The following is a 72089-nucleotide window of genomic DNA, read 5'->3' as shown; positions in this document are numbered from 1 at the left end:
AGCGCTGGCTCTTTGGAACAATACGCGCTACGCGCAACGCTGAACGCGCACACCAGCATGCATTTGCACACAAATACCGCATCATGATCCTAACTGTTGAATAGTATTTCCCATTCCCCATGGGCGGATAGTACTTTTTGAGCCGCGGCATGAATGGGAGCAATAACGAAGGCCACGTGATGTGAGTTCCACCAATCAAATGACAAGGATCTGTATGTCGGTTATATAAACAATTTTGGAGGATTGTGTAGGATTGAGGGCACGTAGACATTCGGTATCGGTTGATTTTGGAGGATTGAGGCTGATGGTGTTTGAAGAAGAGGAGGATTTTGGAGGATGGACAATGATGGACATTTTGAAAGATTCAGGGCTGTGGGTAGGAGAATTTTGAAGGATTGAGGCAGCCCTTCATTGGAACATTTTAAGTTCCAATTCCAATTTTTTTTTGCAGATTTGTGGATTTGAAATAGAGCCTAAAATGAGTAGTATTCATCACTGTAATGTTTTCTTGTTTGGTCAAAGATTTGTATGAAAGAATTGACATCAATACAATACAATACAATACAATATTTTATTTCATCACAATTAAAAGACTTTAAAAGTGAAATTCTTCTTCCCAATGTGCACATAAAAACAATATACATTTATTTAGACACTTAAAAATTTACATAAGTCGAAAATTTCAGTTTATGAAAAGTTTATAAGTATAAAACCACCAGCAAAAACCCCTACTTTGAAAAAAGAGAAGCTGAAAACAAAAAGCTATATTGTTATAAAAAGTATTCAAATCAGCATGCTGACATGCTAGGTTATTTCTTTAGAAAGGTCTAATCTGAATAGTAAAAACATTGCAAACAGACAGTATTTATCTGATCAAATTAGAATTATAGAGATGAATGGCACTAGGTACAAAAGAAAATCTGAACCGGTTTGTGTGAGTGGGGAGCGTTCGTAATCTTCCTGATGGGAGTGACTGTATAGATGAATGCAGAGGATGAGTTGGGTCTTGAGTTATAGTCTTCAGTTTCGTGAGATAGTTTGTTTCAACAATTTCTTTCACCTGTTTCACTTCCAGACCAATTGTTTTTCTTGCAGTTTTTGTGATCCGCTCAATTTTTTTCCGGTTATTTACAGTTAAGTTATTGTACCATACAATAACTTAACTGTAAATCGGCAGTTTTAGGACAAAAGTAAAATTTGGGTTTACCTTTTTATTTTACTCACCCTGTACCTATTCATGTACGGTACGGTTACATGAACCATTGATAGACACTGGATTATGCCAAATACTTTTCATGGATACATTTTGTATTCCCCCCCCCCCCCCCCATCTCACGCGGACGTGTATGTGATGTATGTTTTAAATACCCATATTCATGTATTTAGACTACAGACTGTTAAAATATTCCCACAGAGAGAGAAATAACGAGCAAATATCCACACTGTATTATCCAGGGGTCTAGTTGAATAGGTACCGGTATAATCACCCTCAATATATGCGCTGTTGTGGTCAAAGGGATATACATGTATGATAAACACGCAGCCTTTGCGGAGTAGTATCGCTGTTCAACATGCCCAGGGTGACAACGTGTGTACATGAGCCAGTGTCGCAATCAACCGGACCCAAGGGATCAATAAACCTGATCAATTTTTTGATTGAGTAATATGTCATTGTTGGAACGATCCTATTATTTTAATCACCCGCAGTGCACGCTCGGATGTGTTAAAATTACATTTTCTCTGTTCTTCATGGTTATATATTTGCATACATGTATTTGATCTTGTTTCCTTGAATTTTTTTTTTTTAGATCTGGGGTGATTCAAATTCATGTGAATATTTGATGCACATACATATGTACATGTACATACCGGGTATGTGACTGTATTGGGCGAAATGAACCTTAACAACTTTAGTTTTTTGTATGCAGTAGAAAGAGCAAACCTGCATTAGTCACTTTGATACATGTTTATTGCTCCCTGGGACACCATAGGTGTGAAGATAGTGGGCACAAATGATGACTGTGTTGTGTTGATATATCTGTTGTGCAGATTTTTTTTAAATTAAAGTTGCATAATCCAGGCTTTACAACAAATTCAACTTGGAAAGAATTCTGCATCCTGACGCCACTTTTTTCATCATATATTATCTAAATGAAGGTCAGTCATTGCAGAAATGTTGGAAAAAAAACATGAATCTGGGACAGAGAAATATGTCCAGTTTTTGTTAGAAAATATTTCGAAAATGCACTCGACTCTCCATAGACTTTGCACACAACCAAAGAAATATAGGGCGTCATCAGGATATTACATTCTTTTCCTTCAGTTTTTTTCTCACAATAAATTTTTAACTGGGAATATTCTAATTCCCATACACTCTTTTTTTTGGTTATATTTTGCTGTATGAAGCTTCATTTTTTTTGAAAAAAAGATCTGTAATATTTCCCCCATAAATTAGCAAACATTTATCTGCAACACTACCTTGCACATAGCACATGATTCATACACATCCAAATAAATTAACATCATTTGTTACAAATCGTTTTAAATTTAGATTGACCGTTCTCAGTGAAAGAGCTACAGAGTGACAAATGTATGCTGATTTAATTCATAGACCAGGATAGCATTGCAAATCGACCGTCGTATTCCTTGTTTTGACAATTGCATTTCGATCAGTATTATTATTCCAAATTTATCATTACCCCAGCCGCATATATTTGTTTGTCTAGCAAAGGCAGTAAGCCAAGCGTGCATGGCCCGAGGCGAAAAAAACCCGAAGAGTGAGTTAGTGTATAGAGCTGTGTAGACTACATGAAATAGTTATGAGTTCCTCGATGAGGGATATCGAAGGAAGGACCTTAGCTCGAGACAGGAAGTGGAAATTTAATTTCACTGATGGATAAATATCTGAGCAGAGCCAAAGTTATGAGCTGGAATTGCAAACAATCATAAAAAAAACACCTCAGGCAAGCTGGATGTTGTTCTTCAAAATGAAACGATTGGAGTTGGAACTCTGAAAAATATGAATAATAGAAAAAAAACAGAGATATAGACATGTAGCATAAAGTTGTGAATGCGACTGGTTATATATTTGGAGTAAATAGAGATTAGAGTGCAGATAAATGCTAGAGGTCATCCTAAGGGCTTTTTTAATATGTTTTTTATTTCTTCTGTGAATCTAATTTAATTAAGATGGTATGGCTTGCTGTGCAGGCTGGACAGTTGCCATCCTTAAAATAAAATAGAAAAATAAAAAAAAATCCCTTCTGATGGAGCACCCCCGCTTGCCACAGAATGCACCATTGTTGTCATGCTGCTTTGGATCGCTCCATTGATCCTCCCGGGGATGATGCAACCGAAGTGTGTTTTTTTGCAGAGTGTGAGGTGCAAATGAAAAAAACAAAAAATTCAAAGGAAAGAGAAGGGGATGATTAGCTTACAGACGCCCACGCCGCGGCAGTTTCATGACTAGAAGCTATTAAGAATTATTAACCTGATTCAGAAGAGGAAAAAAGGAGAAGATAAAAGGATTCCATTGCCGAGCTTGACAGCGATAAACACACAGCGGTCATCGTGGGACCTATCCAGCACCACACTCTCCACTGCTTAACAAGCCGTGCCAGCCGACGTGCACACAACCGGCCCCGGTAATAAAATATTCTGATATATGCCAATAATAGCCCAGGCTTCGTGAATTAGGCTTACGGGCCAGTGTGCAATTACGGGCGTAAAGGAATATATATGATTGATTACGCTCAGGTACCGGTTGTCATCATTGGTTCGATTCGGGTTGTTCCGGTTGGACTCGTGAAGAAACCTCACGTCGGATTCCTGCCGGGATGACATCACGGCGAAAATTGGGGGTGACGGTTCATGGCATCCCTAATGTGACAGCGAGCAAAACGACACGATCATAGAGATGACACTTCGCGGCTTGTCAGTTTTATTTTCTTTCCGGTGAATTCCGTTCTCCTGACCGCAACAAAAAAACAAAAAAAACTCCCCCTCACTCATCGAACGCTTCGTCGAAATTTGGCGATAAAAAAACCACGAGCTTCTTACTTGCTGATCTTTATTGTCACAATCAATCTCTCTCTGCGTCCACGCCTGGACGGTCGTGCCTGCGATTAGTCTGAGAGACGTTACCCTGAGGAGCCTACCTGTGTTCCTGCGTATTGCTGTGCGAAGAGGAAACTGTACTGGATTGGACTCCTTTCTTCTTATTTTTACCGTGCAATTGTCAGCTAGAAGGGCTTTGCAATCACCACTCTCAGGATATAGACACTTGTTTATGGAAAGGTAAGTGATGAAATCTTTCTAATTTTGTTATCCGCGAGTAATGAATATTGGAAAGATGCTTTCCTAATAACCCAATTCCTCCAAAATCCTCTTCGCTAAATGGAGGATTTTGCAAGATTGAGGCCGCATGGCAAAAATGTGTGGCTGATTTTAGAGGATGCACTAGTAACAAGGTCTTGGGCTGGACCTTGTGTTGTTTATGCTCAGCCGTGCATACATTTAGGTCTAGATTACACTTGAAAACCTGTACACTGGATGTCACTGGCTATGCCTCAACATCATTGACAGTGATTGCTGGAGGATTTTTCAGGATTGAGGCAGTGGTCACCCCTCCAAGGACCACATTCTAGAAACGACAGATGATTGTGCAGGATTGAGGCTGTACTGGTATGCAATTTTTACATGGAGGCAGTTTGAGGATTTTGCAGGATTGAGGTTGCATCCTAGCAAAAATGCCTAGGGAGATGTATACATGTACCGGTACACATGTACATGTAAGGTTGATTCTGTAAAACTTGTATTACCTAGAAAAGGAAAGGTTTTTTGACTTGTTCTCAAAACGCATGCTTATAAATGGAAAAGTATGTAAAAAATCTAACTGTTGAAATGAATATTCATGTAATGATGGTTTTCTCAATTGTTTACCCTCGATGGCTACAGGAGGCAAAACCTTGTTGTGGACTGATTAAATAACAATCAATAAATGCAGATTATGAAATGAAATCCATTTGTTAAAAACATTTCATGTAAATATGATTGAACAAAAATCACCCTTTTTTTAAATAGCAGCGAACAATTCCACACAAAAAAATAGGGGAAGGCAAATTTTAATAAGATTATTTACAAATGTATTTTTATATGGAATAAATACATCTGTGAAATACATTTCGTTCCAAACCCTTTGCAATTTTCCGGCAGAGCTTAATCTATTTACTTCCAAATGGAATTTCCCCTTGCTCACTGAGTCTCTAAATTCCTTGAAAAACATCCCGCCCGTAATTTAGCCTCGGCATTTTGAAGCACTGCCTGTCGAAATGCGAAGAGCGGAAAATGAACAGTGATATGTGATACGTGTATCTCGACAACAAGAAATCATTGATAACATTTTCAAATGAACGTATCTGTCATGATTCCTTAAATGGAATATATGTACATCATTTGCTTTTGCTTTAATTTTCAGAAATGGAGTGATTTGGGGGGTTATTATTTTATAACAAATATGGTTACACTGACTTGTTTGAAGTTTTGTGTTCGTAGATGCTGGAAAAACCAAGAAAAACAATCATGTTCTTGTAGTCTGGTTCCCTGACCCCACTCAAGATGAAACAGAGCAATTTAAAGACGGAATTGTTAGGTCAGAGAATCAGTCTAGCTGGCTTGTACCAGTTCATAGGAGTGTAATCGATTGCAAACAAAATGCGGACGAACTAAATATGGTAAATTGGGTACAGTTACTGCCTCAGTATTTGAAGAAAAAACAAACAATTTTTCCAATGCTGGACGGCCGACCAGCGTTGGAAATTGATACAAAAATAACACTGTTCTTGAAAATGACAGCACACCAGGTGTACAGGATGCTTTAGAGTTAGACTGTCATTCACTAACAGTCCAGTAAGGTATTTCATAATAATTTGGTAGTTTCGATGTTTGCAAATGTTGTATATTCCCTTCAAAAATATTTGAAAGTATCTGTCATGATTGAAAAAAAAATACATGATTTCTAGTGTCGATAAACACCAGTAAATTAATGTGGTTAATATTACAACTCTTTTGATCCTCAAATACATGTACACGTATGCCAAAATCCGAATTTTCAAGCGTGAAGGGAATTACATACAATCATTGAATTCTACTTTGATTGGTGAACCGATACGGCATATTTTTTTGTTTGGCCTCTACATTAAGTGTCGCACTTGCAGTCCTCCACACTCCTTTGAAAGGTCAGGCCGGTACCCGTACACGAATATCCATTACCATCTGTACCGTTTGCCTCAGCGCTTTTTTCTTTCTTCCCTTTTTCTCCCCCCCCCCCCCCCCCCCGGAACCGGCATGCGCAGTTCCCCGCTAATCGATCAGGCCCCGAATAAAATGCCAAATTGATTATTCTCCTGGGGAGTGCCTCTAAGCGGTAAATTGGATGCGTGTATTTGTACCGGTTTATAAATACATGACATCGGAATTGCGTCTTAAAGAGATGCTGCGGTCACTTCATTAGCGGTAATTACTTTGTGTTCTGGAATGCGTCTACCCACGTAGGCCTGCCGTTCAATTATGAGAGATACAGGGAAACATATGTGACCCGCTCTGCAAAAATGAGTCTGATGTCGCATAATTTGAATTCAAGCTTTTGCCATTTTGAAATGGAAAAGTAAAAATTTGCTCAAAATTTGGATTTTTTGTTTTTGTTTTATTTTGGTTGTTTGATAGTTTTAGTTCCAATATCTTACACAGAAATGTAAATATTGTAAGAAAAGAAAAAAATACATGAATCTTTGGTGCTTTTCTTGGTTAGTTACAGTGTATTTGTCATTTTTCAAAGCCTTTTTTCTGCATTGAGACACTTCTAGCTTTGCAAAAACTTGACAGAATGAAACAAGCACAACAATGCAAACAAATGTCCTAGAGAGGTCCGTGATATACCAAATGAAAGCTTATTTCATTCCCATTTTATTAATGTAGTTAACTCAAAATGTCAGTTTTGCCACAACAGACTCATTTTTGCGGAGCGGGTCACATATGTTAATACATACAAGGTCAGCGATTATCAACTTTGCTGGATAATAGATTGAATTAATAGAACTCCCTATTTTTAATGAAACTCAGCTTTGGAAAGAAAAAGCTACTTTGGCTGCCCACCACTGACAGAGTTGTTTGGAAGGAAGTGTAATTATTGTCTGTGATCTGTGACAGAGCCAATTTAACCATGACATCTAATGAATGATTCAGAGAAATGGGTCAAAAACTCCTAGTCTGTAATCTCCTTGACCATTCCTAGATGATGGATGCATAAGATTTGAAGAAAAAAAAAATTGTGTCCATTTTATTTGCTTGTGATCTAAGTACTGCCAAGCTTACTACTTTATTCTGATATAGTCAGCTAATGCATAGTAAATGTGGAAATGGTAAAAAAAAAATTTAAAAATTGCACTGGTCTCATAGTTGAAATATAATTTGGGGATTTCTGACATGTAAAATGGATACAACATGAAAAGTCATGGCTGTTTCAGTTTGAAATAATAAGCATACACATTGAAAATTTGATAACAGGAAAAAAAATCAACTTTTGTTGAAAAGCATGGGTTATGCAACTTTAATAAATGCAAGTTAAAAAACTATCAGCTTTCTTCTTAGTAGTACTGGTACATGTATACACATACATGGATGTGTACATTTCTATATTCACATTATTGGATATGACAAAATTAACATCCTGAAGTGAAAAACAGCTGAGGCATGCATCAGAAATTCACAAATCCAAAAGAGCGACTTTTATATTTATTTCCCAAAGAGCCTTGCATTTGTCTCTGTCACACTAAAATAAATAAAAAAAGACAAATACAATCAATTTTTTTGTTGGCTTGTCATAACCGACTCTCCCACCATGTTTGAACAACGCAAACCAGCTGAAATTTTTTTTCTCCGTCCACGCATCCAAAGTCCAAAGTTGACGGCAAATAAACGGCCGGCACCTGCGAGAAACTAGCGAGAGTGACAACCTAGAGTAAACGTTTACTGCCGCGAAATTTGTCCTGCCATGCCCACAGCATCTGTGTAAACACGGACCAATTAATATCCTAACGGTCGTTTGTGTTCTATCTCAAGGATCGGTTCCGTTTTGGGTGTTTTTGTTTAAGTGTCGTTGATTAACGCTTACAGAGAGTACGCGGTCAGAATGGTTAGTCATTGATCGCCTGACACCAAACTTGAACATTTGTGGTCAAGGTTTGTAGCATGGACGGAATTATACATGTGGCCCTCCAGCGCAAAACAAATCGGAAGTCGCACGGCCATAGTTTGAAACACAGCTTGAATAGGCCATCAGCCTCGGTCCAAAAGTTTGGCCACCGGTATCAAATGAGGAGAATAATCGCCATAGCGATTTCTGGCAAGGTATACACCTCCGGAGTTGGAAAATATGCGATAGCATTGCAGCGGTGGCAGCTTTTTTGGGTGTTATCACCCTTTTTTTCAAAATGTCCATCAAATGCTTGTTACCACTCTAGGGGCGGTATACCTTGCGCATGCGCACTATAATCATGTATGCCCCGATTTGATACTGACCAAATCCCAGGCTGATGGCCTAATAATACCTGCATGTAGAATAGTGACACATTTGGAACTGGAACTTCATATAACTCCGTCAGATTTTGTCTGATTCCCATATTCGTTACATCATTGGAAAGCTTACTCGGTGTCCTTTCCAATGAGCCCAAATCTACTTTTCAAAAATTGGTCCATACGAAGGGTCACAGATGTCATTGTACATCTACAATGACATATTTTTTTAAGGGAACTCATGGAAAAATGTTTTTAAACAATTATGCTTTAAACCGGCCAAGCACTTTGGCTTGGGCTATTGACCTATCGCCGTTTGCGAGTTAGCCATGCCCCTTAGACAAACCTATGGAATTTTGTATGTTAAGTTTTGTTTGTCTCAGATTTTGCGCGTTCCGCGTCTATTTGTGTATCATGCAATTGGACAATATTTACATGTAACAGGCTGTGTTGACGCGATTCTGCAGCGACAGGTTAATTATCCATTATTTTTTATTTTTATGTTAATTATCCAGTTATTTATTCCCATTCATGCCTTTTGATCAAATAGTCAAAACAAGTTAAAAAATTCACAATTTTCCAACGATTTTGTTGAACAATTTTACCTCATGTGTTGTCAAACACCCCTCTTGGCATGTCTATGGTATGTGCCTTGCGTGCATAGTGCTAAAACTCTCCTGTTTATGGAGATTGGCTTGTGCGTGGTGCGTACTGTGCGATTTGGCGCAGAACGCAGTGGTGCAGGAATCGAGTTTTTAAAACCAGTCGGTGTTTTATCAACCGTTTAAAACCACCCACATGACGGGCTCTCGACAAACAGGAATGGGTAAACTGTCCTATAGGTATTCATGAATTAAAAATAATAATTACTACAATTATTCACTAATATTCTTATCAGGAAGTATTAAGATAAAGTATTGGAATGTCAGTCATTTTAGTGAAACACTATTCCCAGCCCCCCCCCCCCCCCTTTAGACGCAAAATTTTGCTGTCGCAATTGGGTTATATTTGTTGCTCATGGTCTAATAAGTAAATATACCGAAATTTGTTGAAAAAAGGACAAGGGAAAATTGGATGAGGGCACATTTAAGTTTGAAAAATTTTGTGCACAAGTCTATGGGAAAGTCTACCTAATCACCCATTCTCGGTAAATATTAAACTTATTATTTTTATTTATTTTTTACCCACAAAGGAAAGTTGTATGGTTGACAGCTCAATAAATAGAAAAAAAATCACAGATTTAGGCCTTCATTTGTATTGAAAGATATTAAAAAGGCAAAAATATCCAAGGATAAGTATAAACTCACAAACATGACAACAGAGAGGCAAACAAACAAACTAGAAAAGCACTCGGGGAGCGCACAAAAAAAACCCCAACTTTGGACAATTACTGACTAGCATTAAAAACACAAATAGATGAGGGTACAAAAGAATTTAAACACCTGCTGGATGGTGTGAATTTTCAGACTTCTCAGTCTTCTACCAGACCTCATTGGTTCATAAAACCGACGTACCGGTAGTGGATGGGATGTATTTCCTATAACTGATTTAGCTTTGGTGAGAGTTCGGTTTTGTGATATTGGACTAATGTCGATGGTTTTACTCCAATAATGTCACTAGCTTGTTTGGCTATTCTCTGTATTTCTTTCAGGTCTTCATTAATAATGCAAAATTTGATGAGCGCATCCATTTTTATTCAGACAATTGTGGTAAACAGTTGAAAAAATATCCACAATTCGACTGTAAATTCACCCTCTCCGACACTGTAAAGTCTATCCAAGGCGAGGTTTATTTTAACTTGTCCTGTCCAAACCTGATTTGCAGCTGAAATTTCAGCACAGATTACATTCGTATCAGCCTGTTTACTCAGATGTTGTTGGGTAATCGTGCCCGCCCGCACAATCCTCTCATCATCTTCAAAACAGTTCGCCCCCTTCTAATGTGCACGGCTGCCCGCTATGTGATGGATGCACACCATGTGTGACACATGTCAATGTGGTTTCCTAATTTTTTTTTTGACGCCGGTTCAAGCAGAGGCCATCTCAATCCAAAAGTCTCTAGGGAGTCGCGAAAAAGAAGAAGAAAAAAAGAAGGGAAAAAAAACTAGAGATTAAAAGGAATCAAGATTTCAGAGGACAGATTGTGTGCACGAAAGTAAATCCATTCCCGTGGAGCTGCTTGGTTTTGTATTCTTCCAAATCTTTCTCAGTAAAGGATGATTCATACCCGCACTTCAGGTGAATGTTGTTATTACGTGTAGGTAACAGAGGACATCACAATGAAACTTTAGAACGGAACCGGCGTTTTCGGTTTTAATCTGAACAGGCTTGGTGGTGCGTGGAAACCACAGCTCTCCTGTGCTGCCATTTTCAACCGGGATAATCCCGCTTGGGGGAAAAAAATATTAAAAATTAATAGTTTCGGTTTACTCCTGTAAAGAAAGATGAGCAGCACTTCCTGTTGTGTCAACTGATTCTGCAAACTCCTCTGCATTTCTAAGAATGAGAAAGAATGAAAAATTTGGCTCCTGTGGTTGCTCGCTGTTGCGTGAAGGAATTTGTACCTTTGGGGGCTGTCAAAGACAAACAGTATCACCATTCACCAACAAATTAAAAATCGTCATCATCTTCTTCGTCATCATCGCAGTGATAAATGAAACGACGCCTTCTTCACATGAAGCACTTTTTTAATCAAGTTGTCTGTCGAGCTTGTCAGATCATCTTGTCAAACATTTATGGATTCACTTGGACGACAATTTCCGTGAAGAACTACATACCGTAAATTGCAGAGGATAACCCTTAACATGAACATTCTTTTAATGTGTGTGCTTTTAAAGGTACCCAGGTATCATTTGCCCTTTGCTGATTTTTTTTTTCGTTTGTTTGTTTGTTTGAAGTAACAAAATTGCTCAAAATCTTAAATAGGATGCATAGCAACTAACTTGTTTGAAGTTTTAATGTAACTCAGTCGCTACCAGTCATTTTGAGGAAAAAAATATGCACAAGTATTTAGGTCTTGTAACAAGGTTTCATTGCTAATGCAGGTAAAAAAATATTCCCCGCGGGCACACTTAAAAAAAAAACCCACCTCCAATGATTGTTTTCTTCGATCGAATCTATTTCTGGTGGAAAATTTCAATGGGTATTAAGTACCATCTAATTATCTTCATTGTGAGCAAGATTTCTCATGAAAGCGGTAGGTACCGGTACATACATGTACATTGAACATACAAGTATTTCCAGATGCTTACCTATATTCCTACGGGCTTTAAAGGCATGCATATAAAATCATTTGTTTTCCACGCACTTTGTTCGTTTCCGATAATAACACCTCTCAAAACCCAAAGACGAATATTCAAAGCCTACATGTAACTTGTTAAACTTTCAGCTCACAGGGTGTTTAGTACCAGTACAATCTTTAATCCAGGCAAGCTTTTTGATGGGATAAATGCTAATGTGGGATAAATGCTAATAATCATATAATATGCTTTTAATGATGATTTCATTTTCTAAACGAAAGACGGTCAGTTTGTGCACAGCACCCATCACCCGTTGCCGTCAGTAAAAGCAATTCATCAGTTCTTTTTGACCATCAACCTTTTTGCTCTGTTTTGTCCGAGGAATTATTATTATTATTATTTTTTAAAAAGTGAACTTTATCTCTTATGATCTATCAGCATTTTCATCTTATTTCCCCAACTGAGTGCCCTATATCAAAACAGCACAAAGCCTATGGAGAGAAAGAGGAAATATTCCCGGAGAGAAAAACAAAAATAATAAAAAAGGTCGAAATCCCTGGAAACCAGGTCCCGATGACGTCAATCGCACCAAATCGTGCCAGTCCATCAAAACACGGGACCACGGGGGAGATTAACTGATCGGATTGGAGATTTAGCCGTTTTTTGGTTGTTCCAGGGTTGAGAAAAAGTCCACTGCTGTTCCGTTCATTCCACGGATGCCGAAAGGGGCCCCCTGAACCTTAATCCTGCCCTGATAAAACAAAGTCATTAGATCTTTTTCCCCTCAAGCATTGGAGCCGGAGTTCCATTTGTTGGCGTTCTTCTGATGACAGCTTTCGTTAATCTCGGAAAGGGGGAGGGGCTCAACTTGTCTGAGTGCTCTTACCACCTGTTCGGATCAGTTCTGTTTGTGTTTTGTCAGAGACGGGTCAAACAGTTTGGACAGATAGACTTCCTTAAAGGGACATTCGAACATTGGTAATTTACCCAGGAACAGACGTACCGATTTAATGAGAAAAATCTGCTCAAAGTGGAGATACACTCTAGGAATGGTACCAGATACCCTCTGAAATTATTCGTTTTGAAGAAAGCAATCAAAGAAAGTGGTTTTAAATAAGTGTGCCCGAGGCCACACTTTTTTTGAAACAGAATCCAGTTTGAGACCAAAAAAGTGCTGACAGTTTTCACCGTTTTCTCAAAATGTATAGTACATGTACATCAAAGAAAGTGGTTTTAAAAAGTGTGCCCGCGGCCAGACTTGTTTTTTTTTAACAGAATCTAGTTTGAGACCCCCAAAAAGTGCTAACTGTTTTTTAAAGTTTTCTCAAAATGTTTAGTACATCAAATAAAGTGGTTTTAAAAAAAAGTGTGCCCTCAGCCACCTGATTTTCAATTTCAAAAAAGAATCCACTTTGAGACAAACAAAATTGTGCTGACATTTTCCATTGTTTTTCTCAAAATGCATTTACATGTACATGTATCCACATGTACTTCAACAGGTTAGTTGCTATTCACCCTGACATTTTCGCAGGTTAAAAATGTCCTACTTCTGCATATTCAATTAAAACCGCTGGCTTTGTCCGATTTCAAATAAATGTCAGAGTTTGAAAAAAGCCACTGACTAACAGACTAAAAGAGCGTTGGACTTGCGTCCGTCGGTCAAACTTGCATATATTTCAGACACACCATCATCTCAAGTGCAATAAATATTATTCTTCAAACATTGCATATAGGCCTATACCTAGCTATTCCATAGTTATTGGACATTATTCAAATATTGAACTTTCTTTCCTAGGGAAAATTCAACTGGTAAGATTTGTTATAAAGTCCTTCCACGGCATTGAATATAAATGCTGAGGCGTGAAAGGAATAGTTTATTGTCTTAGGTATACTGATAAAGCTTAGGCGATAAAAAAAAGAAAAAGTATTCTGATTTGTATTTACCCCCCTCTCGATATTTTTTAAAGACTGCCCAGCCCTTTTCCATTCAAAAGTCCGTTTTTTAGCAGCGCTATTACCCCCTAATAATTTGTAAAGAGTGCCCTTTTCCATTCAAATGTCCGTTTTTTTTACCAGTGCTTACCCCCCCCCTTATAATTTGTAAAGAGTGCCCTTTTTTTAACAAGTGCCCTTTTTTCGGAACAAGTGCCCTTTTAAAAAAGAAGTGGTGTTAATTTCATGCATGTATTGCCCTGAAAAGCACCATATATTGTCCGTTGGTGTGCATAATCGTCGGTTTGGAACAGCGCCCAAATCGACAGATGGTATCAGCACCTCCCCCCCCCCCCACCCCCCCAATTGATTTTACGGAGGCCTAGTGTCCGGAGCAAAAAATGTGTCTACATTTCACCATGGATTTGCAAGTGCCTTTTTCAAGACATTTTTGCCCCCCCCCCCCCAATAAATATGACCGTGCTACGCCACTGATCTAAGGTAAATGCCTGCTTTGCTTTGTGTCATTCCAATTTGACACACACCCATCTTTGCACAATCTGCAGGAAATTAATAATGAATTTGAAAGCAATCTTTTGAATAATTATCATGAAAGGCAAACTAGACAAAGAGCAGCACACAATGTAGTCAATCATTTGATAATATTTATTCATAAAAAAAAAGATATCAACGCATGTTCAATTTGTCCAATTTAATCATGAAGACCTTGGCAAATTTTCCTATTATTTTCATCTTGGTCAATTTTACGCCCAATGCCATGCATCGATCTCTGTGAATAAAGCGAGCGACGCTTGATCAAACATCCCCCGCCCACACATACCTGCAGTGCCCGCCCACTCAGCCTGCGAAGAGCCTCTTTCGAACACTATCCACCAGAAAAATACAAAATAAATAAATAAAACATTAACAAAAAAAATTGGCGCCAAGAAACTGTACATTGATGGCTTTACCATTTATCGGTAACTGAAGTTGTTTCGACTGTAAAAAACTAGATGAAAATATATTCACTTACAAATATTTTTCTATCTACCAGGGAAAAAAAACTCATTAAAAAAAAGATAGCCACCCACAAATTGTAAATTGAGGACTTTACCATTTTAAACCAACAACATACAGACTTTTATTTCTAACTGAGTAACTGTAAGTAAAAAAAACTGATATTATTCGCTAACAATTTTGAAAATACCGTCGGGAGGTTTATTACTCCAGTTTTTAGCAATTGCATCGAGCATGATTTCATTTTTTTAAAAATATATTTTCACATCTTGAGCATGATTTTTTTTAGGGTCGGAGCAACAAAAATTTAAAAAAAAAAACCTCACCCAAAAAAAATCACCACAAACAAGCTATAAATTAAGGACAGTACCATTTCATAACATACAACAGAGACTGCATTTTAAACTAAAAACAAAAAAAGCAAGATTGATATTATTCGGTTACATTTTGAAAATACCATGGGGAGGTTTTATTACTCCAGTTTTTTTAGCAATTGTATCGAGCATGATTTATTTACTTTTTTTTTTAAATTTTCATGTCTGGCGCATGATGCTTCAGGGTTGAGGCAAAAAAAAATTCATCAAAAAACTATTAAAAAAAGCAAGACAATGATATTATTCGCCTACATTTGCAAATACCGTCGGGAGGTTTTATTACTCCAGTTTTAACAATTGTATCGAGCATGATTGCTTTGTTTTCATCCCCCGGGCTTTTATTATCCCCCAGGCTTTTAAGCCTGAAAAGCAGATATTGCAAAAGCATACCGTCTATGTGTCTGTATGTGTGTTCCATTTTGGTTTACTGTTAAGTGTTGTCATATAAAAAAGTCAGGCTTCAATCTCAACCAAACTTGGTGACAATAATCTATGGGTAGGGAGACTTCAGACGACTTGAGACATTTGAGGTCAAAGGTCATCTAGGGGTCAAGCTAGGTCATTATTGATTTTGGTTAGGTAAACTGAAAAGTGCTGTCATATGAAAAGTCAGGCTTCAATCTCAACCAAACTTGGTGATGACAATAATCTTTGGGTAGTGGACTTCAGATGACTTGAGACATTTGAGGTCACAGGTCATCAAGGGGTCAAATGAGGTCATTGTTGATTTTGATATAGGTAAACTGAAAAGTGCTGTCATATGAAAAGTCAGGCTTCAATCTCAACCAAACTCGGTGATGACAATAATTTTTGGGTAGGGGACTTCAGATGACTTGAGACATTTGAGGTCACAGGTCATCAAGGGGTCAAATGAGGTCATTGTTGATTTTGATATAGGTAAACTGAAAAGTGCTGTCATATGAAAAGTCAGGCTTCAATCTCAACCAAACTCGGTGATGACAATAATTTTTGGGTAGGGGACTTCAGATGACTTGAGACATTTGAGTTCAAAGGTCATTTAGGGGTCAAATAAGGTCATCGTTGATTTTGGCTAGGTACACTGTAAAGTGTGCTGCTTACTAACTTACTGTATAAATACTGCCACCATGTCAGGGGGATCTCGCAAGTTTAACTTGCAGTGTTTTATATTTTGATGTCAGGAGCATGATTTGTTAGGCTCGGAGCTGATGAGAAAGGCAAGCCTTTGGGGAGACAGACGTTTTAGGAAGGTTTGAAATGCCGTCCAGGGTCTTCTAGAATTACAGACAAAACATCAGGGTGTATGATTTGGATGATTGCAAAATGTGCGGGGTGGATTGTACATGTTATTATTGGGACACTTCGTTAAAGGTACCGGTAGGGTACCGGTACCGATAGATCATTTACCATTTGTACTGCATTTGTTTCGTTTGAAGCAGTAAAAGTGCTCAAAATGTAAAGACAGAAAAGGTATTTACATGTTTGAATGGGATTGGGCTTGGTTCATTATCAGCATCCAGACTCCAAACCGGTCTTAAACATAGTGTTTAAAACCGGCCAAGCTCAATTATTCTCTTTTTAAGGTAATCACACAATTTGCAAGAAAATAAAAAATGATTGTCATGATGCCAAAATATTGTGAAATAGCCAACTCAATGATAGTATCAAGCATCATATGAAATCGTTGCACCTGGTATCGAACACAATTTCATTTTTTAAAAATATATTTTCATGCCAGGAACATAATGTTTTAGGGTCATATGTTGTCATTTTGAAGGATGGAGGAATTTTATATCAGTATTAACGATGGTTTGGACTGAACCATAGTGAAAAGCGGTCTTTTCAAATACTACATCATGAACTGAAGCAAGTGAGCAATTAACTTCGTTTGTATATGCCCGGTAGACCAATGGGGTCTATGCACGACTGATCCGGCTAGCTGCACTTTGATGGTTGAAAAAAACCCACAGTTTTTCCTTCATGTTTTGCCAACACCAAGTGACACATAATATCATGGAACAGGTCATTGAAATGACGTCTGCTATTTACTAGCCCTTAAAGGTGGAGCATATCATTTGCAGCTATCCAAAAAAATAACTGACAAAATTATTGTTGCAAAGCATACGACACTAAACTCCCTGTGGAATTATTCCGTCTGGCATGCTGTCATTTTAAAGAAAACAATAAAAGAAGGTAATTTCCAACGATGTGTTTAAAGACACATATTTGGAAAATTCTGTTAGTACTTCGTTTCAATCTGGCGAAGCCGTGCATGGGTGCGCGTGCAAGGGTTGACACGACGCACATGTGCGCGCGGTTGCTATAATCCATCGGTTCAGTGCGTGACATCGTGTAGCTGCAATAGGCTGAATGAGAACGTGTCCCCGACAATGATTTCGGGCGCAATTCAAAACATGCCTCGGCAACTTTTGAATGGAAATCGAGATCCTAGAATGTTGTTTTGTCAGAATATAGAGCATTCACTGAGCTAAAAGTTCATCAGGTTAGTTGTTAAGCACCCTTCTTTAGATTCTGAGCACTTTTGTTGCTTCAAATAAAATAAAAATGCACAAATGACAAATGATATACTCTACCTTTAAATCAGTGCTCATTTACTTCAAAAGGCAGAAGTTGCTTAGAGTAGTGGTGCACCTGTAGAAATATTCTGCCAAAGATTTCACTTCTTTTTTTTTTTTTTTGCTGACCATAAAGCAGCATCATGATCATTTTCTTTGATTGGGACGCAATAAAAGAAATAGTAGATGCCCTTAAACAGTTAACTGAAAGTTGCACAACAAAAAATGTCTTATAAATTAAGATGCACTCACACATTGAACATTTGGGTTCAGTTGTCACCTCATTTCACAGTGGTTAAGTGTTGGATGACAACACCTGAGAGAGCAGACAACACATGAATCAGTTCCGAAATTCAATACCGCTCCATCGTCACTGAGGATGCTTAACGCAAGATCTTTGGTCTTTGACACAAAACGTGTTTTGATCCCGCAATCACCCTGCCTCCCTCAATCCATATATCTGTTTTGGTAAATGTCATTTGCTGGACTGCATTGTGCACTACTATGTGGAAAAGCCTTAGTTTTTGGTCTGATAATTTTTTTCTCCCTTTTTTTTTCTTCTTGCTCTTTACCAAATCCCATTTGCTGGACTGCATTGTGCACTACTATGTGGAAAAGCCTTAGTTTTTGTTCTGATTATTTTTATTTTTCTCTTCTTTTTTTCTTGCTCTATACCAAACCCATTTGCTGGACTGCATTGTGCACTTCTATGGAAAAGCCTTAGTTTTTGTTCCCATTATTTTTTCTTTCTTCTTTTTCTTCTTGCTCTATACCAAATCCCATTTGCTGGACTGCATTGTGGTTCTTTTGTGGGTACAAGGGTTATTTGCGTGTGTGTCCAAGAGTGGTCGTGTGAAGCAAACGGCCCGTACTCAACAAATAAAAAATTGTTGGAAGTCATTTTTAATGACAATTGTGACAGGAAAGTGTCGCCCTTTGAACCCTAAATTTAAAAAAAATGACCTACAAGTGTGATGTACTTAGAAATTGGGAAAAAGCTGAAAACCTCAACGTTCTGTTCATGAATAGGCAAAGCTCTTGTTTTTCCTCCTTTTTGTTTTGTTCTGTTTTGTTTTGGTTTTCACAGTTTAAGTGCCATCCCAATCAGATAGGTTTACTAGAGTCGGCCAAACAATTCCCTTGAGACTGTTAAGCACAGTTCTGCATAACTTAACCCAGTTGCCCCGCGCGACTTTTTGATTTACACTAGAAATATCAAGTCAACAGCAGGCTGAATTAAAACAACAGGTCTGGTCATTTTGTCTAAGATGTCTTAAAATATGCCGACGCAGGGATGGGATTTGTCTAGTGGATATGGAAAGTGGAAACTAAGATGTCAGCCAGTGTATTAACCGACATCTTTGTGAATCCATGAACGACAATTAAATTACCATTAACCCGTAGAACTCCATGGTCCAGTGGTTACGGTGTTTGACTCATGTACGAAGGTGCGTGGGCTCGAACCCTGCCAGGAACATGATGTTTTTTTACCCTTGGGTAAGACACTTAACTACAATTGCCTCTCTCCACCCAGGGGTATAAATGGGTACCTGTCAGGGTTGAGGACAGATTGAGCGCTGATATCGGCTGCCGTGTGGTCCCATGCATGGCCTGATGAACGGGGTAATAATTGTAAAGCGCTTTGAGCTTGTTGATATGATGGAAAGCACTATATAAGCACAATTATTAGTATTATTATTATTATCATTAACCCAATAACAACTTTACTACAATGTGTTACACTGTGTTTATTCAGTGATGAATCCATCAAACAAACCATGGAGTGCACCGATGTTTCAGGGTGCTACAGGGATTTATAGGCAGGGCAGTGCGGGGCGTTACAGTGACTATGGGTTAATGGAATCTCAACAGTGAGTTCCATTTTTGTGTCGCCTTAACGAAGTTTTGGGAGACAGTTACCAGTCCTAAATTCTGTCTGACTCCGTAATTACCACAGCAACTTGTGGGGTACGACAAACGGACATTTAGGGAACAGTGCTACCCCACTACTCACCCTTAGAAAAGCGGTACCCCAGAAGTGAAATTCTAAAGAAAAGGAATAAAAGGACAACAATGCAAGTACCCCAGAACTCCCATCTGCTGCAATATCCGTAGCCCCCCTTAGCCACATTGCCCTGTACATGTATGTATGTTAAAGGGGTTCCGCTCATAAGTCCTACGCTGCATAGGTCTGACGCCTCATAAGTCCGACAAAATTGCATCCCCTAACCAAATAAAGGCCAAAGGCCGACGCCTCATACATGTAGGTCCGACGCCTCATAGCTCCGACGCCTGGTAAGTCCGACAAATTAAACGCCTCTTTTTTCCAACGTCGGACTTACAGTGTATGAGGCATCGGACTTATGAGGCGTCGGACCTATGAGGCGTCGGACCTATGAGGCGGAATAAATAAATGTTGTGCCTCATAAGTCCGACGCCTCATAAGTCCGAAATGTCGGACTTATGAGGTGTCAGACCTATGAGGCATCGGACTTATGACACGGTCCCTGTTAAAGTTTAGATTAGGTTTTTGAAGAGAAAAAAAATGTATAACTTCTACATGTTTTCATGGATTTGGATGAAACTTGGATGCAGTGACCCTTGGATGGGAAGACACAATCCTTCATCAGATTACTGAGGTCAAAGGTCATGTATGGGGTCATTAGAGGTCATTGTTCAAATATGCTTCAAATGTTTCTTTGTCTACAGAATTTGTTGGATTTTAATGTAACTTGGATGGAGTGATCCTTGGGTGGGGGTTCATCACAATGCTTCCGAAATTGGAGGTCAAAGGTCATGTAGGGGTCATTTGAGGTCGTTTGAAAAAGCACAAAATTTGACTATTTTGAGAACACAAAACATAAAGGGATCGAATGCGGTAAACAACATTGGTAAAGAACAGAGTTATTTAGAATCAAAAGTGGACTTTTTTTTACAAGTAGCTAGGACATGTACCTTTAATAAAATAAAACGCCAGAATTGTTTTTTTCTCTTCGTTAAAAGAATAATAAGAGAACATAATCATCACTTTGAATCATTTATGGTTCGGTTGGAGAGATTTGAAGTATTATATTACTCGTCCTCCCCTAGCTACGCTCAATTGCATTTTGCTCGTATCGAATGGCTAATGGTGCTCAGGGTCAGTCTTTATTGCGGTTTTTTTTTTTTTAGAGAGAGAGAAAGAGAGAGAGAGAATGGCGTAATTTCCCCTCTCGGATTACTTTTCCTCGACAAGAAACGCTGTGATGCTTAAAAGGCTCTGCGGTTATTGCGGGAAGCCGGACCAATGTGTTAAGATTGTAAGGAACTTAATTTCTGAGGAATTTCCGTCATTTAGTTTGTCAGGGTTATTCATTATTCTTACGTCTCATGCATATTTGTGAGCCAAATGCGCTGCTTTCATTGGTCAGTGTTCCAACGCTTTGGTGCAATATACTGGGTTCCCATCCACTCTTAGTTTCTGAGGGAAAACCTTGAAAATGAGTTTACATTTTCCTCAGTTGGGGAAAAGTCTGGGAAATTTGGAGAAAAAAAACCCCCAAATCAGGGAAAATTCAGAATGTGACCGCGACCCAGAAGGGAAACGATATGCGTCTTAATTGTGCTGTGTGTCCTAGTTGTGGCCATTGACTGACTGGCTGTGGTAGCTTGTGAAGTGTTTATGCAGTGTGAATATTATCAGTTTCTTAGTTGCTTTGCTGCAACCACCTCTTGACTTTCCAGCAACCTCGTTAAAGGGAAAATACAACATTTGCAAACATCGAAAAATAACACTACCAAGTTTTTATGAAATAACTTACTAGGATGTTGGTAAATGACAGTCTAAAGCATCCTGTAAAATTATGGCACCTGTTGTGAAGTCATTTTCAAGAAAATTGTATTTTTGTATACATTTCCAACGGTGGTCGGCCGACCACCATAGGAAAAACCCAACTATTTTTCAACTACTGCTCCAAATTTACCATTCGTTTTAGTCCAAATTGTGTTTGCTATCTATACTACAATCACGAAAATGATTCGGGGGCGCTGCCATTTTCCCGACCGGTCTCCGACCGGTCTCCCGTCCCCATCGCGCCTGTTGGCTGCGGGGGATGCGGAACGGGGCCCGGCTATTTTCGCCCCATATTTCCCAGAATTCCTTTCCCCATTGAGCCGGCCGCCATCTTGCGTACGGGCCGGTGTCACGTGAAAATTCGACTCCTATGAAAATCGGACCCCTATTTCCCTATTATTGGTTGATCCCTCGCACGTACGTGACAGGTCACTCTCCCAAAATGATCCTAAAAATAGCACAGTATCGTACTCACGCGTGCGCAGGACTACCAATGAGTCCACATTTCATGGAGTCGGATATTCACGCTACACCTGTCGTGCCACGTATACGTATACGTTCGTATAGAGGTGCCACGTATACGTATACGTTCGTATAGAGGAGCATGCGCTGCAGCGCATGCAACGGTATTCCATGCAACATGCAAAGCTGAAGGCATGCTTGCCCCACATTTTCTCAGCACTACTAGCTTCGTTTGATGGTCGTTTGATGCATTGATTATGCTACAATTTTCTCTTTCAATGGTAAGTCCGGTTTGTGCTATGACACATTATAGATTATAGTTAGTAGTAATTCTTTCGAACACCTCTGGCAAAGGATTATAAGTATTCTTTCGAACACCACTGCTGGCAATGACAATTGTTGTTTGTGAAAAGTGTGACCCAATCGCGTGGGCCTCGGACATGGCGATCGTGTAGTACTTAGTAGAAGGGCCCGGTTCCTATAGGGAACAAAATCCACTTTAAAAAAGCCCGACCAAAATAGTTGGAGACATTCTCAATAAACAGGTATGTCATAGATAGAGGGCCGGGTTTTGATTTTTTTTTTAGAGAAATTTGGGGGGGGGGGGGGAAATTACGATGACAGCACAGCGAAAACACGCAACCCGAAAATAAAGATGGCGATTTCTGCGCGATGTGCTGTGAGCACGCACGGCGCGCAGAATCGTAAGGCACAAACCGCGCAGGAACAATTTATTTGTAGCTATTGTTAGCCGATGTATTTTTTTACAAGTTTTCTTTGTTACTCCTTTACACAGGACTCCCGATGACACCCACATCACATGACCAGCTCCAACCATGCTCCAAGCATGCTCCAGTGCATGCTTCAACCAGTTCCCAAAGCAAGAATCTCGACTCAAGACGAAGACGTGACGTGCTTTTTCTCTTTACCCATTCAAAACACATTTTTCTTCTAGCCATAATTTTATTATTTAGAAGTCATGAAAATGAAATAGTGCAAAAATAATCACTCTTTTCTGCTGTTTTATGTCCATCCTTTTTTAAAGTTATATCCTTGGCTTAGTTGTATCCAAGAATAATTATGGAATGATTACCCGTCTCGCTTGAAAGTCTTTCATGGAATGTTTTTGCCTATGCTAAACAAGCCTGGACCGACGTCCCTTACGAAAATCGCTCCGAAAATTTGCTACAATTATATCCCCTGAGTTTTGTCAAAGTACTACCCTGTATTGAATGCAAATACATTATTACAAAAAAATTTGTGTGTGCATTGTACCTGATTTCATTTTTACAGTTTTGTAATAAATACATTTAACATGTGGTGCTTGACATAATTATGAAGTGCTCTAATATGTCCTTTCTTATAGTTTTACTCTCTTCTGCAAATAAACGTGTTACAATACTTTGCTCTACAACCCCATCACCATAATAAAAACACGAACTGTTATAATGACATTAACTACTACTTAATACATAAAAAACACCCCCTTCACCATAACGAATATAAATTGTTGCCCACTTCCCCGGAAATATAAGTGACCATTCACAGGTGTAACATAAGTAAGCATGGGCGTCGCAAGGGGGGGGGGGGGGCAAGGGGGGCACTTGCCTTGCCCCCCCCCCCCCCCCCCCCCCCCCGAAAGCAAAAAAAAAAGAAAAAAGAAGGGGAAAAAATGAGTTCAATTTTAAATTTAATGAGTTGGGGGGCTAAATGTCCCTGCCCTTCTCTAAAACTGATAAATAAAGAATGTGTTGAGAAAAACAGGCATTTTTTTGGCAAAAATATGTTTTGCCCCCTCTAGAAAACAAATCCTGGCGACGCCCATGTAAATAGACCACACAATATCCAACCCCCATCCCCACTGGCTTCCTCCTCCTCTCCTCTGTAGTGAGAACTATGAATACGACGTTGTAAAGGTCAAGATCAAACCGCGTTTCATCTAAACTACCTAATTGTACAGTTGGTGTATACGTCCTTTATGGTTTGGCACCTTGAAAAATCAATGTTCAATTTGACTGGACAATATTCCAGCACAACATTAGTTATGAGCTTTATATACATGTAATGAGACATTGCATGAGACAATCGGTCGGCAATAAATACTTAATTTCATTCAACTGTTGACAGCAAGACCTTCCTAATCGGTGCGCAATTTAAAACAACATTTAAACGGTATGAATCCCAGCACAAACATAAACCTCCACAATATCAGCGATTTCAATATCACCATCTCCCCTCTATAACAAAAACCATTTCTCCCCGTCCCTGGAAATATTTCTCCCCATCCCCGGAAATATTTGTGACATGGTTGACGGGTTGTACGGAAATTGGGCGTTCCGACTAGCACCTTTCACCCTAACTAGCCCCTCCCCTATATTGACAATATGTCCTGGACCCTCGCACAATTTCCACAGGAAATGTTATGTGCGCGCACGTTGCTAAACGCAAATACAACTTAGGTGAGACTGATGGCGAGCCCAAATAGGCTCGCGTGCAGCAGAGCGTCTGATTCTTTATTTGACTTAACAGTTGTTTGGAGTTATTGGGGTTATTATCGAGATTTCACTGTATACAGTAATTATTACGAAACAGTCAACTCCACCCATCTAGCGGGTGCCGCGCAAAGCGCGGCATCCCGCTAGTTGGTTACATGTTCATGAACGGGTGCAGGCCAGCTAGACTGGTTCCCTTACCTTACAATCTTCCGGCATCTTTAAATTGATCCATTTCATCTTTAGTGGAGTCAAGGAACCAGACTACGTAAACTTTTTTGTTTTTCTTGTTTTTTTCCAGCATTTTCGAACACAAAACTTCAAAACATGTCAGTGAAACAATATTTGATCTATTATACTAACCCCTCAAATTGTTCATTTCTGAAAATTACAGCGAAAGCCAATGATGTACATTCCCTTTAAAGTGAACAAAAATATTTCCCATGGAATTTTGGAAATTTCTCAGGGAAAGATATGGTAGACTTCGTGGAATTTTGTTTTCATAAACACCGAAATACTGCCACTGTGGTGAACTGCAATGTTTGCAAAATTCGAAGGCATCCAATCTTGCTTGATTGATGGATATTTTATTGCTTCATCAATACAGTGCGTAAAATTTGATTGCTCGCAAAAATCTTTTGGGAGCAATCAAATTCTTATAACATGATTATAAGAAATTTTGAGAATTAAAAAAGAACATCTCAGTGAAGAGGTTTTCAATTCATTGAAATGTGAAAATGAATCAAACTGCTTCAAACTGCTTATACTGACTGGATTGACCTGAAATCTATATGCAAACGTGGATTAACGATTGTTCTGGTACTAAATTTAAACACTTTGTGAAATTATCCTGTCTGGCTTCCCGTCATTGACAAGTTATTAAGAAATTTATGTAAGTGATTTCCAACGATCAGTCCATTGACTGATTTTTGGAAATGTAGAGTGCTATAGTTTCGTGATCAAAAGGTTGTGCATAGTTTTTCACTGTTTTCTCGAAAAGTGTAATATCCACTGAGCTGAGACTTTAACAGGTTAGGTTTTGAACATTCTTCTTTGGATTTTGAGTGGTGTTATTACCGGAAACGAACAAAATGCAGGAAAAGCAGACAATCCTACATGTATGTATGCCTTTAAATACAATGTAGGGTATTGTGGGCTAGAGTTAGGCTTTTAAGACGTTTCATGAGATCAAGAAGCCACAGAAATGTTATTTTGCTTTCTTCTTATTTTGTTGGGCACCAATTTCGTCTTCTTTTGAACAAAACAATATTTTGACCATGCAAGAAAAACATATTTCATAACTCTTACAAGGGGCATAAAAAAAGGTTTGCGTCATGTGAAATAACGAAAGCTCGCAGTGTCTCCTTACAATTGAATCTGTTTGGCACGCATACAACGTGTCCTTGCATTTTTTTTTTTTTTTTTTTTTTTTTTTTGTATTTTAAATGTCAAAGAGATACGAACTCGCTCGCCTCTGCCGAAGAAGTTTAAGATTTCCCGTTTCAAGAGTCTCTTGCATTTGAAATGCCAAGGCAGACAATTCCATTGGATTCTCCAGCTCGGAGCGATCTTCCCTGCCAGGCAAAGATTTTTGTCTGACCATATAACTTCCATGGTCTAGCAAGCCCTTGAGGGAAAACCACGACTAAAGCTAAGCATTCAACTTATAAAGCTTTTTTTTCTCTCTTTTATTGTCTTGTTTTTGCTCTAATATCCTTCCGCACTTCTACACATTCTTGGCGCGGACTCGGAATTTCCTCCGGTAAAATAAGAACATAATTGAAGTGGTTATTGCTGTTAACATGACATGATTGGATTATTTTGATGTACCGGCATGCTTCTGAAGGAGTCGGGAAACCGTTTGTGTGAAGAAAACAAAAATGTTGTATTTTGATAGCGAGAAACATGAAATATTTTATGGATTGCGCATCGACTCTTCAAAATCTAGTCTGCTGATCTCCTCCTCAGGGGACCGCGATTCACTCTGTCATGAAACTCATTTTCATTTTGGAGAAAGAAAAAAAAAATTGAGGAGGAAGGGGAAATACGTATCGTATCAACTTTCCAAATGATGGTCCTCTCACGAGGTGCAATATAAAGATGGTCAGTGGCCGGGACATCTACGGAAGAGGGTTTTCGGTCGAGCTATTGGGAGGCTCTGGGGATATTTCTTTCTGATCGGGGGGGCCTCAACGAAGGTGACGGTCCATCACGGGATTGTTATGACGAGCTGGACGGGAGTCCATTGAAAGAAGAACAGTCGTGAGAGATGTGCTCGTCGGGTGAAACGCAGGCAGAATAAATAAAAAACAGTCATCATGGTTTGCGGTGGGTCTTGGGAAGAATTGGAGTCGGTTATAGAGGAGGCTTGCGGTGGTCTGCATAGCGATGCTGTTTAAGATGAGTGTACCGACGCACCAGGATTATCTATGCATGATGTGCTGTATCAGCGTAATGGGAAACCGGACCACCAAGCAAGTAAAAAAAAAAAATCCTGGTTATTTTTGTGTACCGGTAATGTTTAATACTTGTGAATGCATAGTCAAATGGACTTTTGTGAATGTCAATTCTGCTTAGTACCGGTACTAGCAGATTGCTGACTTGTGTAAGCAGTTAAACGTGTCTGTGTGCAGAAACCTGTATGTTGTGTGGACTTGAGTAGTGGTTGTCAAGTCTGCTTAGTAAGCAAATTGCTGCATCTGTGTAAGCACTTAAAACTGTCAGTGTGCAGAAACCTTCTGTATAGCATTCAGTAGTCTTAATTAGTGTGTCAAATCTACTTAGTAAGTGAATTGCTGCATCCCTGTAAGCAGTTAAAACATGTCAGTGTGCAGAAACCTTCTGTATAGCGTTCTGTGTGATCTTAAGTTGTGTGTCAATTCTGCTTAGTAAGCAAATTGCTGCATGTGTGTAAGCAGTTAAAACTGTCAGTGTGCAGAAACCTTCTGTATACCGTTCTGTAGGCTTGAGAAGCATGGTTGTCAATTCTGCTTTGTAAGCAAATTGCTTACCTGATCTTTAGAAACCTGTGCACTGTGATTATCGGAATGGGATATGTGCCTATTTAAATTTCAATTTGAAGTGCCTAAGTATCCGTAGGGTTGATTCTCCTTTGAACTGAAATTTTTAAGCACCTCTAGTGTGTGGGCAAATTAGGAGGAGTTAAATTTGTCTCCAGAAGTTGATTTTGACTAGTATACCGTACACCTACTGTTTTACATTCTGTACATATTAGTGATCATGATTGTTTGTGTTTGTTTATGGTGTAAATCAAGGACACACACGTGCAACATCATTGATGAATCGAGGACAAAAACCAAATCAGGGACTCCTCTGTTTGAAAACGCGTACAAAATCAGTGAGAGCTATTTCAAAAAAAGTTAGAGTAAATAAAGGAAAAGGGAAGAGGAACAATAGAAAATCCTCGATTTACACCATAAACAAACGTGTACACATGTGTGTTTAATTGTAATTCTCAAACAATTTTTCTCGGTAAAAGAAAATGCAAAATAGGTCCGTTTTTCCAGATTTTGAATTTTGAGCAATTTATTCACACGTAAATTGTAAATATTTGCACAATAAGCCAAGAAAATTTTAATACAAGTCATTTCAATTAGTAATTTGTTTCTGCTAGGTAAATATTTTTCATGCTTAGCACATTCTGCATTTGACCGCTCCATAAAAACTGGGCCAGATGGTATCGTAAGTATAATCACGGACAAAACACTTACAAAACAAAATTTGCAATCACCAGCTTCATTCCGGACAGTTTTTTGAACTGGCGCTGATTCCTTGAACAAATAACCGTAATCACGATGACGCACGTCACGACGGCAACATGCCACAAGAGCCCGAGCCACCAAAAAAAAAAACCCCGCACAGTTGACGTTGGCCTCCCACAGCTGTAAAAATATTATTGTTGTGAATTCTCATCTACGTGGTAATGAAGTCGCAACTATCCAATACTCTCACCTAGATTAGAGCGTGGAGGGTATTATTATTATTTTTTTCAGCAGTTGTTGCCAGGGGTTACGGCAGTCGCCATGGCGCCAGTGGAAGATCAGGATTGCAACTAAATCCCACTTTCTTGGAGCAGGGCCCAAAATCAAGGCGCTGCTGGGAACATGATTTTCTGCTAACAGAGCCTGTTTATTCGTTTACAGCCCCATAGTCCGAAGGTTCTTTAGTCCAAAGGGTCATTAGTCCAAAGGTTTGTTAGTCCGAAGGTTCAATAGTCCGATTGTTCAATAGTCTGAAGGTTCGATAGTCCAAAGGGCCCATTAGTCCGAGTATAGAATACAGTTAATTAATCCGAAGGTGCGATACTCCGAATAGACGATAGGGTGCAATAGTCTAAATCAACAGTAAGGTTCGATAGTCTGAAGGTCCGATAGTCTGAAGGGCCCATTAGTTCGAAAATAGAATACTGTTGATTAATCCGAAGGCTCGATAGTCCGAATAGACGATCAGGTGTGATAGTCCAAATCAACAATAAGGTTCGATAGTCCGAAGGTTCCATAGTCTGAAGGTTCGATAGTCCGAAGGGCCCATTAGTCCGAGAATAGAATACAGTTAATTAATCCGAAGGCTCGATACTCCGAATAGACGATCGGGTGCAATAGTTCGAATCAACAATAAGGTTCGATAGTCCAAATAGATGATGAGGTTCGATAGTGTGAATATACGGCAGGGTTCGATAGTCCGCATTGACAATAGGTTTCGATAATCCGAATGGCAATACGGTTCGGCAGTCTGACACTTCGGACTATTGGACCTTATTGTTGATTCAGACTATCGGACCTTATTGTTGATTCGGACTATCGGACCTTACAGTCTTTTTGGACAATCCAACCTTATTGTCAATTCGGACTATTGCATCGAATGTTCTGATTAACGAACCTTATTTCATTTTCGGATTAACGAACCCCCTCTTATGGAAATTTTGTGCATTCGGACTATTGAACCTTTGGACTATCGGGCGGCCCCGTCTATTCATGGAGACTGCAGTAAACACAGCCAAATGCATGCTTACTTGTACCTCAGAGTTATTGTCCCCCCCCCCCCCCCCCCCCCCCCCCCCGCAAAAAACATGTATTTAGGGTGCATACCAGTACCTATGTTCCCCAACCCTAATCCTAACCCTAACCCTAAGGATTTTGGGGAACATACTTATTGGGGAACATTCATGTAGGTATTGGGGAACATCGGGTAGACCCCTGTATTTATGTATTTTTTTCTGTAGTGTGCCCCCATAGGTAGTTGGTAATGTGCCTCCCCCCCCCCTCTCCCAGTGCCCGCAGTTGGCGACACTGCTGGATTGAGGTTGCCAGGGGTTTTTTTGGCCATTGGCCATTGATGCAAATCTTGTGGGAACTAAAATTTGTTTTTGAGAGATCATTGGCAAAAGGCATGGGCACTTTTTGGGACTTGCTTGTTTTTGTCTAAGTTTTCTTTCCGTTCCTTCTGTTGGACTAATAGGCTCCCTAGTGAAACGTTTACTTGGACCACTGGTACTACGCTAGATTGCTCTTTAGTAAAGATGTCACAATAGTGCCTCTGGAACGTTTTGCCCTGGATTTCCCATGGGCATTACACAGTGAGAGAAATAGCCCTCCCAATTATTTGAAAATCAGACAATACAGCGCTTGTCCAGAGTTCAACAACATGTATAGTTTCTAATAGCCATTTGCGTCATTCCATAAATTTGGGTCGAAAACTGTGACCCTTCTTGGTGTCCCTGTTGACCTCTGTAATTTGCCATGCAAGTATCATTAAAATTGACTTCATGCTATTTATTAATTTGTTTAGCAGGTACTTTGCTTTACATTTAGTCTCTCTTGGAGATAGAAGGTATTAAAGATATAGTCCATCATTTGTAATTTGTGCATTTTGTTCGTTTGAAGCAACAAAAGTGTTCAAAATCTAATGAAGGATACTGAACAATTAAACCTGATGAAGTTTCAGCTCAGCTTCAGCTGTATATTCCGAGAAAAACAGCATTCTAGGATCCCCAAAATCAAAAGTTGCTGAATCATGTTTTGAATTGGGCCTGAATTGCGTCCGAGACGCAATCTCACTGAGCCGATTGCAGCTATACGCGATGTCGCGCACTGATCCGACAAATTATAGCAACCGCGCACACCTGTGCGTCGTGCCAATGCTTGCGCGCGCTTCGCCGAATAAAAAAACGAACTACTAATTTAAATTTTCCTACGGTGCGTCTTAAGACGCACCCTTGGAAAGGCCTTCTTTCGTTGATTACTTCAAAATGACAGCTTGCCAGACAGAATAATTTCACAGGGAGTTTAGTCCCCTTACTATCTTTCAACCAAGTATGTTTTTTTAACAATAATTACGCCAGTTACTTTTCGGATGGCTGCAAATGATGGACTCCAGCTTTAAAGAATGTGTCCTGAATTACAAAATCTTATACATATGTCAGATGTAACAGGGACACAAAAATTGGATCCCAATGTTATGGAATGATTGATTTGCTCTCATTAACCATTGTTACAGGCCCCATAATTCCTATAATAGTAAAAGTAAAAAGTAAAGTCTGTCCCGAGCCAATGTGTCTCATCAGGCCGGCGTTTATCTCCGGTTTCAGTAGCATGAAACGACTGAGAATATTTCTGCTCCCCCTGGATGGGATGCTAGTCCATCGCAGGTTACTCCCCAGCTAATGCCGGTACCCATTTATACTCCTGGGTGGAGAGGGGCAAGTGAGGGTGAAGTGCCTTGCCCAAGGACACAATATATGACCAGCAGCTGGATTCGAACCCCGGACCCTCTGATCATGAGTCACACACTCCCAATTCCTATAATAAGAGGGGGAAAAACACTTTTAGGTGGTTGGAATACCCAGCTAGTTATTGATGTTAAAAACCACTAGCAGTGTCATGGATAGAGGACAGAGTTATTATTTTTGGGGGTGGAAAATATCTGAGTAAAATGATGATGAAGACGACAAAACACAACACAAAAATTAAGACGATGGTCACCCTGATGACGAAAAGTAAACACGCAAACCCATGCAAACCGCGTTGTTTCAGAAAGCATCAACTGGAAAATACGCAAGAAAATCACATTTTCTTTTTAAAACGGTCATTAGAATTAAAAGGAGCTTGTTTAAGGTTGTGGAAGTAGGAGCAAAACAAAATATTGGGTCTTGGTTTAACATCAGTGCCCAATTTTTTGGCTTAGTGCTTATAGTTATACTGGTATGTGCAAATAATTCCCTGCTTTTACTATAGAAAATTCCGTGCTGATACAGTTATATTTCACGGATTTTCAAGGAATTTTGGCAAATGCGTATACACTGATACATCGTGTTACAAAGAATTCTGCATTTACAGGATTGGCACAAAATTATGTTTGTGCTAGTGCTGTGAGCACGGAATGGTTATCGTAAGCGCGGAATTCTGTGGTTAGCAGAGTGATCAAATTGAGCCCCAAGGTTCGCATATCCTGCATCCGATACTTAGGTTTGTACAACTCCTCTTACTGAAAATTGGATACCTCATATATCAGTGCTGACTCGGAGAAACTTAGCATATTCCAAATCCTTTGGCGTGGTAGGCCTTCAAAATGAATTCCTTCCGCCACCCTGTTATGCTGGATTACATAAGTCACCTTTGCCAGAATCGGACGTTATAAAATGCATGATGAAATTATGGAAAGTGATAGCGGCGCATGCAAATCTTGCTGTAGGCCTAGAACAAAACACTCTTGTGCGCTTGCACCTGGCCTGCTGAACGCAAACACTGTGGATCATGCCCCCCCCCCCCCCAGATAAGGCTTGGTCGCCTTGGCAGCAGAACGGAATAACCATCGATTCCAAATTGGGATTTCCACGACTCTCTTTGAATCAAGTCTAGTCTCGGTGGTAATCTACTATAAATGTTTTTTAGTTCCCTGAGAGTCAGTTCCAAGCAGCTCTTGACATATGTGCAAAACTGGTACCTAGATCCCAAGATAAGTTGATCATGCCATTCCATTAGAAGACCATGCCTCTTTTTTTTCCTCTTAAAAGTAAGAGACTTTGGAAAATGGTAATTTTAGGGCAGAGAAACATGAATTCATCAACATTTCTTCAATAAATAGATTGAGCTTTACAAAAATTACAGTAGGTATAATTGTGATTGTATGGGTTTGAAGAAACTTTTTATCAACAAACATGAAAACCAAAGTAAAACAAAAGTCATCAATAAAAGTGTGCCAGCAGGCACACCTTTTGAAATTTGATATTATGTTTAAATAGTGATTATTATCCTCAACTGAAACATCAACATGTACGCTATAACCAACAGGATGAGAATCATGTTCCAAGTGCTGTTTTCGGGTTTCACATGAGAGGATACAATTCAAAACTTAACGGAACTGCTACATGTACATATAGTAGCAACGGAGCAAGTTTATTGCTTCCAACGAAAAAAAAATGCATAAAAAGTAAATGATCATATAACCTTAGTACATGTACAAGTGCATGAATGACACACTGAAGTCTTACCAGCATGCCTGACAACCCTAACCTTTGCCGGTTGCTTTGCTTAGTGCCCAAGTTACATCTGATTCGATTAATCGCGCTATCTGCGAGCCGTTCACGTTAATGTAATTCAATTCCGCCGATAATTTCTCTGGGTCCCACCGGCAAGCATAAAGGAAGAGATACTGGAAAACAGCCGTACCGAAGAAAGACAGGCACGCACATGGCCCCCATGGCCTAGCCAACGACCAATTTATCTGTTTAACGGAACGCCGATATTCAGCTGTGAAAGGAAGCCATGTACAATTACCTGATGTGAATTGCTAAGTGTGCAGTGACACCCCTGGTCTTCTAAAGTTTCCCTTATTTCTCGTGTTTTCCCCTTCTTTTTTGACATCATGAATTTAAAATATGAATACTCCTCTCCACCTAGACATGTTTTTCCTGTGTAATAGGAAATCCTATCAAGGGCGGATCCAGACACAATTTTGTTGTGGGGGGGGGGCCAAAAAAATTTGGTCCTCAAAAACGTGGGTCCAGAAAATATGGGGTGGGGTTCAGGGCCCACTCAAGTCACCCAAAAAATGTTTGGATTCTAGATGCTCTGTGGTGCGATCTGACCACTTAAAAAAATTTCTTTTAGGAAAAGATGGCGGTTTACAATGTATGTAGTTCCAGCCTTTATTGCGACGTCACTTAAAATTAAAAAAAAATGGGGTTTGTTTTGTCAAAAGTCAAAAGTTTATTAACTCTAACCTTACCTACCGGTTAAGTTACAAAATACTACTGAGTAGTAACTTTATGTACATGTATTTCTTTCCATACAGCAATTACTGTTCTCCTTTATAATTCTGACTATCACAAGTCCTATACATACATGTATGTATCTCATTTGGTCAATAACCAATAACCATAGGTTTACCTATTGTCTGCGAGAGGTCTAACTAAAGGCCAGAAGTGTGAACTTGGTTAATGAGGCAGTCGACAACGTCATGATCTTTCACATGCGCTCTCTCACTCAGGGCAGATTATCAAGACCTCAGGATTGCATGGGGGCACAGGGACACAGGATTAAGGAGCAAGCACTCTGTAGGGTTTAATAGGACACAAAGGTGCATTTCCAAGGATTGCATTGCTCTTCTTAAGACCCTTGCATATTTTATAAAGGGGAGGATGGGTTGCACTCAACCCATGGCCTATCTACCTAATGTCAAGTGCTTGTAAGTTCGGCACAATAGCCATCCACATGTAGTATTTATGTGGTGTTTGGTTCTTTACCCCCAAAGAGCACTTACGGGGTTAAGAGAAAAATTGAATTTGTTGGAAAGCATGAATAAAGCAATTTTAAGACACACGTCAAATTGACCACATTGTCTCATTTCTCAGAAAATATTTTAATAAAATTGTGATGTTAGTTTTAATCATATAGCAGTAATGGAAGCAGCAAACATTTTTAAGAGAGATTAAAAAACACATTGCCAGTGTTCATTACTTTGTGAAGAAACCATCAGCAGATTGCCTTACTAGTACCCCACGATTAAATTTCCAAAGAAGATTTTGCAGTCCTCTCCTTTTTTTTTTCCTTCCCGTTCTCATCGGAGAGCTTCAAGGGTTCTCCGTGCGGCGACCAAGCGGTAGACATCCACCCACGTAATTTATGTCAGTGGCGAACAGGAAAAAAAAGAAGAAGAAAAACTAGAGGACGATGCAGCTTGGCATTGCGAGAGATGCGATATTTGTTTAGTTTGTGCGTGGGAAAGAATGCGGCACCACGGACTCCCGAAGGATGAAAAGCAACGTCAAAGGCGAAGGAATTGATAAGAATATATACAATTGTATATATTTTTAGAGGGGCTTTCAATCAATTTGAGTTGGTTGGAGCGTACATGTACGATTGGAAATCCAGCCTCTTGGATGTTGAAAGGTTCATGATTGACACAAGTATGCTAAGCTCAGACATTTGCTGAGAACCTATAGGCTTTGTCCGAATGACTTGGCTACGACTTGGCAATTACGCACAAGTCTATGGCAAATGGCTGCATACAGCCGCTAGCCAGTGGCTTCCATAATTAAGCGTGTGTTATACACAGCCACAGCCAATTAAAGTGATGGGTTTATTTACTTAAAGGGTGCAAGGGGGGGGGGACAAGCACCCCCTTGCCCCCCTTCTCGCAAGGCCCATGCTTTGACCCCACTTAAGATGAAACAGAGCAATTTATATAGATGTCGAGGAGTTGTAAGGTCAGGAACCAGTCTAGCTGGCTTGTACCCATTCATAGGTGTGTAATCGATTGCAAACAAAATGCGGACTAACTAAATACGGTAAATTGGGGGCAGTTATCTTGTTCACAGACAATTATTAAACCAACCAACCAACAAACTAACCAACGCCAAGGAAAACATAACCTCCTTGGCGAAGGTAATAATTATTTTCTTGTCAAAATGGATATTGAATAAAGTCGGATGTCTGTGTTTCCGAGTCCATTTCTAAGAAACTTAATGTACAGTTATCGACCGAATGAAATCGGAAGTGTTCTCTGTACCATGGCTTATTTAATAGCGCAGTACATGCACTTAAAAAGTGAATGAGTATGCCGCACTGCGTTGCCATTAATATGGCTCTGCTTTGAAATGCAAAGGAAATTGGCGGAACCATGTCGGCATGTTCTACACACAAACATGTTTTGGAAGCATATTGCATCTCAAATACGAGGGTTGTAGGCAAGGGACGCCTTCATGTATTATTCAATAATAAAAAAAAATTTGCATGAGATTAAAGGAGGTACGAGTGGGGGGGGGGGGTTGGGGGGGGGGACTCCATTTTCATATCGTAATCAGATAGTAGAGATTATTATCTTGCTTCTAAGACATCAGCTCCCAGGGATCTTGTTTTCACAACTCTGAAATATGATGAGCTGGGTTATTCTTTCGGATTGGCTGGCCCGAGCTCTCTCAACCTTTCAGTTTTTGAGTCGAGCAAAAAATATCTGCGACAAATTCATAGCTCGCTGTGTACCTCAGCTTAATATAGAGCGACACGCACAGGGTTGGCACATTATGCGGATTGTACATGTAGGCAGCTGTGGCTGGGGTCAAGATGAACGTGGCCTGGGGCTTAGGGGACGGGAGTTGTTGTTTTTCTGGGGCAGGTATGGCAGACGGGGTGGGGGTGGAGGAGGAGAGGAAAAGGGACAGATTTGAGATTTACCCACTTTGGGAATAAATCTGCATTTTCTTAATTGGTTTTTGTTTTGGCAAAATTTTGCAGTGTTTGTAATTTTTTATTTGTTAATCTGTTGGATTGTTTCTCGGGTTGAGGGTTCGAGTATTTCTTCCCAAGGGGTAGGAAATGCACCCCCCCCCCCAGTAGTTCACACATTGGAAGTATAATTAGTTTTTAATTGGGAGTTTAAATTTGCATTGTCCGATAAGTTTTGATTGGAAATTTAAACTTTCATTTTGTTTCCATAAATGTTTACCCAAAAATGCAGGGTTTACCAAAACGGCAACATTATAGAATTAACATTGTTTACAGCTTGTAAGGTATTGAACCTTGTGATTTTTTCTCCCAATTTGACGTGTTTATATCTCTGCACAGTGCGACGCACTTGTCTTATCTGGTTCTTGAAAAACTAGATAGCCTACTATCAGTACTGTGATGGCTGATGCCCACTTAACTCTAGATTTTCAGAATGTTGACAGCTAAAAGTTCGTTTAATTTTTCCCCTCAACTTGTTTTGCTGTTTAAGGAAAACATGTATCCTTTCATTACCTGGACTTTTATTTTTTAGTTGATGGCAAAAACCGATTTCTTTTTTCTGCGAAAGTATTGTGTCATTTGTCTCTCATTTTTTTTGGACAGATGTAGTGTCATATTTCTTTCATTGTTAAAGATGAAAATTGAGGTGACATCATGATCATGCTATCATATGTCATGTGACATCACATTAAAGGTGCAGTTTTCTAAGGCCTATACCTACCAAACTATTTGTTACATTTACGTACCAGTAGCTAGACTGGGATGTGTTACTGATTAAAATTGAGGTGACGCCATGATGATGTCATCACGTGTCATATGACGTCACATTGAAGATGCATGGTTTCGAAGCCCAATGAGAATATTTATCACGTATTATGACACCACCTTCAACTGTACACACCGCAATATTTGCAGAAATATCCATCCTTCCTGGAGGGCACTTCAACTTGTAACTGTATACATGCCAGTTGGCACCAAAACAATTTCTGAAATAGCCCTGTGTTTGTCCACAAACATAACTCTAGTTTTGCTTTCTCTTTTTTTTTCTCTTTCTTGTTTTTCCTGTAGAATACCTCCCTCTGTTTTGCTAAAGATTTTTCATGAGAATGAATAAAACTACTGCAAGCTGCTTACTGACTGGGTCGACCTGAAATATACAAATCACACAAATTAAAGGGCTTAACGTTTTGATCCTGGCAGTAACTGAAAGGCCTGCCAGGATCGAAACTTTAAGCCCTCAATATATGATTTTAAGGTTTATCAATTTTTTCTTTTTTTTCTCTTCATTTCTGTAGAGGGCAGTATGGACCCATCCTCCTTTTTTTTTCTGAACTTTTGTCAATACATGTAGATCTTTATGCTGCCACCATTTCAGTCATGCTCCCTGTATCCAATATCAGTACTGAATGATAATTTTTGTTTGGCAAAAAGGAAGCAGACTATTTTTCCTTCCAACCTCAAATCGAGATGGCTGCTTCATGATAATGGTCTATTGCATTGTGTCCTCAGTTGTTTTTTTCCTTCCGAAGGCAAAATTATCTAATATTTATCCTCTTGTTTTTTGTGTTCTGCAGAAGGAAAGGCAGACCACTCGTTTCTCTAAAGAATTAGCATTTCAATTTGTTTCTCCTTGTGTCTTTCTTTGTTTCTTCAGAAGGCAAGACGGACCCTTTCCATGGGCGACGATACCCTCCTCTGCGTGCCAGGGGAACCTAACTCCATTGATGCCGTCAGGGAAGAAGAGGACGAAAATCCCAGTGAATTGCCCTCCGAACAGAACTCAGTCAACAACAGGCAAATGGGGGGACGGAAGCCGAGAAACATGTGAGTACACTTGCTTTGTAGAGAGTGGATGGGGGACGGGGGTTGGCTAGGGGGATAAGAACTAAGATTAAACTAAACTCAATCCAAACAAAACTCATTTAACATCAGGCTGATGGAGGTGACTGATGTGGCGTTCATGGGGTAGGGGTAGGGGCATTTGAACAAATTCAACTAGGACAAACATGTTTGTGAATTGCCATGGTCCAGTGGTTACGGTGTTTGACTCATGTACGAAGGTGCGTGGGTTCGAACCCGGCCAGGAACGTGGTGTCTGTGCCCTTGGGCAAGATCGACACTTAACTACAATTGCCTCTCTCCACCCAGGAGTGTAAATGGGTACCTGTGAGGGTCGAGGACCGATTAAACGCTGATATCGGCTGCCGCGTGGTCCCATGGCCTGATGAACGGGGTAATAATTGTAAAGCGCTTTGAGATGGTTGATACGATGGAAAGCGCTATATAAGCGCAATTATTATTATTATTATTAATTGTCCTCTGAACAAAACTCAGTCAACAACAGGCGAATTGGGAAGTGGCGTAGGGTGGGACAGGGGGTTGTGTACAGGGGGTAGGGTTATGAAGATTGGAACCAAGGTTCAACTTAGAAGACAAACATCCTAGCGAAATGCCTTCCAATTACAAGTCCATCATGAGCCAGTCACTAGTTATTCATTAGACCATCACAAGTCAAATCACAAGTCCTTCACAAGTCAGTCACAATTCAGTCACGTTCAGTAACAGTTCAGTCACAAGTCAGTCACAAGTCAGTCACAATTCAGTCACTAGTCAGTCACAAGTCAGTCACAATTCAGTCACTAGTCAGTCACTAGTCAGTCACAAATCAGTCACAAGTCTGTCACAAGTCAGTCATAAGTCAGTCACAAGTCAATCACAAGTCAGTCACAAGTCAGTCACAAGTCAGTCACAAGTTGGTCACAAGTTACTCACAAGTCACTCACAATTAGTCACAAGTACATTTGTAAATTCACAAGTTTGTCACAAACTTGTGATAAGGCCATCGCATGTTATACACAAGCAATCAAAAAGTCATTCACAAGTCAGTCACACGTAAAAAAAATCGAACCACAAGTGCAATCACAAGTCCAATCACAAACTTGTGACATTCCGTGTCTCGTATCCAGTAATACAGCTGCAGTAGAATGTTGCTTACCCAATTTTCCTTTCCGTGCCTCCAACAAAATTGGCCCAGTGTGATTTGCAGATCGAGATTTATCACACTAGCGTTGGCCTGCAGAAACTTTGGGGCGAAACCAAATGCCATCGCGACAAAGTGTCCTCCGTGATTTATAGCGGTTCCGATGGTTCACAGCACCAAAAAACCCTGCGGCTGCACTATTTGTTTGTTAGGATCAGCTGTGCAACTTCTTCCCTGCCTGAGCTATATTTGTGATCGTCTTTCCTTCTGAAATTTCTCTTATTTCGCGAAAGGCAAACAAGAAGCGATAAAACTGATTTATGTCACTGACACACCCGGAATGAAGCAATCTTTTATTCAGTCCTTCGCGCTGCGTTTGACACAATCTGATTACAACATTCTTACCAGTTCAGACTTTGAACTCCCAATCTGGTTTGTGTACATCCATGTTCCGGGGTGACGAAAGACGTATTAGTTTTGTGAGCTGGAGTATGTCAGGTCTTGTTCCCGGACTGCACAGTGGATTGCGCTACGGTATGTTCGCTGTGTTTCCTCCCGGCTCACCAGTCTGACAAACAGAACTGTTTGCCCTGTTGTTTATATCTCAAGCTTGAAATCACTTTGGAGTCTAAATGTCAGGAATTTGCAAAAATAGAGAAAGCCTCATTTTTAACTGCAATCCCAAACCCGTACATCTTTAGCAGTTTGTTGTTACCACGTTTTTCACAAAACAAGAGATTGTTGACAAGTGGAATTTAGCATTCACACTATACTTTATTATTATTATTATACCAGAGTCTTATATAGGGCACGTACGTGTACATGTATCTACCAACAATTAGTACTCAAGGCGCTGGAAATTATGTCTATTATTAAAGACAGGTAAATGAAGTTTATGAGAAATATGAGGCCCACCATGTAGCACCTTATAAGGTTTACAAGGTGCTGCGGCGCATATTGCAGCCACTGCCAGAAACACCGGGGCAAACCCCTTCTCTTTACGATAAGTGTTACTGGGTTCTTTAACGTGCATTACACAACACACGGGACCTACGGCTTTACATCCCATCCGAAGGACGAAGCAATAATGGTAAAGTGCCTTGTTCAAGAACACAAGCACCATGTTCCCACGGTCAGGAAACGTCTGGTAACTTTACAAACTTACATACCGGTATGTACATGTTCATGAAAGTAGCTCACGAATGAATATCGGGGAACAAACTTATTATCCTCAAAAATTGCAAGCCCTTGGAGAGTACCGTAGGTTGGGAGACGTGGGGTATTGGAACCAAGGGTTGAATGAATATCAGGGTACATATTTTTTGTCCTCAAAAATTAAGCCCTTGGAGTGCATGTCATCTTTCTAAACAGAAGTTTCTTTCAAAGGGGAGTCAGGTTGGCACAGATGTTCTTTCCTTGCCTTCCACCGCTGTGACCCGGGCTCGAATCCCGCCTTGGCCAATATGTGGAGTGGCTGAGTTGGTTTTCAGTCCCTGTCAGATTCCGTGGGTTTCCCCAGAATGTTCTTCTAGGGTTTTCCTCCCACCTCTAACACTGTAATTTCTTCTCACTGTCTTCTCTCTATGGGTTTCTTCAGGCTTGCGAGCTACAGTGCCTGCCTACCGGTAGGGCGCTTTTGAGGAATCCTTGGTTTCATTACCATGAATAATTAATAATAATAATTTGCTTCAAATGTCTGACTGAAACAAGTCTGGTACCTGATATCAAACAGTGAATTGTCGCTGACATGTCATGCATTTGTTAGTGGCTCCAGTCTTTTGTTGGCAGTTTGGCCCAAAACTTAATGGCTTTTAATATCCACTGCTGAAACTGGTACATGTACATAATCAAGGGGAAAATATTACATTAGATTCCGTATCAGATGTTAACAAATGGAGTTTTTCATGATTTTGTTTGTACATATGCATGTAAGACATGTACCGCTAAATTTCCTGCGACCCAGAGGTTGAAAATATGCAGGCACGATATTTTTCAGGCTTTTGTCTGAATGCAGACTTCTTGAATCTGAGAGAAAGACATTATCAGTATAGAAAGAAATGCATTTTTCAGACCTACATGTACATGTAACTTCATCCAATTTTCACGATACTTTTTGAAATTGACAATCTCTTCCCCAAATATGGCCGGTAATGTAGATAAAACTTTACATTTCTGGTAATATCCAGCAGAAAATGCACCATTAATTTAAGCCAACTACCAATGTATGTATACGAAAAAAAATACATGAAGGGGCCTATATGAAATCATATACTGGTGCTATCAAGTTAATAGATGTACGTAGTCAGATTCTTGACAAGTTGCTAATGTCAACGCTAAAAGGCCAATTACGATTGAGGCACTTTAAGCGCGGCTGTGATAACGTTAATGGAGATACATCAAGCACATGAGTGCTCCGTCATGGGTTTGTCAATATCTCCTCCTCCCCCCCCCCCCACCTTTCCTCCCCTGTGTGTCAAAAACTCAATCAAGCGCCCATTTCCGTCACGCGTAGTTTGTGTTTTTCCTGCCGGACAAATTTCCGGCCAAAGTTGTCCTAAATGAGGCGATGCCGAATCAATATTTGACCTTTCAGAATTTTGTTAAGGAAAAGGTTTGGATGTGTATAGCCACTCACCCATACCACATTGTTCATGAACGTGTATTTGGAAAACAAGACAAAACAAGCCTATTTGAATTAAAGCTTGGCCAAGATAACACCCAAAATCCTTCTCAATTGATGGCCATTGTTACCCGAACGCGCAATTAATAAACAGGACTCTCGATGCAGGGTAGTATAAACGAGTCCTGTTTATTACGTCACAATTTACTATGTTTTGTTTGCTGCCCCCAACAACGACTTTTACACAAATTGCACGTTCGGGTCGAAACAGGACCTGAAAAACAGCTCTCAAAAGTACCTTTTGTACTCAGTTCATGACAGATACAATAGTCGTTTTTATTTCATCACACCTTAGGCTACATATACCCAAAAAATGACGGAAATGTCTTTGAGCATTCCACAACCTCTTTAAATCAACCTGTCTAAATTTAAACCTGTTCGAATGAGTCTCCTAACGACAGGCAGAGCTCACCGGGCAAAATGTTGAGTTTCATGGTTTTGTGTGTGTGTGTCGCCCAAATAATTATTTCCCTGCTTTTTTTCCCTGAGTAAATTTTGTACCTTCTTATCATGTGGATATTCTCAACAATATTCTTTGAACCAATTTCCTGATGCAGCAAGGATGTAGGATTAGGATTTTATTAAAGCGACAAGGGGAATTCTGAAGCATTTGTTCAGGCAAAGATATCTCAATTGGTGATCGCGATGATAATGCTCCCTGCTTTTTTTTCTATCCCAACTTGTTGTGTTAGCCGTGCTCCCAAGTGTCGCATTGAACTCCGGAATATTCTGCGTCATCATCATGCCCATCGCTATGGCGATGGCATCAGTCGCCCGCGCCGTGCTGTCGCCTGTGGGCATGGCCCCGCTGCAGAGGTTGTCGTAGCTGGCCGTGCGTGCGCAGATAGTAGGCGCTTGCACATACATAATGTCCACGTACCTACATGCCAGGATCGTTTACCTAGAACACCGCCCTCCTGACGTGCCTTAATCGGAAGCAGTTAATTACAGCAAGGGGCGAGCGTTCTGTGATATCACGTGTGACGTGCTCAGGCAGTCAAGTGTCTGATTATAGAGGCCAGACTCTCGCCTTTCCAGTTGAAATCAATTTTGGGGGGATTTCATCCGCAGTCGACGCTATAGTCACAATGAAGATTGATTGTGAATGGTGTGAATATGTGGGTTTTTAATTTCAGAAGTACAACGTTGTAATATTCTCGGAATAACCAATTCGGAAGGAATTATGTTTTGCATTGTGGTCGTGGTGGGTGGTTTGTTTGAGATAATTTTTTGGGTTCCACAATTACAAATAGTGCAGATATTTTACCTGTAAACTCTGGACCATTATTCAGATTTAGGTCTTTTTATCAAAGCTTTTGGGTAGTGCTAAGTAGACAGTGCTTACGAATTGAGAAGGCAAATCCCAAAATCTAAAAGTTACTGTTTGTACTTTGAGCATGGGTTTCCTGGGACTTGAATTAAATTGAACACTTGAATAAAGCTCTAGGCATACAGATAGATAATGTTAATGCTTTCCAACATTGGCAGTGTTTGTGCAGCGGAACCAATTGTTTGCTACATGTAGTCTGAGTACCACATGTTGTCCAACAGAGCCCTCTCCAACCAACGTCTGTATGTGAGCAACTCAAATGTTATGTGAACCTGCGTGCCAGCCAATCACAGTCGACAGGGATTTGTTTTGGATGTTTGAGGAGTTGTGTTGGCTTTGCGAGGACTTGATATGAAGTTGAGAGGACATGTGAGGTGTAATGAGGACCTGTGTTGGACTTGTGAGGACTTGTACGTGGTGAGGCTTGTTTTGGACATGTAAGGATTTGTGTTGGACATCTGATATGGACTTGTGAGGACTTGTGATGAGGGCTTGTACTTGTGAGGACTTGTGTTGGTTTTTGAGGATTTATGCTCCACTTGCGAGGACTTTATTTAAACTTGTGAGGACATGTGAGGAGATGTGATGAGGGCTTGTGTTTGACTTGTGAGGACTTGATGACTTAGACTTGTTTTGTGTAAGGACTGTAAGGAACTGTGTTAAACTTGTGAGGATTTGCATTGATATCAACTTGTGCAAGACGTGTGAGGAGGTGTGATGAGGATTTTATGATGAGGACTTGTGTTTGTGAGGACTTGTGATGAGGACTTGTGTTTCTCTTGCGAGGACTTTTCGTGGAGTTGTGAGGACGTGTGAGGACTTGTGATGAGGACTTATGTTGGACTTGACTGCAACACTACTTACAGAACGGACCCGAGAGACAGCACTAGTACAGAATGATGTAATGCTTGCATGCATGTACACAAGGGCCAGAAATTGCCGTAAAAGGATCTTGCATGCAGAAGAAACATCAAAATGTCAGAGATGTAGTCCCGTCCATCACAAGTCTGGTCACTAGGAACATGAACTGGACAATAATAGGACCAAGGAACGCCCAGCGTTTTTCACAGTTCATTTGAATAGCTTGCCACTTGATTTGACTTGTGACTGGGTGACCTGCGATGGCTCGACAACAACTCTGCAGAATATATTTGTTTCTCCAAACCCTTTAGAGAAAAAACTTGATTTGCACTTCTACGAGGTCAGCAAATGTGGAGTAGAAGTGTAAAGTGTTGAATACCTGTGTTGAATCGGACTTGGACCTGGAGTGCTCTGAAATGAGCAAAACTAAATCCGGCCAACTTTACTCATGCACTCTTAATTAGCCAGCGAATTTCTCCAAAAATTTCACTGGGCAAAGAAAAGGTCCTCATTATTTCACCAACCAAGTTTGAAGACTCAATTCAATTTTTAAAGGAGACATTTCTTCAATACTTTGCACATGACAGAGACCACCGGTAGTTCCTGGTTCATGCCACGTGTTTCTTTTGGCACAGTTGATTGATGCACTGAAGCGGTGTTTGACTGGTAGTTTTAGGTGTCAGTCTGTTTTCTTGTATTACATGTTTTCAATACCTTAAGTTTTGGGACTCTCATACACAGTATTGAGAGTCTCAAATTTTTTGAACTAGTGTTGAATATGTGTGTGAATCATTTGCTTTTCATGTGTTTTGTTCGTTTCTGATAACAAAACCACTCAAAATGGTTTCAACTCATTGGATATTAAACTATTCAAAAAAACAGTGATAAACCATGCACAGTCTTACTATGTCACGAAGTGTGATTTCACCTATGTAACTCTTACATGTGTATCTCCAAAAATCAATCAATTCACAGATCATTGGAAATCACCTACATTTCTTGATTTCTTTGAAATGACATTAAGGCCAAAAAAAAAAAATAGTCGGTCTCTGGTCAGACCAAAGTTCTGAAATCGATGCGGCGACGCGTTTTTTTGTATTTTTTTTTTTTTTTTTTATAAGCATGGATTGTACAGACAAGGTGGGTACTATTTTTTGCCTTTTTGTGTCCTCATATACATTGGTGTCCTCCATAATGTGCCTTGGTGCCCTCCATCATTTGCCTTGGTGTAGTTTCCCCATTCCTTGGTACAAAAATTTGAGAAGTTGCGGAAATAGAGGGCGCTGTTGTAGCTATCGTGGACAATTTGAAGAAAAAAAGGTTGACGTGCATGATTAAAATCGACGCGCGCGCTGTCCAGAGACCGACTATTTATTTTTGGGGGGGCCTAAGCCAGATGGAATAATTTCACAGGATGTTTAGTACTTGAAAGATCTTTAATCCAAGTTACCTTTTTGATAATAATTCAGTGCTTTTGGGAAAAATTCAAATAATCAAAAGGCTTGATTTGTACTTGTACTTGCATAAGATTTTAAAAAAATGTGGAATAAGGTTGTTGCATTGACTTTGCCTCGATTTGCGCCATTAATGGTAATTAATGCCCGTGGTTAAAAATGGTCCATTGTGATTTTGCATTTATTCCTCAAATTTCAGAATCCAAAATTTACTTCAATAATAAATTTTGTAGAAGGTGCCGGAGCCTGTGTTGAATGTGTGTGATTTAACCTTAAAAAAAAAAGGTTTATACCTGTTTCTATGATGCACACAAAAGCATTATGTAGGCTTTTTGAAATTGGACAATGTAAGTCTGTATTCATGTATTCATGATGGTTAAAATACAAGAGCCACCTCTTAATACAAAACTCGATTGCAATTCCAATGAAATTCAAGCAATAAACCCGGCCACAAGGTAAACAGCTACAGCTCCTGACATTTGTATCAACCGGGGCACGCATCCGGTGTTCGGAAGGGGAAAAAAGTTTGCTGGCAGAGTGTGTTACAATACTTGCCGTAAAGTGACTCAGAAAAGGAAAACTGCAAGACGACCCATACTCAAATTTGTATCCTACTTGTGGAGACATCGCTTTGTTCTCGTGTACAAAATCGTGAGAGGGTTGAACGCTATTTTCAAAATGCTCCTATTTGAACCAGAATTACTTTCCTGGGTTGAAATTCTAACCAAATATCCCTTACATAAAATACTTTGATTTGTAACGGATACCTTGGAAATGCCTAGTTTTTGAGTAAAATCCCTAATACTGGAATTTGTATCCTTTGTGGCGTTTCTTTGTTCTCATGTTCTGAAGTTTTCCGAGTTTGAAAGTGTACTTTCAAAACGCTCCTATTTTAACCAGAATTAATTTTCTGGGCTGAAATTCGGACTTTAATAGGCCTATCCCTTACATAACATACCCGGTACTTCAATTTGCGACTGATCAACACTCTTGGAAATTCCTACTTTTTGAGTAAAATCCATCTATTTCGTGATAACCTTGTGGAGACGTATCCACCAATAGAAATTGCTCTGTGGAGACACAATCTTTTGTTCCCTATTATGCACATGTCTCCACAGGGTACCGTGTACCAGATCCCTATATAATATCTATTACGTAAAATCCTTGAGGAGACCTACATGTACATGTACCAGTATTCACCATTAGAAATTACCTTGTGGAGACCTTTACAATCTTTTGTTCTGTATTATACAATGTACCCGGGTCTCTACAATGCATCATTTTTCGAAAACAACCGTGCCAATATATGAGGTAGTAAAGGTCACATGAGGGGTGATCATTGGGGGTTCATATGTTCAGACAAGGCTTGGGTAGACCGTGGATGAAACTGATCTGGATACTCGCACGTAATCCCGAGCTAACCCGCTGAGCGATTTTGGCCGATGCTCCGAGTGAATCTCACTGTCCTAATGCTCTTCTAGGTTCTGTTCAAACTCATCTCTCTTAATGGCACCCAGTGTGTGTACATGTACATTTACCCCGCCACGTCGTCGGTTTACGGCTGACGACAAACCGAGGGCCCCGCTCGTTAGAAGGCAGGTAACATGAGACGCTTGCTCAGTGGTGGCGTGACGGTAGACCGACGTGCCGCGTAATACCTGATCACGATCCAATCGAACTAAAAAAAAAAGACACCCGTCCTACCCATGACCTACATGTGGACGCTGATGATGAAAGACTTTCCTTGAATCCAATGTACAATTCCGGTGGGGGAAATGGCAAGATCTCTCCCTTCCCATTTGGTGTGGGGATAGGAAATGTCACGGACAGGTGTTTCTGCTATAATTTATGGCAGAGCATCCGTGTGTGTTTTCCAAATGAGTTATAATGTATTACTGATAAATGGAGAGGACAGATTAGATGAGACGAAAGATGATGTTTCAGAGAAAAAAAAATTATGCAGCATTTGTTTTGGCCCGGCCATTAGATTGATGATGGTTGTAAAAAGATAAGTCATATTAGTAAGCGGAGAAATGAAGATGAATTGCCTGTGTGAGGAAGGATATTATTAGCGAGTGATGCTCGGTTTGGGAGTTAGTTATCCCCGGTTTTCCAGACACGTACGTTCGTCCGGCCTTGCAGCTGATCAGCGAGTCGTCTTGCCTTAATGGAATTCCACGCCTCTGTAGGCACGGCGCGTGCCCACACTTCTCGACAACTGATGACGTCTGGCGGGCTCTCGGCATTCTGGCTCGGCTGGGCCATCCGTCCTCTTTCTCTCTCTGTCTCTGTCAGTGACGGGCCCCGGATATAAGTTCGGTCAGGAGGCTCGGGTTGCAGCAGTTGAAACAAGCACGTCAGAATATGATGATGACAGTGATGATAGAAGCGCCGGGCCAGATAACCGTCTGGAACTGAAACGATCAACTTGTGGCCGAAGCACGGATCACGACCACCGGGTTTTTACCTTTTTTCTCCGCTGCTGGTCAGCGCAATTGACTTTTCACCTTCGAAAAATTTCTCCGATATCGAGACAGTATCATCACCCAGAGAGAAAAAAAGACTTCCGTTTCTTTTTGGAAAGAGAAATCTCTCACTTTTGACATTATTTTCGTACCTTGTTGCGTCAACAGTGCCAGGGATTTAAAAGACAAGATGCGTTTTCTGCGGAGGCGACACACCGACAGCTCGCTACGAGACACGGCCGATAAACTGGACTGCGACAAATCGTCCCTGGTTCAAGAGTCCGGCGAGTCGGATGTTAGGAAATGGTCGGACTGTTTTGAGAATCTACTACACGACAAAAGTGAGTACAAGTTTTAAAGGTTATTTTTCCCTACCCTTTCCCTTTTTCTCATAAAAAAAAACTGTTTTCTGTGCACCAACTCAAATATAAATTTGTATTTGAGAAACAGGAAATACCAATTTAAGCAACGTTTCAAAAATCCTTGAAGTTAGCCTGATTTTGCTGGGAAAAAAGCATGAGGTTTTCTGCAAATAGTGTCCAAAAAGTTTTTGCTATAATAATTAGATAGATAGTGGAGACTTCTTAGTTATTGCCCACCAGACAAAATTTATAATGGTTAATTTTTTTTACGTCATTTGAGAAAACGCCCTTTTTGTTGTTTGTTTGTTTGTTTGTTTGTTGGTTTTTTTTGAGAAACATTTTTCACTACCGACCTAATCCCCGTTTAGAAAAATATTGGAGCACGTTAGGCTGAACTTCAAGGAATATGAACGTCAAAGAATATGAATGGCTTTGTTTGCATGTGTGTTCCAGATGGAATTGAAGAGAGTTGGAAATCTGACTATAGTGTAACAGTCAGGTCTTTCACCATTACTCTAAGCTGAAACGACCTGTTGAGGATAAACAAAATTCAGTCAAGCAGTGAATATTTCCTGGAATAATTCAACCATGAATTGAATAGGATTATGCGGTTTGCGTTTGGGATAAACCCCACCTCCAGTTCCAAAAATATATCTTAAAAAAAACAACATGAATGGATAAGCTCCGGTGAAGTGGGAATTTTTAATACCGTGTGGGCTCATTCCAATTTTCCAAGTATCTCTATCATGAGCCAATATGGCCCATCAGGCCGGCTTTTGTCTCCGGTTTCCTAGGCATAAGGACTGAGAATATTTCTATTCCCCCTGGATGGGATGGAGTCGATTGCAGGTTATTACTCGATCACCAGCTTATGCTAGTGCTCGTTTATACTCCTGGGTGGAGAGTGGCAAGTGGGAGTGAAGTGGCTTGCCCAAGGACACAACATATGACCAGCGGCTGGATTCAAACCCCTGACCCTCAGATCATGAGTCACGAATCCTAATCACTAGACCACACTCCCCTATTTCCAAGAGCCTGCAACTAGGGCCCAAAAATACCCAATACTTCTGCCTTCGGTTACCCTACCTACCCTATTTTGACAGCCCCTACCCTAATTTTTTTGGGGGAAAATGAGAAAAAGACACCGAAAACCATCAATTACTACCTTGTTCCCTTTATTTCACACAGACACCTGCATATGATCGTACACACAAAAAATTGCCCCCCCCAAAAAAAAAAAATATATATTCCCTACCTACCTACATGTACCCCATTTTCAAATGCCATATAATCAGGAGCAGAATTTTGTAAATTTTTTTGTGCCTTATTTGAAAGAGTTGTCCAATTTTGAAACTCCATCGCCCATGCATTCAGCCTTTTCCAGGAAAATTCATCACGGTTTACACTAATCACCGTTTATGAAAATTAGCTAGAGACGCTAATTTGTGTAGCCCTGTGCACGCCTCCTCAGTATACCCAGAGGCATTCACGACATTTGAAATAGCAGACAGTCTTTGAAGCTGGGTTGTAGATCCATTGTTTACTTAACAAATTGTGAGTGGGGGAAGTGGAACCATTCTAAAAATTGATTGCCAGTCAAGGAATTTATTTGTTGGGGTCAGACGTGGGAAGGAACGGGAGACTTCAACATTAGTATGATTTTGATCTGTTAACAAACCTGGTTTTATTTTTATCCAACAAATATAACTTATTCCAGAAACTGATTTTGTGGCTATTAATGTTTCCAGCAATCAAATTCTCACAACTGCTGATATTATTTCCAAAATCAATCTGCAGAGATCAATTTGTAACCCCTCCCCCCCCCCCCAAAAAAAGAATCTAATTCTCACAACTGTTGATATTATTTCCAAAATCAATCTTCAGAGATCAATTTGTAACCCCTCCCTTCCCCCCGAAAAAGAATCTAATTCTCACAACTGTTGATATTATTTCCAAAATCAATCTTCAGAATTCAATTTGTAACCCCTCCCCCCCCAAAAAAAATCAAATTCTCACAACTGTTGATATTATTTCCAAAATCAGTCTTCAGAGATCAATTTGTAACCCCTCCCCCCCCAAAAAAAATCTAATTCTCACAACTGTTAATATTATTTCCAAAATCAATCTTCAGAGATCAATTTGTAACCAAGAAAAAAAAAGAATCAAATTCTCACAACTGTTAATATTATTTCAAAAATCAATCTTCAGAGATCAATTTGTTACCCCTCCCCCCCCCAAAAAAAAGGATCAAATTCTCACAACTGTTAATATTATTTCCAAAATCAATCTTCAGAGATCAATTTGTAACCCCTCCCCCCACCAAAAAAGAATCATATTTTCATACTTGTTGATATTTTTTTCCAAAATCAATCTTCAGAGATCAATTCGTAAACCCACCCCTCCCCCCACCAAAAAAGAATCATATTTTCATACTTGTTGATATTTTTTTCCAAAATCAATCTTCAGAAATCAAGTTTTAACCCCTCCCTCCCCCTCCCCCCCCCAAAAAAAAAAGACTAAAGAAGGGTTAATATTTGTCAGAATTTGTCATTTTTCTTATTTCAAGTTGTTTGTCAGGATTTTTTAGGGTCTCAGGATTTTTCCTAATTTCAGGGTTAAGTTAAGGAATCCCTTTTGAAAGCTGAAATTCCTTTGTTTTTATCTATAAAAATTTAAATAAAACTAAAGGAAAACAAATTTACACCAGCAAATATCATAGACTTTACGTTGCACTGGGACCCCAACGACCCTCGTACCAGCCTTCTGTCGATTTTTTTATGGATTTCTCATTTTCCCTCAATCTCAGCCTTGAAACAAGCAAACAGAACCTGAGAAATAAAACTGTGCTAATCGGTCATCTTATTTCACAAGAACCCCCACGCACAGATCTACAGATGGGAAAAACAATCTGAAATTGTGTTTTCTTGTTCGTCAGTACTGAAATCACTGAAGTGGTTGAATTGCATCTGGGACAAGGAGGTGAATATAATATTCCCAAACTGCGACAGAAACACTAAGAACTCATGGTGCTCTCAAAGTGACTCTAGATCTGCTTCGGTTACCCAATTAATGCCAACTTTATGCGATTGGGTTTCTATTCTCTTGTTGGGATTGGCAGACTTGTTGAGATTTGAGAAAGGGAGACATGGACAAACAAGTTTGAGTGAAAAATACAAGATTAGGGAAAACTTTTTACTTGTGGATATGTTTCCTTTAACGCCGACAGATAATTCTTGCTGTAAACCAACATATTGAAACTATTGATTATTGATTATAAACATGATAAAGCTTATTTACAAGGAAGCCATTTTGATCGTGTTCCCTGAATCTATTTTATACATTGTAAACTGTTGACAAAAGATGGTGCCAGACTATTTTAGGATTGGAGTGCATTCCAAGCCTCATTTCAATTTTGTTTTAAATGTGGCTTAAAACAGGGTATGTTTAATCACAAATTTTAAATTGTTCATCAGAGCAGACTGATATTAATTTGTAAAGAACTTTTATGCTGTTGCCTTCATTTCTAATCGCAAGTTCCAAAAATGAGGAGTTTACCCCGCTTTCAACGTAATATGGCCGACTTGGGAATAAAGTCTATAACATCTGGTAAACAGAGATACCAGAAACTTGCTTAAGTTTTTTAAGCACACAGGTCATTCTATAAAGGGTGAGTCAAAAAAAGCGAAACCCAAATGTGGGGACTTTTGTTTTAGTGAAGTTCTGCATGTAGCACTTTCAAAATCTTGGATATGAAAGCCCAATTCATAAGCTTTCTTTTAGTATAAGAATCGTTCAAATCAGTCAAGTACTTTTGAAGTTACGTAATTTTAAACACAACCACCGTTTTAAAGTTCTTTCCACAGATCACAAAAAAGGTGTGCGTTCTTTCAGCAAAACGAAACAATTCACACACATCCCTATGTGATTTGTTTTTGTTTTCCTGAAAGAACACTTACCTTCTGTTAATCTGTTGACAGAAGTATAAAACGGCGGTTGTGTTTAAAATTTCGTAACTTGAAAAGTACATGAGTGATTTGAATGATTCGTGTACTAAAAGAAAGCTTATGAATTGGGCTTTCATACATGTATCCTAGATTTTGGAAGTGCTACATGCAGAACTTCACTAAAACAATGGTCCAGACATTTGGGTTTCGGGTTTTTTTTACTCACCCTGTATGGGGTCCACTCTTTTTTCCTGTCCCTGTTACATAATTCAGTTGCTATTCAACTTATTTGTCATGGGCATATCATTTTGGTTCGGTTCTAGTTTAAGGTTCAAAAGACTGGAAAGGATTTTTTTTCATAAATTTTTTCATAAAGTGACAAACAAATAATTAGAAAATATTTCAAAGGGCCCCAAAAACTACAATAATAGGCATACACCTCTTGCATCGTAAAAGTTCTTAATTTGCCCAGAGATATTTACGTATTTTGCACCTGTTTCTTGGTTATATATATCAAAAACAAAAACACCCGCCAAAGTTGCAGGTATCTTTGCTGTTTTCCTGTCTAATTCAATCCCGATCTCAATCTCAACGCCGGCATGATCGATTGGAAAAGTCCTTGAGAGCGCAAGAACGTATTGCAAAGAGTAACTATTGACCATAGTGGCGTCCCTAGAATCTTATTTGAGTAGAGAGAAAATAGAGTAAGCTAAGAAAAGAAAAAAAAAAAAGGGAGGCAAAAACCATGGCTCATCGAACTCTACAACCGAGTTATTTCCCTTTCGTTGAATGTCCATAGTTACAATACACTGCAAAATTGAGTTATCTTTGAATCAATAAAGCCTTAATTCTATTTTGGGGAGGCCTGGGCATTTTGGGGGGCGGGCAGATGCGCGAATTCAGCAAGTAAGAGATATTTTGTTTCTCTTTTTGTTGGGGAATACTGTAGAGTTCTAATAGGGACATTATTATTGATGAGATGTTGTCCATTGCATTGAATTACTTGATGAATTTTAGGTGAGAATTTATTGTCTTAAGATTTTATTTTTATTTTTGTCTGTGCACTGACGAAAGTACATAATGTAGTGTTGCTCAAGTTGAGCTGATCCGAGGAATCACTAACGTCTTAAGACAATAACATCTTGCCTCCAGTTCATCTGATAATTCAATGTTCTGAGTGTTGCTCAAGTGGAGCTGATCAAAGGAATCACTAGAAGAAAAGAAGTTCTTTTTGTTTAGGAATATCAGCTGTATCTTGCAAGAACAACTATGGAAAAATATTGCATCTAGGTTGCATTATAGTCATCTAAATTTCATGTTAAAATTATCCAGGCTTTATCGGTTTTTAGGTCAATTAATAGCTATTTCACTAATAAATCAGGGGAAAAGATGTGGCTTTATTCTTAGAATATAATGCAGTGCATTCAGGAAAGTTTAACCATTAAAATTTTGTCTGGAAATTTTAAAAACCTGGAAAGTTTGACAGGAGAACCTCACAATTGCTTCTCTTTTTTTCCTTCTTTTTTTATGATCGGACTGATAGCACTTTATCTATTGTGAAAGAAAGAAAACTAGAAAACATGTCACATCAACCTCCAACCTTTAAAGGGAATATACAACATTTGCAAACATCGAAAAATAAAACTACCAAGTTTTTGCGAAATACCTTAATAGGATGTTGGTAAATGACAGTCTAAAGCATCCTGTAAAATTATGGCACATGGTATACTGTCATTTTCAAGAAAAGTGGTATTTTTGTATCAATTTCCAACGCTGATCGGCCGATCAGCGTTGGAAACAACTGGCTTTTTTTCAAATACTGGCCCCAATTGACCATTGCACTTGTTTGCAATCGATTACAAACCTATGAACGGGTACGAGCCAGCTAGACTGGTTCCCTGACCTTACAATTCCCCAATGTATGTAAACTGCTCTGTTTCTTCTTATATGGAGTCAGGGAACCAGACTACAGAAAAATGATCGTTTTTCTTGGTTTTTATAGCATTTTCGAACCAAAACCTCCAAAAAGTCAGTGTAACTATATTTGCTTTATATTTCCAACCCCCCAATTCCATCCATTTCTGAAAATTACAGCAAAAGCAAATGATGTATATTCCCTTTAAGATGAGCTGATTTCGTGCACTTGAGTTTTGACCGCTTTCTACAATCTTAACCCAATCCTTTTAACCGATGAGAAAACAATATTGCAAGTGCTTGCGTCTGAAAGCCCACACTCTGACCTTTTTATCCCTTTTTTTTTTAGCTGAGCCGAAGACAGCATTTTCAGATTGTCAGACAAATTCTGCCTTGTCTCAGTTTCATTGTGTGGGCAATATGCTACACCCCTGCCCTCGATTCACTAGATTAATAACGACTAACGATGCGTCATGAAAACGCACAACTTAACCTACATCGAGTCTGATGATCTGTCAATCATTGTGGGACTTACCGGTAAATAAAGACAATGAAATAAAACATCTGGTGTTGAACAAGCATTCATTAATCCATTATCCATGGCACCGTCTATCCTTTTGATAGGCAACCTCGTTCTCTGCATTGGAGTGCATTAAGTCAGCAGCAACTGTTGCTTAGAATTTCAATTTGTTGAAAATTGGCACTGCTCACTTCCTGTAGTGACATCTGGACGCCAAGTTGATTAATAAACAGAAACTTTGGAATTTTTATTTTGTAGCTGGTTAAAAAGAAAAAATTGACACAAGACTACATAATATACCAAGCACTATCCAAGAGTTGACAAGAAAATATAAAGTTACATAAATTTACATAATATAAAACTAATAGTAAATAATAAACTAAAATCTATATCATGTAGAATGACAAAATCTAAATACTGGACTTACTCAATCAAACAACTTGCTGCATTTCGTTCAACTAGAAGAATTAAAATATCAAATTGTCACATTAACATTATATCCCCTTTTAGAAGTTCAGAAACAAAAACATTCATTATTTTTTAAAGTTACACCAAAGATTATTGGGCCTACAATTACAGTAATACTTGCTATTTCAAATTATGGATGCATTTTCAGTATGTTTCGTCCCCGTTTTGTGTTCTGAAAACGGCAGTCTGATCTGACATTGTTTTGACGTCACGTAACCACCATCAATGAATTTTTTGCCATTGGATGTATATATTCATACACATCTCCACCAGTTTAAACTTATTTCTATGCCGCCGCTGTGTTGACAAGCAAGCAGCGGGAAATATAAAGATCTAGAGAAGCACCAACCGCGACTAATATATAGGTGTTGTCCCCCGATTGCCACGACGTGAATAATTAATAGTCGTTACGACGGTTTGGGCGGTAGTACAGCAACGCATGTCCCTGGTCACTGGAGTAAATAACAGGAAGTGTTAACCATGGCATAATGAAACCCTCGTTGAATTCTACACAAATTGCTTTTCATCGCCGGTGAACGCACTTGCTGCGTTCCCGGCCCCGTGGGTGTCGATGCCATACGGAAACCGTTTGGTTCAATATGGTTTGGCATAGGGATAATGGGCTAGCAAATTATTAATAATGATCCCATTTGGCGTATTTTGCCGTACGGAAACGGTTTGGTTCAATGGGCAGTTATTAGATTGAAATTAAGTGGTTGGCAAATTATTAATAACGATGGCATTTTGATAATGACTGCTCGGTGTAATCAACTCTAATATGATAGCGCTGCGATATTTTAATTTGTAAGGTGACGTAGGGAGTGAGTATAATATAAATGTTTTGCTCGGTAACTGGCAAGGAGTACATTTATGAAATGTCACCACAAAATGAGCTTAAAGGGCCCGTGAAGTGAATATTCCTTAGGAACTTATTTTGTGCTACTTTCTAATCCTCTTTAAGTGTATGAAGACTAATTGACATCCCTTTTTGGTTCATTTTACTGAAAAGTGCACGTCTTTAAACATTTCAAATTGTGCATGCTTTTCCAGACAACTGAGGGCGCTGTTGCCGTGATTCATTCAGTAAGACACGGTTCATATTTTATGTTTTTCTATTGAAACTGTGAACCCAAAATTGGCTCATTGAAAACATTTGTGAGAAAATTTTGTTCATTGGCTTACAGTGCCATGAACTGACACAACAATGAATCACTAAAGAAAAGAAAGTTTACGACAGTAGTTTACGACAGCGAAATATCCAAAATTCTGGCAACTCTTTGTGCACAAACCAATTCCAACACGGAGGTTTCTGCCTGATATGACATCACACTTTTGCTCATGAATATGGGAATTCGCATTAGCATAAAAACAAAAAAGGCACCAAAACACCTTTGAAAACTGCAAAATGAAAATTGAAAATAATGTTAGATGGGTCATAAAGGTGCATTTTCAAGAATAGCATTAAAAAAAATACATTTCATGGGCCCTTTAAAGTCGGAAATTGCCATTTTGCAGTACAGTGGGGCAAATCCAAAATTTGAAGGGGCGGTCAACTTTTGGTTTCCAGGTGAACCTTGATCTTTACGTCCTCTTTTCTTCAATTTTTTGTTCTGTCAAACATCTTTGAAACCTGTTTTCATCCCGTTTTATTAGTTGACTGTTCATTCACTGTTGCACAACTGCAGGATTTTTAAATGCCATTTTTCTCAAGAATCAGTTTTGCAACTTCAAGTAAGTTGGCGGTCTGTATCTTCCATTACTGAACTCAGTACCCCTTAACGTTGTATACCATTGGAAAGTTCTTGTTCTGCAGAATCCAAACAATAAATATCTAATTTTTTTTTTTAAATATCTGACTTTAGGCTTGGTTGTGATGAGAGGTCACATGTAGTTTAATAGTGATGTAATGATGGAAATAATGGTTTACCCTATAGAATTTGTGGTTAAGGACAGCTTGGGAACAATTTTGTAACCCCCCCCCCCCCAGCACCTGTTTGTAGTTGTGAATGTACAATACCAGTATCAATATTTCTTTGTTTGACTGAAAATATTTTAAGGGTAAAAAGCCAAAATAACACGCGATTAGTATTTATTATTCTATATAACCCAGCGATTTTGTTATATGTAAACCCTGTCATTTATTATCTTGTTATTTTCAGGTTTGAGGGGAAAATTTCATTGTTTGTTATTCCGCATTCCCACCCGGCCAGATATAGAAACATTTGCATTTCCCTGTCACTAGGGAATGCCGAGAGATATTATGCGGGATGAAAACCCATTATTTATGGTTCATCAATCATTTTTAACAAAATCAAGACTTATAATCGCATCCGCTTCCTGATTACACTATAGACTTTGTGCACGAACACTAGAGGGCGTTTTATGACCACTTTTGAGAACCCCAGTAGGAGGGGCACACTGCGTTCATACATGGGCGTCGATCGGTGGGGGATTGGGGGGGGGGGGGGCATGTCTGCCACGCTTTTTTTTTGTCCCCGGAAAAAAAATTGTAGCATATAGGCCTATTTGATTCTTTGGCTCAGAATAGCTCATTCAATTACTCCAAACTCAAACATTATATTTAAATAATGATTTTTTGCTTTAACAAAAAAATGGTTAAATTCATCATGTATTGCCTCAGATCGCACCACAAAGCGTCTAGATTCACAAAATTTTGGGGCCCTTAAGCGAACCCCGAACCCACACGCTGTTAAGGATTCGTGCTCGCATTAGTTCTGATCAAAGTATGTTCCCGCCCCCCTACTTTTTAGAAGTGATTGATGCCCTTGCGTTCGTGCACTGGTACGCCAATAATACACATAATTATTATCTCAAGCAGGACCTACCAAAACAACGATGTCACATTTCTAAATCAACTTTTTAACAATATTTTTTAACCATTAATCGTTTCGGCAGATACTTTGGGGGATAAAAAAACAACACGGCGAAAAGAATCACCAGTGGTTACCATAACGCGGAATCATTAATTCATTCAGCCCTGGCGACTTTGTTTTAACAAAGATTCCTCCGTTCTATTTATTTCTCTGGTTCTATTGATTCGGCGGGTCGGCCCAAAGCCAAACAAAATAGGGAGTCGCACAGAAATTTCCAATATATGTCGCGGTCTATAATTGTTCCAGTTGAGCAATTAATCTTTTTGGAGCGTGAACAGTAGATATTGGTCTAACCTTTACCGGCTTATACATCGTCAAAAATCGGACACACATTCACGTAGTTTTATACCCTGGATTTTGGAGACTTTCCACTAAAAGTAAGGGTGCACATTCAGCCATATTTTCACCAATGAAGTGTTTTAGATTGCTTACTTATCATATTTCAAAGGTTTGGGTCATGGATAATCCAAATAATGTCTTATATTTACAGAGAAAAGTTGGAAAACTCTGTATACATCTGACGCGCGGCAGTGGCTTTTGGCATTGTCTCTATACTCTCTGCCATTATTTCAAGCATCAGATTTTAAGCCAGACTGTCAACAAAAGCGTGATGCCACACAACGTATATTCATCAATTCACTGCGAGATTTGCTGTGAGGTATCATTCGTAGTTCACTTTCCCTGCTGTTTAGTTGTACTCTACAACCCCCTGTTTTTTCCCATTTTGGCTGTTTTGGCACCTTTGCCAAAACAGCATTTGTTTTCGTTAAGATATGTTATAGGGATATGTTATGGATGAAAATTGGAAGTGACGTCACAATGACGTCATCACATGACATGTGACGTCATATTGAAAGTGCATATTTTGAAGGCCTATATCTGCATAACTATTTTTAGGTCCGACTTGGTTGTAATAACTTGGTATGTACTAAACTGGGATGTGCTACAGATGAATTGTAAAGTAACGTCACGATGACGTCATCACACCTCATGTGACGTCACATCAAATATGCATTTTTCTTCTGCAAAACTATAGGTCCGATTAGGTTGTAACTCGGTATGTACCTAAGCAGGGATGTGTTGAGATCATCATCACATGACATGTGATGTCACATTAAAGGTGCATTTTTCTACGGCCTATGTCTACGTAACTATTGGTCCTGATCACTATGCATTTTTCTACTGCACAGGTATGTCCTATCAGTCTTTAGCATGACATAAAAATACAATAACAAAATGCCGAAACAGCCATGTGTTTGTCCACAAACATAACTCTAGTTCTTCTTCTTCTCCTTCCTCTCTCTTCTGATTCTTCCGGAAAACACTCACAACTGTCGTTTCCCGTCTCTTACACAACCCTTGTTGGTTGTCCCAATTACCTGATTGAATTCTTGACCTCCTTTTTCAACCGTAGGGTTAATTACTTTACTGAAACCATGCGTTCTCTGTGGTCCATCGTTACCGGTACCTCTGACAGTAATTGCATGTTAACTGCATGCGTGGTTCCTTTGCATAGGAAATTGTAAAGTACGTGCTGCATGGGCGTGTGATTTCTTTTAGTGCAGCTTAATTGGAACATGGAACGAGTACCCAAGAATTACTTGGGAATGTTACTAAATAACTGAAGTCAAGGTTATATCAAGCATTATTAGGAAACTAACCATGAAGTTTTTATCTTTAAATCAGCATTTTATCTTCAAATCAGCATTCATATCTTTGTCGTATAATTTTTTTCTTGTAACACCTTTCCTATTCCTCGAAAATCAACACAATTCACAAAGCCAAATTTAAAGTAAATTGTTGGTTTTCTCTACTTTCATGAATCCTCCGGAAAAAACCTCCAAAACCCAATATAGATTTTTAAGGAACTTCCAGGATTAAACTTGATGTCGAACGTACACAATGATATTTAAAAAACAACAACATACATTTCCAGGATTAAAACTGTTATCCCAAAGGCCGAATGGTTCATATTTTTCCCCTCTTTGTGATGAGACAACTGGGCCAAAAGCTCAGAAAGCCAATCGTAGAAAATCTCAATTGACGCACTTCACCTTAACAGCAGTTGATTATCTTGTCTGTATATTGAGAGCACTTGTCTCCCCCAATCCCCTATGTTCTGACATCTTCATACTAAATGTACATTGTTGGTCATCACTTAAAAGCCGGGCTTAAAAGCCACTATTGTTATTCCTTGGGACTAACATTTTTTACTAACATTTGAGAGAAACGCTCGCAGCAAATTTTTTTTTTTTGTGCAGCCTGTCTCTGCTAGAAATGATCTGTTTTGTCTGAAACGCATCCTTTTTTCCCCCTCATGAATTTTTCCATTTTGATCAATTTTTGGAGGAACGTCCCTTGTCGTGCAAACAAGTTTGGCAAACAGTCGGCTAAAAAAAACCAGGCTCATTTGCATTTTAAAATTGACAGAACCGTTTTAGATGCGTGTATTTCAAGATTGAACACTATTATAAAGCAAGAAAGATTCCCCGCGGGAATTTCCTCGAATGCAAATATTTCAATCTTGATGTATAATGCCTCGGACTTCAAGGCATTACTTTTAAACTTTCGTGGCAGATTTGCAATTCATGACCCAGTTTGCATTTACTTCTGAAAAGCTGCATTTCTAAACAACCTACTCAATCCTAGAGGTGATGGGATCAAGCTACGTGAGTCGTTTGTCGACCCTGGTCAAATTTTTTTATTACAGATTTGAAAAGAGCTTAATCTCGGCATTACTGCTGTGAAAACCGCATGCTGATACCATCTTTAATCAAAAATTATGGAAGTCGGAACACCAAGAGTTGAGAGAAAGTGATGTGATGAAGTGGCCCTATTTTGGTCTGTATCTCCACATAAAAATTCCCGACATACGACTCATTTAGCTTGATCGCATCACAAATGGTTCCCATTCTATTTGAAAAACAACCAAAAATAGCATCTATTGGGCTGAAATTCATTTATGCAAAGAAATAATCCTTATATAAAAAATAATATATATAAAATCATTTATAGAAAATTAATAAATCTTGTCCTATCAGAGAAAGTGGTTAATGTCAAATCTATAAAGAAATCTATTAGGCTTACAGTCAAATGCAAAGAATCAAACATAAAAATCACATTTACAAATCCTTAAATGTGGCATCTGACAACACCATATATTTTTAATTTAAATTTTAGTTGACAAACAGTACACATGTAGTCCCGAGTTCTGTTGACGGTATTTCGATGTACTTATACTGTATTGAGTGCAATGCTAGTTGCTTAACATATTTAATGTACCAGCATTCAACTCGAATGCACTTTTACCCCTGCAAGTTTGATCAAAATTGCAAGCATCGATCCCGTGAATAGGGGCAGTTTTGCAGGGGCAGATTTGGTCAATAAATAAAGCTGTATCTGGGCCAGTGGTCGTCAACCCAGCTGTTTATTCATTCGTGCCGGGGACAAGAGTGTGAGAGGCGCAAGTAATGGGTTAAGCACAAAATGATTACCAGCCAAAATGCCATACAGTTGACACTGCATGTAACTGGTTCCCAACAGATTTTTGCAAAGGGTGTCGGAACATAGGGGTGTCGGAACATTGGGGTGTAACCATTCATTTTAACTTGCCAGGCCATAAAAAAAAATTGGTTAGGCCAAAAAAAAAAATAAGTCGGTCTCTGGTCAGCGCGCGCGTCGATCTTTTTTTTTCTCCAAAATGTTCCGCGGTAGCTCCAACAGCGCCCTCTATTTCCGCACCTCAATTTAATTTTTTTTTACCAAAGAGCACCGAGGAATGGGAAATTGCACCAAGGCAAATGATCGAAAGCACCAAGGCAAATTATGGAGGACACCAATGTACATGAGGACACCAAAAAAGCAAAATAGTACTCGACCTTGTCTGTACAATCCAAGCTTGAAGGAAAAAAAAAAAAAAAAAAAAAAAAAAAGAAGCTGCGTGGCCGCGTCCATTCCGGAACTTTGGTCTGACCAGAGACCGAATATTTTTGTTTTTTGGCCTTAGCTGCAGAAGTACAATACAATTTTAACGGAGCATGTCAATAATCTGTGATTCACGTCAACTATGTCGTTATATTTCACCGGCCTACTTTACATGTACATACCTAGTGTACAGACATTCCTTTGTCTTCTTGAAATTCAGAAGAAAGAAAAACAGAGAAAAAAAACTCATTTTACTTGCACTGTGAGTACTCTTAGTCAACCCAATGTTTTTATCATAATTTCCTTGAGTGTTCCTCTTCATTTTGCGACGGATAACCCTAACCACAAAATGTCTCTAAACCTGTTTTCCAGAGAGGGGGGAAACCTTGTGTGGACCTGGCTTAGTCCACAAACGGTTCACACAACCTGCATTGTGTGGACCTGTTTTGTTTTCAGGTCCACACAAAGATGGCAAGGTTGGCACTACCTTATATGCTTTGTGTGGACATTCCTTTGTCTTTGTATAGTTAAGAAAAGCTGTTTTCCAGAGAAGGGAAAACCTTGTGTGGACCTGGCTTAGTCCACAGAAGGTTCACACAACCTGCATTGTGTGGACCTGGGTTTTTTTCAGGTCCACACAAAGATGGCAATGTTGGCACACCCATATTTGCTAAAAGCAATATGATCTATGATTGTTCATGTTGTGTATTTTCAAGTGTAAGATTTCCAAGATTTCCAAGATTTCCTATTCCTTACATTTACTTCCAAGCAGCGAACTCTTTCCAATTAACAGACTTCCGGATGATCCATCTGGAGCAGTCAACAACTGAGTTTGTTTATTTCACCTGACATGGGTTTGATATTTTTCAGGTGGCCTGAAAAGTGGCCAACACCCAACCCCCCCCCCCCTTCCGGCAAGATTTAAGCTTTGTGTACGTCTACTGATACTAAAGATGAACCCTACTCAGAGTAGAATATGTCTTGAGGTCCTCATCTGGGTGTGAGGATGAACGGATCGATGTGCTGTCAATGAGAGAGTTCTCTCGCCTCCTCGAAAAAACACACCCACAGCCAGAATTTCTTTTCACTCGCGTAGCATGTCAGGCTTTCCTTCAAGCACTCAAACGGAAAAGTCTGTAGGGATACAGTGGAGGAGTGGGCGATTGCCACTTTGTTTTTCTCTTTTTGTTATTTGGATAGGGCAGGCCTCAAGTAGTCGAGAGAAAGATCTTGTATCCTGCAGCAGGCTGAAGCCTTTTTATTTGGGTTAATTTACAACGGAAAGGACGTCCTTGTGGAATGGGGCGCATCCTTTTATTGTTTGAGGAAAACATCACCCATTAGTTCATGTACTATGTTGTGTTACATTGTAGTTATTCCATGGTGTATCTATAAAGCATAGGCATAGCCAGAGGGGGTGTGGGGGGGGGGGTGTGTTAAGTGGGTATTTACCCGCCAATATTTTGTAAAGACTGCCCATTTCCATTCAAATGCCCTTTGTTCACCAGGGTTTAACCCCTCCCCCTCAATAATTTGTAAAGAGTGCCCTTTTTTTAAGAAGTGCCCTTTTTTTCTCTGAATTAGTGCCCTTATAAAGAAGAGGTGCACTTTTTTGTGCCATCGGCAATTCCGGGTGCCTTTTTTTATTTTTTAGTTTACGCATGTATCGCCCTGAAAAACACCATATATTGTCCGTTAGTGTGCATAAATGTCGGTTTTGAACAGCGCCCCCATCGACAGATGATACCAGGCCCCCCCCCCCCCTTTAATTTACGGAGGCCAAGTGTCCAGAGAAAAAAACGTGTCCACGGATGTGCAAGTGGCCTTTTCAATAATTTTTTAACTCCCCCCCCCCCAAAAAAGAATGACCGTGCTACGCCACTGTAAAACCGTACAGTGCTGGGGTTGTTTGAGGCGGTACAGGGAGTAACAGGCAGGGCGGTTTTGGGGGGTACAAGGAGAAATTGGCAGGGTGTTTTTTTTGGGGGGGGGCAGTACAGGGAGTGACAGTTACATGTAGGATGGTTTTGGGTGGTACAGGGGGTATAACTGGTAGGATGTTTGGGGCGGTACAGGATGTAACAGGCATGGCGGTTTGGGCGGTACAGGGAGTAAAAGGCAGGGTGGTTTGGGGCAGTACAGGGAGTGACAGCCAGGGCGGTTTTGGGCGGTACAGGGAGTAACAGGCATTGCGGTTTGGGCAGTACAGGGAGTAACAGGAAGGGTGGTTTGGGCAGTACAGGGAGTAACAGGAAGGGTGGTTTGGGGCAGTACAGGGAGTAACAGGCAGGGCGGTTTGGGGCAGTACAGGTAGTAACAGGCAGGGTGGATTGGGGAAGTACAGGGAGTAACAGGCAGGGTGGTTTTGGGCAGTACAGGTAGTAACAGGCAGGGTGGATTGGGGAAGTACAGGGAGTAACAGGCAGGGTGGTTTTGGGCAGTACAGGGAGTGGTTGTAACATTTGTACTTATATGTTCATAGATACACAGTGTGGTTTAAATTGGAAAAACATCTCTGCTAATGTATTTGAGGAACAAATTAGCAAGCGCGCACCTCAAATCCCTTCATAAACAGGTGTAGATTAACCTCAGTGACAGCGTACAGTTTAAATTACTCTGATATCCCCGTTGGCAGGATATTTGTTTAATCAAGTAACAAGTTGATTTTGCAGCCCGTCACAAGTGCCGTAAACACTTCAAACTGCGACAGGATATCTGCCACGTGTGGATGCCGGCACGTGTCAGAGTACCGTCCGTCCCATAGACACCTCCGCTGATTGTCTGCTCCCCTTCCGTTGAAAAAATGAGAGGAACCTTGTAGCAATTAGCTTGTTTACAACTAAATTGTTGAGCAATTTCCGTCTCCTGCACTTAACAAGGTGTTGTTCCCCTGTAAAGTCTTATGGATACGAAGGCGATCTTACTAATATTTGGCCAAATTTGCAAACTTGCTTCCAATGGATACTTTACCTTAGTCCTCCAGGCCCAAGTCCATCATACTCCATCAATATTTAGTCAACCAGACCTGCAGGACCAAGTCCCCCCAAATCCACACAAATTGGGGGATGGATTTTGATGGAGATTGGGATCAGTTAGGGTTAAAAGACAAACTAATCAATTTTTTTTCTTTCTCTTCGGTTTTCTCTACTTTCCCCATTCCACTCCCTTCCTCTCCATCCTCGTTTGGTGGGCCTCTGTCTCTCACTTTCATCCTTCTCATCATTTTCCTCTCAATTGCACCTCCATCCCGTCTTGCCATCCCTCCTCTTTTCCCCTGACCATCACAGCCGGCCTGGAAGCCTTCCGGAAGTTCCTCCAGACGGAGTTCAGCGACGAGAACATCGAATTCTGGCTGGCCTGCGAGGAATACAAGACCCTTGACACCAGCGTCTTGGAGAGGAGAGCCCAGCAAATATTTGAGGACTACGTGACGATACAGGCCCCGCGTGAGGTGAGATCTATGCTCGTCTTGGGTTTCATCCTTATAGCCTTAATCTTAAACCTCTTCAGCTTTGAGCTAAGAGCTGTGCAGATTTACAAAATATTCACATATTTGATAATCCACCAAATATTCGAATAGTGGTGTTTTTTTTCTGATTCAAATGTCTGAACAATTTGAGAGGTTTCAAGGAGATGTTGAAAAACATCCTTGATGTTATTCAGACCGCATGAATTTGCAAGGTTTTGTTGTTCGTGAAACGCCTCATTTTTGTGGAAAGCCACTTTACCCACATCATTTGAGATCTTCTGTGAGGAATATTTGTTACAGTCATATATCAGCGATTCACCTTTTCAAACAATATTTTGATACGTACCCGATGTTCTTTGCATTGTTTAATAAGCTATTTGTCAAGTTCTGACCTGGCTTGCGATTGGCTTTTGATAGACTTGTGACTAGCTCGTGTTTTGACTTTGTGATTTGATTTTAGGTTGGCGTATTTTTGACTAGTGATGATCATATGATATAATCAACTTACCAAAATGATTGAATTGTGATTTGACATAAGATTGACTTGCAATTGACTTGTGATTGACTTGTATTGAACATGCAAATCCTGTGTAATGAACATATGATTGACTTGTGATTGACTTGCGATTGACTTGTGATTGACTTGTGATCGACTTGCGATCGACTTGTGATTGACTTGCGATTGAATTGCGATTGACTTCTGATTGACTTCTATTTGACTTTTGATTGACTTGCGATTGAATTTTGATTGACTTTTGATTGACTTGTGATTGACTTGTGATTGACTTTTGATGTACTTGTGATGGACTTGTGATTGACTTTTGATTGACTTGTGATTGACTTGTGATGGACTTGTGATTGACTTTAACACACTTTCACCCTCATGCATTTCTTCATTTCTGTCTTTCATTCCTGTTCATAGGTCAACTTAGATTCCAGAACACGGCTAGAAACGACCGCCAACGTGAACCATCCTGACGAGAACACCTTCGACCACGCCCAGAAGCGGATAGAAGCCCTCATGGAGAAGGACTCGTACCCGCGGTTCTTGCGATCGGACATTTACCAAAAACTTCTAAAGGAATTCATCAAAAAGTCCAAATGAGGCTCGTTAATAATGTCATAGTAAAACTGTTCATCTTTTAAAAAATAAAGTACAATATAGTTCATGTTCGTCGTGGACACGGAGAAAAACGGGAACATTTTTTTTGTGCGGATGCAAAACTCAAGTGTACAGAGATTATATATTTCAGTGTGTACTTGACACGGAGTCCTGAAATTGGAACGGGTATCCGTCGGAAACCGGAAAGAATTTGTCTCGTGATTTGTGGCTGATGAAAACACCAAATGCACGATACTTTTTTACATGAAGTCCACAAGAGTTGTCTAGAGCCAAATATAAACTTGTCAGTATTAGAAGTGTGTCGCCTCTGCCGTAGCTGTAGAAAGGTGAAGGAGTTTCACCCCGGCTGCCGCGGATAATACCGCCAACCCTGGATCAAGCGGAGATACGAGCCCCAAAGGGCATCATCAAGTCGTCAGAGTTACCATGGCAACCTGTTTAAACATTCAATGCCAACGACAGGCGGAGCACGGGTAGTAACCGAGGAAACACGATATTCCCGGGACGGTGCTCCCACAAGAGGAGAACATCTCAAGAAATGCTTTCAAAAAAAAACTCGCGGAGAATGAAAAAAAAGCAAAGTCTTTTCAAGTTTCTGCCGTTGACCTGTATGCGTCTTCTCAGCTTTCTCCAAGGCTCATTCCTCAGACTTTTGTTTCCCGAGCTACGCTATCCTCCGAGGGGAATGAAGGCCCCAGACATCAAGGGACACTAATATGACACCTCATAGAATGTCATCAAAGTCTTGTTAATAGCTTGGCACTCCTTTTATGTTCTTTACCCGTAAAATCTTTGATTGTTCATGTTAAAGGTAGCCGAATTCTTAACACGCACAGGAAATCAACATAATTTGATATCTTGTTGACGGGATGGCGAGATCATTGTTTTTGAAATATAAAGAATGAATCTTGAACAAAGTAAAGATATTTTAAAGATGTTTTCAACATAGCACTGGATAGCTCAGTTGGTACAGCACGGGTACGGTAATCCGGAGGTCGCAGGTTCAAACCCCGCTCCAGTCAATTTCATTGTTCAACTTTATAGTGAGAATCTTGAAATGGGGTTGCCATCTCCTTACAGATATTTCTTTAACATTTCATGGATAAATCTAGGAAAGCCAGTAGGACATTACAAGATTTAACATGGTTCCTAATCTTGCAGTATTTAAATGCCATCTTTTTTGGGGGTCAGTAATTTGGCTGTGGAAAGGGTTTTTTGTGAAATGGAATGTCGGATGATGACATTTGGCACAGTGTTAAAAGTGTGTGAGATTGCAAATGCAGCTTTTAGTTAGATAGCAGAATTATTATAATTACAAGAACGTCAGTGATTGAGGTTTAATCGTTCACATTTTCTGTCCAACAAATATGGAAAAATCTTTTTTTTCCAGTCAATATTAGTACTACCATGGAACGTCTGTCACTCTATTATTACTACGTTTTTGCCTCCAGTCAAATTTCAATAAAAAAAATTAAAAAATTGCTGGAAAAAAACAGGAATGTACCGTTACCATGGTGAAGTGCAGAACAGTCATGGCTAATTCATGATATTTGACAACTCAAATGTTGATTCAAAAAACAAAACAAAATCCGAAGACAGCAAATTTGCACAGCTGTTGAATTTCTCCATGCAGTCTTTTAACTGCATTTTGATTTATAATTTTTTTCTAAAAGTCAAACCCAACTCTAGATCTTTGCCTGTACACAAGCACGTCTCATTTTTGTCTACCACAAAAGATGATCAAAATGTTCTCTTTTTTTTTATTGACAAGAAACTGATTTGCATGCTCGTGTATGTTTGAAATTTCGACCCTTTATTAGTGACCGCACTTTGCACAAAAATAATCCAAACACTTTCTCTATAAATCATCACCAAAAAAATGTGCAACTTTTTGAAAGCTTCATAACTTAAACTGTATGATAAGATGTTACAATCCTCGAACGAACTGGATAGAACAGTTTTTAGAAAGCACCAGAAAGTACTTAAACACGTATTAATATGTATTTTTGCACACAGGGTAGTAGTTTTTGTCACAAAAATGCACACAGTAAAAAGACAAAATTTGAACAATGTAGAAAGTGACAGCATTGTGACAGCATTGCACATTGTGTAATGCTTATGTGTAAAAGCCGTTACTTATGCAATTGAATAAGATTTTGTTAAAAGCTGCTGCTAGGCTTAAAAGACGAGAACTTTGGACGAACAGTCCTACAAAATCTCTCTCTTTGAAGCTAAAATATTGTTACAAATATAATTTTTTTATGAATATGGATACAATTATATACAATTAATTTGTGATTGACTCAGTTATTTTAAGTCTTTTATTTTTTATTTTTGCCGTGATTGAAATCATCATGATCAACTCAGAAGTTTTTCCCCTTAATTTTGCCGTGAGGTTCCGTTAGACATGTAATATTTATTCCAGAGAACAGACAAGTTTTAAGATTTAACTTTTTTAGATTTCTGTGTACATGTATATAATTGCGAATAGGTGTATATGAAAAAAACAAACGATTTAGTGTACAGTGTGTATATGAAAACAAACAAGTATAATGAAATGAATTTTTTTCCACTTTTCTTTATTTGGTACATGTATTTTGCTCATAGCTTGCATTTAATCTAAGAGTTGCGGTTTATTTTTACCAGTTGCATCAGGAGTTTTTCTCATGCAAAACAGATAGATAATGCCCTGCAAGAATTTGTAAATTTCTCTTCGCCACATTCAGTGTTACTGTTACATTGTTACCATTTTGGTCAAACCAGGCGGAAATCTCACGGAGCTGATGAGCACAGTTATCTGCTAAGCGCGGACAATATTTTGCTTAACAAAAAAAGACAGGTTACCAGTAAAATGTAATTCTTCGTGTATTGATTATGGTTGGTCCTGCGCTGATTATTGCTAAGCGCATACATTTGCTAAATGTATTTCCCGAGTAGATCCATTTAAGTCCCGCCCACTGCGTGCCTCTCCATTGATTTGCATGTTCGAGACGCGCGCGTAGTGCGAGTGCACGCGCAGTGGACCATGTTCGTGGCTGTGATAGGTCAAAACATCGTTTGGTGAGGCTCTTGGGTCCTGATTACTTAACTTCATTATTATAGCTCACTTTAGCTGACCATTTGAAAGCCCTACAAAACACATGCATGTCTGTCTTTGCCCGTTGCGAAGATGCATAGAATTTACATAATCACCACAGCTGACTCATAAATTGTGAAATTGTTAAAACCAACCAACAACATTGACAAGTCAATGAATAAGATCATATAGCTGCCTCTAAATGTATTCCAAAATATTGTACTATTAGCTGCAATCCATTTTTTAAATATTATCAGCCGCCCTTTTCGGTTTACGCCTGTTTAAATTTGTGTACCACCGCAATTTAATTCCCTTGGGAAAGATTTTATCTTCTGAAAAAATAAGACAAGTGAGTGTATGTAAGATGATAAAAAAAAATAAGTCTATATTTGAGTCGGACATTATCAATTGAGTAAATCAGTCTAGCTTTTTTTATAACAATAAAGTTAGATGCTTTGATGGTGTTGCCCTTTAATTTGAGGGAAAGGATATTTATATATGGCTAATAATTGTTTTCTGGTTGTTTAAGCCCCGCCCACATGCACACGTGACGTGAGCAAGCACGCACGTGCGCGCCCAATGGCGTCTTGACCAATCTCAGCCGTGTGGCAATGCAGCGTGGTGTTGTTACGGGTGCGCGTGCTCTTGCCCACGCGGGCAGTGGGCGGAGCCTGGTGGTCGGTCTATTGCGACCGTGATTGGTCAAAAAAAATCATGCGGCGGGGCTTAATCAATCGGTTTAGTATTACTGTGTATTGGTAATGTTAAGGTATTATCACAATGAACAACTTACGTTGTTTTAACTTCATTAAAATGTTTTGGTTTCTACAATAGATGAAATGGAAACAAAATTGCATCGAGGCCAAATTTCCTTCTTCATTTTTGTACTGAAGAAAAAGAAACAGCTGAAGTCAATTTTATGTATTTTTTGTCGTGTATCGTGACAGCAGCGTCATGTCAGTAATACATAGAAAAGCGTGCAATGGTGGTCACAACATTACGTTTGAAACAACGCTTCCATTTTGAAACCAAAACGTTCGATTGCAAAATAAAAACGTCCATGAATTAAACAATTTAATTTTGTGACCCGGTGTCATATGAAAATCCGACTCCTATGAAAATCGGACTCATTTTCCCTATTATTGGTCAATCTCTCGCACGTGACAGGTCACTTTCCCGTAACGATCCTATAGCATACTATCGTACTTACGCATGCGCAATACTATGATGAGTCCATATTTCATGGAGTCGGGTATTCATTAGTAAAAATCCGGTTCATTAGTAATAGGCCACACACGCACGCCCATCACCACTCATGACTGGCACCCATTGGATAAGAACTCAAGTGGCGTCCAATAGTTCCAATGCTACCTAATGGCCAGTGGGCGTGGTTTAAACTGAATTGAAGTCGCACCAACGAACCGGATAGACGGGCGATCTATTTTAGCCCCGCCGAATGGCACGTGGGAAGCAAACTTCGTGCACTGCATGTTCTTGGCGTGCGCGTCACATTACGCGCGGCGAGCACGCAATGTAGACTTATTTGTGTAAGTACAGTGCAAGGCAAGGATGTCGAACATCTATCTATAGGCTGTGATTGGTCAAGACACTGATAGGCGGGGCTTAATAGATCGTACAATTTGCAAACTAATGATTTGTTTTATCAAAGCCATCCTAAAAAAAATTAACAAATTGCCAATGCTCTTAATTAATGTACAAGACAGTGTATTATATATTTCTCTCGTAAACCCCATAAGATAAAAGCATCTCAGTTTGTTTTACAATTAACTCTCCATATGTACCAAATTATTTTCTTCTGTTACTGAATGTGTTAATATTGTACAGTACATAAGTGTTCTTGCGAGTAAAGAACTGAACATGCAAGAGATCTTTGGAAACATTTCACACAATGTTGTAATAAACCATTTCTCACATAAGAAAATTATTGCCTGTATTACGAAGCATGCTTATTGTGTTCGTTTTCCGTGATAAAAATGTAAATTTAAAGTGAACAAGGGAGAATATTTTTACCGATACTTGCAAGGAAGATGCTCCTCTCACCTCCAAAGGAATGTTTGCATTGTTTTGAGAAAAGTCAATTTTGCTCCATTTTGGTTAAAAAAATAAAGTAAAGCTAACCCCTTGCCTTTTTTTCCCCCTTTTTTTTGGCCCAAAAAATTATATTCCTTCAAACTTGCATGAAATATGCCCAAGAGACCGCAAAACACCTTCCAATACGATTTGTGTACAGGTGTGCTTTTTTACATAAGTAATGACGAAAATTAGGGATAAAATAAGTCAAAAAATGTTTATTGTTTTCTACGATCGTTATTTATCGTCCCTGAGCGGTATACCGCTACGGGCGACCGTTGTTATGTTGAGCGCCCCCAGCGGTACGTACCTCTAGG

General features: G+C 39.5%; 1 protein-coding gene and 1 long non-coding RNA gene across 3 annotated transcripts; both read left to right on the top strand.

Moving 5' to 3' along the window:
- Window positions 1-21689: 21689 nt before the first annotated feature.
- Window positions 21690-22856, top strand: LOC119720236. Of its 2 annotated transcripts, none has more exons than XR_005270077.1 (3): window positions 21690-22057; window positions 22089-22262; window positions 22778-22856. It is a non-coding gene; the product is annotated as an uncharacterized LOC119720236 (long non-coding RNA). The 2 variants fall into 2 exon arrangements; XR_005270078.1 differs by having other exon boundaries at window positions 21996-22088; window positions 22120-22262.
- Window positions 22857-37875: 15019 nt separating this feature from the next.
- On the top strand, window positions 37876-71626 carry LOC119720234 (regulator of G-protein signaling 8-like). Its single transcript, XM_038189855.1, has 4 exons — window positions 37876-38041; window positions 48156-48328; window positions 65301-65464; window positions 66405-71626. Exons 1-4 carry the CDS (start codon window positions 37893-37895, stop codon window positions 66585-66587), a joined length of 669 nt encoding a protein of 222 aa, XP_038045783.1. The 5' UTR covers window positions 37876-37892; the 3' UTR covers window positions 66588-71626.
- Window positions 71627-72089: the final 463 nt, after the last annotated feature.

Source organism: Patiria miniata, unplaced genomic scaffold, assembly GCF_015706575.1.
Source record: "Patiria miniata isolate m_02_andy unplaced genomic scaffold, ASM1570657v1 HiC_scaffold_9, whole genome shotgun sequence".
NCBI classification, from domain to species: Eukaryota; Metazoa; Echinodermata; class Asteroidea; order Valvatida; family Asterinidae; genus Patiria; species Patiria miniata.
This window is presented reverse-complemented; position numbering and strand designations above follow the sequence as displayed.

What these genes read in the sequence shown, in the direction of transcription:
- LOC119720234 (XM_038189855.1), top strand. Translation starts at nt 37,893, where the DNA reads ATGGGCGACGATACCCTCCTCTGCGTGCCAGGGGAACCTAACTCCATT. An exon ending in GGACGGAAGCCGAGAAACAT is followed by an intron (nt 38,042 to 48,155) that starts GTGAGTACACTT and finishes TTGCGTCAACAG; the next exon opens with TGCCAGGGATTTAAAAGACA. An exon ending in CGATACAGGCCCCGCGTGAG is followed by an intron (nt 65,465 to 66,404) that starts GTGAGATCTATG and finishes TCCTGTTCATAG; the next exon opens with GTCAACTTAGATTCCAGAAC.